This window comes from Symphodus melops, assembly GCF_947650265.1.
Source record: "Symphodus melops genome assembly, chromosome: 4".
NCBI classification, from domain to species: Eukaryota; Metazoa; Chordata; class Actinopteri; order Labriformes; family Labridae; genus Symphodus; species Symphodus melops.
Window position 1 is genome coordinate 8806709 of NC_136694.1, and position 72089 is coordinate 8878797.

The 72089-nt window shown below is 37.5% G+C and overlaps 1 protein-coding gene across 4 annotated transcripts; it reads left to right on the top strand.

Annotated features, from left to right (window-relative positions):
* Window positions 1-4431: 4431 nt before the first annotated feature.
* Window positions 4432-44188, top strand: foxp1b (forkhead box P1b). Of its 4 annotated transcripts, none has more exons than XM_079340490.1 (15): window positions 4432-4785; window positions 11547-11684; window positions 11900-11995; window positions 14635-14779; window positions 20334-20523; window positions 23787-23894; window positions 28962-29049; window positions 30361-30444; window positions 33863-34067; window positions 34221-34297; window positions 34978-35079; window positions 35899-36020; window positions 36846-36915; window positions 37087-37253; window positions 39770-44188. In XM_079340490.1, exons 2-15 carry the CDS (start codon window positions 11565-11567, stop codon window positions 39912-39914), a joined length of 1719 nt encoding a protein of 572 aa, XP_079196616.1. In that variant the 5' UTR covers window positions 4432-4785; window positions 11547-11564; the 3' UTR covers window positions 39915-44188. The 4 variants fall into 4 exon arrangements, with proteins under 4 accessions (XP_079196616.1, XP_079196615.1, XP_079196617.1 ...); XM_079340489.1 differs by lacking the exon at window positions 4432-4785 and adding an exon at window positions 4922-5006; XM_079340491.1 differs by lacking the exon at window positions 4432-4785 and adding an exon at window positions 4922-5006 and having other exon boundaries at window positions 11903-11995.
* The last annotated feature ends 27901 nt before the right edge of the window (window positions 44189-72089 follow it).

The window sequence follows — 72089 nt, forward strand, 5'->3', positions numbered from 1 at the left end:
TATCGACTGTTTGTTGACTTCCAGGATTAGAATACTGAGCTATCTATGACAGAAGTCAATGAGCAGATCTTTCGATTCAAAGTCAAAGTAGCATAATGTTACTTTGCACATTTGAATTTTGTATTGATTAACAAATGAGATAGTAGTAGTTATTTGGTGAGCTTTCAAGGAGATCGTAGTTGGATTGAGCAGGGCATAATTTTCCTGTAAATATTATAAACACAAAACAGAGCTAAAATTCTGGCTGCCTTAATGTTAATTCAAACATACAGAGTTATACATCTAATAGAAAATAATAATGAAGCAAAATTGGTAAACTCTTCTCAGAACAGCAGTGTTTTCCCCCTGATACTTTTGGTTGAAATGATTTGTTATTTTTCATTTGCTCTTTCTGATTCTTTACCTTTAGGATATGCTGTCACCATTAGTATATTAGGGGGAAAAGTACCCTTATCGGTCTGCAAAGTGTCTCCAACTGTTAAATCCCCCAATTCATCAGTTCCATTCGTGATCTTCAGAAGGAGTTTATCATTTTGTTGTTTATAAAAATTTTGAAGTTGATGTTTTAATGAAACCCGCACTTTGACAGAAGTTTGCCTTTGAGGTGATAAACTCTGTCAGGAATGATCAGCTCAACACCAATGTCTAGGTGCTAGCATTAAACCTCAGGATCAAGCTGTCTGTTTTGGTGCCTGTTTTTCTTGTCATTTTGTAAAAATGTATTATGTGTGGTGGATAGAAAGAAACAGGTTTGGGATAATGCTGTCAGAATGAAGTCATATGTCCCAATTCCATGCGGCTAAGTGAAGACCGGAGAACGGGGTACCTCAGCCAAGATGATGACTGTCAAATTGAGTCTAGTCACAGCACTAGGAGCTACCTACCATTTCCAGGACCCCTCTAGTATTTAAGTTCTGATCTTTCCCTTCAAGCTGTGAACCCTCACAATCCTCCACCCTACTTACTCATTCACCCAGATTCATACACATACACACAACACCCTAATATTTGATGCATCTTTGTGTCATCCTCTGGCACAACATCCTGATGTCAAAGTGTCTTTGTTTGAAGTGAATCATATGTCATTTGCAGAGGGAAGGAAGGAGTGATGGATATGGCACAGATAAGGCATTTATAAACACTAAAAGCGATGTGAAGTTCCGTCATATCAACCTCAGTGTTTAGTTTGCTGTTACCCTTCAATTTATCATTGTTGTTAAAATAGATTATTTTAATAAGTCTTAACTTGTTGTTGTTGTTGACTCCTGGCATACCATTAGGTATCAATATTCAAACAACACATTTTTAAAAAAAAATGTGTCCTTACATCGATGTTGCACAAACTAAGGACGAAAATTTGTTTTAAAAATACTGATAATAAAGTAAATAACCAAACCCATAAAAATTAGACTAGATTAACACAATGACTTGGACATGACTTACTCCACTCTGCTCCATACTCATATACTCTAGAAAGGACTTATTTCAGAGTGTTAGCCTGAAGATGTTAAAGGCTTATTTGCTTACTTTGTATAACTGTTTAAATACACATTTTCTTTATATTACTTAAATAGCAAATTGAACAGTATAAAGGCATTGGAATAGTTATAGTAACAAAAAAAGTATATACTGTTTATATATTTTTAATTAATGCAGGTACAGTAACAGCTGATTAAACAAAGGGAAGTGTGTGCTATTCCGGTATAATATGCAGTTAAAATGTGTTTGTATAAAAATTCAAGATCATTTTGTGTTTTGCTGTCCTTTACTTTCAAATGGAAATGAAAAGGGACAATTTCATCTTCCACAAAAGTTGCATGTAGTCTTGTTTTATTGCAGCAAAATCAAACAAAGAAACAAACAAAATACAGAGAGTTACCATTGCAATTGAGTGGGTCACCAAATTCAAATGTAGACTATGTCTGCAATCTCTTAAAGGCAATATATAATTCTGACACTTGGCACTTACAATTGGTTCAGTCCATTATCAAGATAATGGATAAAGCTGTCTCACTTCACATCCTCCTACAGAGGGAGGGATGCACATGCAGGTTACCATGATGCGGACAATGAAGCTTCAGCGTTTAACAAGCTATGTATCTGGAAAGCTGCCTTTCAACCTCTGTCCATCTTCAATACTTGTCCAAGTTCAACCACATTTTTGGTCGTGGAGCTTTTAAAGAAAATGCTATGGCTTTTTCGGTCAAGTATAACTAATTATCTGAATCAATTCACTTGCCCACTTCCATCACTGCAACACTGATTGGTTAGCTGTAATAGCTGGCCTCATATGTGTCTGGTAAACTAAAGAGTAATCTTAAAGCTGCGTACTTTCTTTGATTAAAAAAAAGACCATTCTGGACTGGAATTAAAACTTAAAAGGAGGATATTCTGGCTGCTGTATTGTTGTCAGAGAAGCCAGCTATTCAAAATTGCATGTATCCTTAATGTCTGGTGATATACTGTATGGTGATTCTATGATTTATTTTAATATATAGCTTACATATTGCTCTTTTAATGTAACTTTAAATGTAGATGTAATTTATTTATTTTAAGAAGTGCTTTGTGGCTATTTGTACTTGTATAGAGGTCAATGTTTAAAACATTGTAAAAAAAGAGCAGCTTCTCGCCTTACAGTTGTTAATCTTAAAGGCTCTCTTTCAGATTCATGTCAATGCTCCAGGTCGCCGTAAGAAAAACACATTTTTTATAATTTTCTCTACATACTTTTCCCCCTTTTTTCTCTGTTTGCATATCAGTAAGATATTGCATGGCATGTTGGGAGTGAAGTCATTATCTTCAGTCAGAGATGAGCAGAGCAAAGCCCAGGCCAGACCAGACATTAACTCATACTTTCACTTCTACTCAAGCAGGAAATTGGAGTATTTTATAATATCATCCACTCTGTCATGAACAAAACTGCTCGTTACACTCTGTAAACTATCACAAGGGACACTGGTTGAAGGCTCAAAGATATTGATGTTTCTTCGTGCATGTGGGGGGGATCTATATAGCGTTGTATCACATCTTCACATAAATGTAATTATTTTACCTTCCACAGGCACAGGCAATGGATTACAAAAACAGTGTGTGAAAGAAGAAGCTTGAACTGTGTGTCGGCTAAATTTATCATGAGGCCTTTGGGAACGTTGAAATGAGAACAGTGGCCTATTACTGCTAAGAATGTGTTTTATTGAGAATACGCAGACATACCACCCTAGGGAGGACGCTAAGGGAGAAGAGTGTGGCTACCTCCTAAACCACTTTGTGCATAGGTGTGTTTGTGTGTGTACTGAGTGCGTGCATGCAGCAATAAGTGCATGCTTGCATGTCAGTATCTTTTTGTGTGAGCTGTCTTGACGATGTCAGATAGAAAAAAAGTGTCCTTTTGTTCCTCTTAATTATTCACTATGATATTGGAATTGTCACTTTGACACTTGAGGTGTCCAAGTCAATAATTTATATAGGTCAGGCCAGCTTAGCAGAACTCATTGTTAGTAATTAGAGAGCAGTGGCTTGTTATGCAGACACTTTGTTTATTTTATCAGTGTGTTTGCGGACTGGAAAGTATCCTATGAACATTCCTTCATCCTTTGCCAAGGGTTTATAGCTGTTGATATGAGCGCTGTCTTAGAGCTCTGTTATTCAGCTCTGTGTTTATTGTTATGATAATTAACAAAGGGAGGTGGTAATCTGGCATTCATGCTTTACCTTTAGTTAAGTGAATTGCACAAGTTAGTGAGCCAGATTAAATTGCTTTAAATTGTTCGGATTAACAACTCATTCCATTTATGTGTTTTTATGTTTTTAAAAAAGACCCATATTTCTGTTTTTTTTTTTTGGATGAATAATAAAAACTTAATTTTGGTCAGTTACATGATCAGACCTAATTCTGCCTTTTCCCTTCCTGGATGAGTTCAGAAGAATCTCCAGTAGGTGGCAGAGTCCTGTTTTCAATTCGTTTCTTCTAAGTGCATATGGATGATAAAGACTGAGATGATATTATGACAGCTAATTGCTCTCATTGGGATGGAGTTTGATGGGTGGCCTGAAAGCTTGTGTAATGTTTCCTATTAATGAGAGTGGTCTTTGCAAGTCTCACTGGTAATAGAAGAATAACCTTTAAATAAATGTGCTTTTGTTAATATTTTGAACTAGTACACACAAACTTGTCTTAAACAATCATGTAAATAGTTGAAGATTTAATCCAAAAAATTTACCTGGAGATAAACAGATTTAGCCAAACTTTTCCCCAAAAAATTTCAACTCTAAAATATAGACCTGTGTAAATGTCTCAATTTTGGAATTCTACAGAAAGGAAGAGTCTAATTGTTAATGTGCATTTCCATGTGCATTTTTTATTTTCAGATTGGGAAATGACTTGTCTTTTTTCCTGCACATTCCAGCAAGCATAACAATAACGGAGCTGATAGATGGGCCAGTTTTTCTTTCTGTCTACTAGCTTTGTTTACTTATCTGTTTTTTAATTAAAGGGCCTCTTTTCTTTCATCTCCCATTGTTTCAATACCATGGCCGGAGTCCCAGAAGGGGTCAAAGGGTTAACAGCCGTCAACTGTGTCCTTTTTTTAAAAGGGGCCCACTAACAAAGGCACGGGTTCACCTGCAGCACAGCCGCTACTCCCTATTGTGTGGCCCCATTTGAATTGATTATGTTTAGAGAGCTGGTTGTGATTGGTGGAGAAGGGCGTGGTTGATTGGATAGTTTTGTATCTTGTCAGCCAGGGAGCAACCATCCGCGTGCAAACTGTCTGTATCCTGAGGAAGGTTGGAGACTTCACAACACAACAGCACTAGTTCTCAGCCTCCCTGCCTGTGTGCCTCTATCTCTCCCGACCTCTCACTCACTTACTCACAGACTGTCTCTCTCTCTTTCTCTCGCTCTGTCTCTCTCTCTTCCCCTCTCCGCTCAGCTCTTCGCTCTGCTTCACTCCACACCGCGTGGCCCAGCACTCTGTTTACCCTGCCAGCTAAATGGAGTTTGTCAGGTTTGTCAATATGATTGATTTCTGTGATTTTGCCAGCTTTCTTGTTTCAAAAAAACTTGACAATTTAATTTGACATGGGTAAAAAGACTAAAGAAAGCTTGTCTGTTTTTCGGTCATGTACTTTAGATTTGTATATGAATGTGCATAATGAAATAGGACTGTTTGCCTCGTTTTTGTTTTAGTGCTGTTATTGGTTTTGAGCACTTTAACACTTGTGTTCAAGGATATTCCTTTTTGCCAGCTTGTTTGTCAGTTACAGTGTTCTATACCTAACAATTTAAAATAATTCTCGACTGTCATTTTCAACTGTTTGTTTAGTTTTGTTTACTTTTGTGTCAGTGAGCTAACCAGTCAAGCAGGATCTGAACTGTAGTGTGTAGTTTGGATTAATGAAAGTTGCAGGAAAAACATGTCATGTTTGTCTTACAGAGTTATTTCTCAGAATATTTTTTTTATTATTGTTTAAAAAAACAAAAACAAACAATACTTACAGGGTGAGGCATTTCGATGTTACACTTTTTCTATATTACACATTGTTGTTTTTTTGTAATGATTTATTTTGTTAATTGTTAGTGGGGTTTTTTTTATCTCGTGGAAATAAATGCTGGTCAGACTTTTCCTGCTCCTTAGGCTGTGGGCTGGTCTTATCCTTACTCACCTCATGGTGTGTCAGTAAATTAAGACAGGCTGGCACAGCTCTATACTTTTAGCCATAACCTTACAATCATGTTAGAGATTGACAAACAAATATCATCACACATCTGCCTGAAAATTTAGTGAGCATTTTCTGTGCACTTGTTTATTTTTTCTAGTTGACACAAAGAGTTTTTATTTAGAACTTGGTTACTTTTACTTTTTCTTCTGCAGTAGACTGATGTATTGAATTATTTTTTTCAAAAATGTTTTCCAGTTAAGCAATGCGACCTTAAAAATACTTACATGGTCACTCTGTTAAAGTTTTTCTGTAGCTTCTGGATTTCCCATTTTTCTGAAGTATTTTTTTGGGACATGTTTTAAGAACTTGCATTAGAGCTTAGAAAGTGAGTTCCTGAAAAATAAATAGAGATGTGGGAAGTAGTGTGGAGAAAATTAGACTGTTGAGGAGGAGAAAGAGGAAGCCTGAACAGGGCGGTGTGCACAGTAATGCTGTGCAGCTGTGCCGAGATTCACAGTTTGGGATAGCTGGAGTGCGAGCTGATTGGGTTGACAGTTTATAATCAAAGTTGATTTATTGTTCATTAGTAGTGCATTAGCCCTTTCAGGCAGGAATATTATTTGTGCAGTGGCCTGTCAAGGCAAAGGGCTGACAGCACCCGTCATTTCTAAACCATGACATAGGCAACCAAATATTAGCTGTGTACCGAGAGAGGGGGAAACAAGGGGTGCAGCTCAAGCTTCACCCTCGGTGGGATATCCTTTACAGGGAAAGTCTTTACTTACTGAAGTAGGCAGGAAAACAGAGAGAGAAAACCTTTGTTGTTATTCCATGGCTTTACAGACTGATATGTTTTTTCTTTAAAAACGCTTTCTTTCTTTTTTAAAGGGGTATTACAATGTTGCATTAGTGTGTCTCAGTTTCAGATAGGGATATTAACTCTAAACTTGACATGTGTTTCCAAGGCTTTGGATGGTTGCATAATGATGAGATTACACGGTGTGGTGTTTTATGGCAGTAGGTCTTTTTCATCACTCATTTTCCCCCCCCTGACTTAAATGTCTGTAGGACAAGATGACATTGATATTTTACTCATTGGGAATATTGTTGGATCGTTTGTATTTTGTGTGGACAAATACAATTTTATTATTTTTTTGTTTATGCTTTAGACATACTGAAGAGATTAATTTTTTCTTAATGATTTTTATAATAACCTTTTTACTTTATGGAATGCACATTACTTGGCAACTTTAAAATTGTCTAGGATATAATTTAAAGCCCCCTCATCTGCGGTAATGGAACAAGGATTAGCTTTGCGTTGCTGGTGTGCAGAAAATAGGAACAATCTGCATGACGATTTGTCAGCCATTGTCTTTTGACTTTAGTTTTATTTAAAGGGGTTTTAGTGGCTGTGATCTAAATTAAATCTTATATGATTAAAATAATTGATCTGGATAACATGCTTTGTAGTTTACAACATAGTTCACAGATATGCAGTTCTCTGAACAATGAACCTAAGGTATAAGGAATCTTAAAAGATGTTACTGTGGTATGGGGGATAGTGGTTGTCACTTTGATTTTAGTAAGGTAAGGTTTCCAAATATGAAACCCTTAATGATGTCACATAGAAAAATCCAACTGTGTCTTTAAACGTAAAAAAGAGGGGCAGGACATTGAATTTACCATCATAATGTTCTAATTAACTTCCAAAATATTCTGACAAGGAAATGTTATTTATAAAAGTTTTATTCTTTCTATTCCATAATATACTAATGTCATCATACAATAGAGAGACAATAGTTGGTCCGTGTGATTTTAGCTGAATTTTTTGTTACACAATAAACTCACAATTATATAGCTGAAATACAAATAGTACATTAGAATTGCCAGACAAAACTTGGGGGTGACACAAGGGATGGTGTGTGTGTTTGATTGCTGAAGGGGAGGGGGGTCAGCAGTGGTTGCCCGGAGTGGTGGATGCCTCCAGTGTGGGAATCAGCGTTTAACTTGCAGCTCAGCTGTTATTGTTGGGGTGAGAGCTCACTCGCTTCAGCGTGCAGTTTGTTTGCTTAAACTAGACTCTAGGAAAGCTCTGGCAAATCTTGTTTGCAGTTGAAAAGTTAATTAAAATACAATCTTGACTTTTGTTTTTGCACATGTTGCAAATAAGCCCTACCAATCACCCCATAATCAACTTAGAATATACTGTATGTGTACAGTAAATGGTGGTATAACATGGCTGTGGCAGTCTGTTCATCTGTTAATATTTTTATATCTTTGTTTTTAAACTTAATTGTGGATGTTAAGAAGTGAATTATAGAGGCCATAAGAAAGGGCTCTCAGTCATGAAATTTTGTCTAGTTTTAGGTTACAGAAGAACATTTATTTTGTAAACAAAATAAATCTTTTCATTTTGGATTAAGCATTATAATAGTAATAATAATTAATATTATTATTTTATTATAGAGAATAATTAGTCAGTTTAATTTTGATAGGTTTAATACTGTAGAATTCTCCTAGAAAGAGATAATAGTCAGAATAGGAAGTCATTTTCTTACACAACTTCAGTCCAAGGTAAAACAACAACTTCAAACAGACTACAGTCTGTAATTTCTTGAGGGCTTGTTATGTCTTCCTCACTTTTCCCTTCCATTTGATGCCCATACAACACAGGATATCCACTGGAACTTATTTTCTTTTTCTGTCCTTTTTCTTTCAGTGAAGCTTCACCTATACAGCCAATAAAACGTTTCATCTCGTCCAAGTAATATTCACCTCCAAGTCCCTCATTCTACCTTCCTTATCAACTGAGGGTACATTGCAGATTTCCTCATCCCTACTCTTTTTCGACAGGCTTTGACCTCTGACTTCTGGTAGAAGGAGGTGTTTAGGTAGAATCTTCTTTCACTCATAATCAGTGACTACATGTTGCTTGAGGACATATGGATTAGTCTTATTACCTCCTGAGGATAGTGTATCATTAAAGGTATCACAGAAGAATGCTTTCTGTTGGGGTCTTTTTTGTTTGTTTGTTTGTTTGATGTAATACATAGAGGCAGTACAGACATGTTTTATTTCTAGGAAATATTTTTGTTTTTGAATAAATGAATTTTGCGAACGGTTTTAAAATGGACACTTCCTAAAAGTAAGAGTGTATATACATTATATTTAAATATTCAATAGATTTACTCCATGTTTTTTTTAACTTGCATAAAGGTATTTTCCCACTTTCAACAAAGATATGGTTAGCTCTCAAATGCAGTTAATTATTTACTCAACATGTTCACGTATGTGTGTGTGTGTGTGTGTGTGTGTGTATGGCCAGCAGGCCTATGCTGGTATTGCCTCTAGATGCTGTAGCTGTGTGAGAATGTTCAAGGTTAGAATGCTCATGTATACAGGAGGCACCTAGAGAACACCACACTTTTGTGAAATTCATAAACGTGAACTATTTTTGGCATCCTCAAACTTTCACCTTTTATACCCTCATCATGTATAGAAGATTACAGCTGGGTCAGCGAATGTTTATTAGCTCAGTTCATGTCTTTCTTTAGACTCTCTTTGGATGGTGATACATTTTTGTGGATCGTGATAAGGGACTGCACCATATGGGAGCACTTTAAATGGTGACAGGTGGCCTGTATATGCTGTAAATGGGGCATGATCTAGCAGCCAGGTTAATATTTTTCAGTAAAAGTGCTACCCCAGGCTTTCCCCTCAATAGGAACCAGTCTGAGGTAGATATTCCCTCCTTCAAGACAGGATTAAATGGCATTAGTTGCATTGATCAATAGGTTAAGAGGCAAACAATTCCTCTTGCTGCTAATGACCTCAGTAGTAATGGAGTATGGGGTAATAAAATGGAGGTCTGTAATAGCGTCTTGCTAGGGCTCTGTACAGAGGAAGCTGTTCTAGCAGTAGTGACTGTGAGTCAGACATTCCTGGCAAGAAGAATTGTTATCCTGATGAGCAGGAGAAAGGATTAAAGGCGGTTGCATTGATGGAAATCTGTGTAATTTGTGTGATGGAATTGACAGCTTTCGAGAGCTTTATAAGTGTGTAAAATCTGTTTACTTGTTGTTGACTCTCCTTGTTTTCCACATCAAACTGTGTATGATCTGGCAAAAACATCTATAAAATAAAAAAAGACCACATTTTGAATTTGAAAACAGTTGCAAGATATGGCAGAAAGCATTGAAAAAAGGGGCCCTATTTCTAACCCAGTGATCAAGGGGATACATTTTATGTTTGGAGAGGAAATATATGACACACAGCATTTGCATGTCATGCAGGAAATGGCTGCATAGTTGACCTTCAAATATGTTATAAAAATGTGCATTGCCCAGAAATAAAGGAGTTCTGTGTGACTGTAAAATCTGAACATGAAAGGCTATGCAAATGAGATGACAAGTGGTGCAAAATCAAAATGTTCTTAGTGTTGTAACCTAATTCTATTTACCTAACATATATATTATAAATAGTATATGTATGTAGAATGATATTGCAGTTTTCTCCATACACTACGATACTAATGTTGGAAATAAGAAATGCCTTGTGTGTGTTAGTTCTGGGTGGAGCTGAACCTTTGTCATTCTCTCAGTGGTTGATATACATTGTTGTACAGCAGCTCAGTAAATTACCCTGAGAGCATCAAAGCTGTTCTTTCTTGACATCACTGCCCTTTCCTCTGTATTTGCAGTACAGGCTGTTCATTATGGCTGCACTTTGTTTTCGTTTTATGCTACATTAAGGAGAATAACTAAGGTGATGCGCATATGGGGTGTGTGACATGAAGCCCCTTTTACTAACAGAGGAGATTTAAAAAAAGAAAATTAGATTCAGAAAAGCATGAAAAATTCAAAGGGTTGTCATTAGATATACGGCGGCCACACAATTTGGGTAACCTTGGTGATGACGGACTGTCACCAGTTATGCATGTTCTTGTAGCTGCTGATTGGCTCTTGAGAGAGAGTTACAAAAATGTGTCACACCTTAATTCACAAGTTCTTGTGTAAAGGTGCATACCCGAAAGAATCGGCAGACAGGTTAACTACAAAAAAAATGAAGACACACTCAGTCTTCTTTGCAGCCAGAGAAATCAAGGCACCCTGGCTGTTGTGGGTGCTATTCGGTGTCATATCAAATCACTTGATTTGAGTCAAGCACTCACACTTTCTATTTGGAGAAAGATTTTGAGGCCTGACTGTTATACACTGTAGCTCCTCCCCCAGGCATGAAAGCAGATCACATTTGATCTTGCCTCGAAAAAAATAATCTCATGACATAGTGTGCGAATAGCGTTAACACATCGTTTTTTAAGGAAATCTTTCATGTCCGCACTTTATAAAGAAACCTCCGCCATTGTGTGAATGCGTTTAAATTGGTAGGTGTGACCTGCGGTGTGTAATAGTGCTTTGAGTAATTAGAGGACCAATAAAGCGTTAAACAAGCTATTTATTTTTTTACCGTTTGTCTTAACAGTGAGGAGTTGAAATGTTATCTGTCTCTCTCTATCTATGTCAGTCTGTGTCAACTGTACATATCTAAATATAGATACGTAAATATATATATATATCGAGAGATATAAATAACGTGTTTGTAAGTGATTTAGATGATATGATTAAAGTCAGAAATTAATGCATGTGTTATTATTGCACTCGTCGCATGGTATTTTGTCTCTTTAGATGCCTTTTACTTCAAAGATGTCAGTTTTTTCTTTTACCTTTAGCTAATTTAATGTACTTTGTGATCTATAACAAGTCATTTTTTTCCAAGTAACCTTCATGCTCCTATTTTTTAAATAAATGGATATAGATGATGGCTTACATTTTCATACGTGCACTTCTTCAGTTGACTTTTATCTGCTTCTTTGTCTGTCTTTGCAGATTCCAGTGTCAGTGGCTATGATGACACCTCAAGTTATAACTCCACAACAGATGCAGCAGATACTTCAGCAGCAAGTCCTGAGCCCTCAGCAGCTCCAGGTTCTTCTCCAGCAGCAACAAGCCCTCATGTTACAGCAGGTAATGTAAAAGGAAATCATTTTATCAGACAAGCCATCACATGATTGAAATTAAAATGGGGAATGTTTCCGGTTGATTAAATTAAAGTGCTTAAAAGAGAAATAATATTTTAGCGGCTCTCTTTTCTTACCCTCAAGTCTGAAAGACAACATTCTTTACCACTGCTTGGTAATATGACTGATACACTTACACTTGCCTTCCTATCTCTCCTGCAGCAGCAACTCCAAGAGTTCTACAAGAAGCAGCAAGAACAGCTCCACCTCCAGCTTCTACAACAACAGCAGCATGCAGGCAGCAAGCCTAGTAAAGAGGTAAGATGACATCACCTCCACTGCTTACCATTAGCAAACCCATTGGCCAGACAGAGTATGGAGGTCATATGGTACCATCTCTTCACCTCAACTGCTTCCGGACTTTGATTAAAATAGAGGGAGAGGGGGAGAATCATGTGCACTAATGTCAGATAAATGGTAATAATTGAATGCTGCTTAGCTAAGATAACAGTGTCTGTTATTCTCTAATCATCCCCTTTAAAGCAGCATTTTTTTAAGGCCATCTCCTTAATTTTTTTATGTTACGTTTGTTTTTTTAGAATAATAATACAAGTTTAAAAATTTATTATTTAACAAAGCGATGCCTATTTATGTTAGATTTGTTTTGGACATAAAGGAGAAAAAGCATGAACACAAAACATAAATCTTACAGGCTTTACTCAACGTGGAAATGGCAGGTGAAGAAAAGCCATGTAATCGTAACATGAATGCAGAAGTAAATCCTTTATTTTCTGTGTTATTATTTTGATTTTCTTCTTCTCCATCTTTCTTAATGTCTCTCTGTAACTCCTTCTATTCACTTGGAGCACTCATAATGGGTGTGAATGATTGGAGGATACAGGGATCACTGTGGACAAAGCAAACTATTATTGTACGGTCAGAAGAAGTTCAAAGAATATCTGGGAATTTCTACTCTTGTCCCTATTGACTTCCCTGTTTGATGATATAAGGAAGCTTAGAACATTAAGACTAGTTTTAAATGCTGACACGCACACAAACTTCAAAGTCGTTGCTCCCTAATTAATGAACTGCGGGCTTCAGTTTGGACAAGTTGTAGCCTGATTCTCCCATAAATCAACATGACAGCTGAGCTTGTCGGCTTCAGATAGAGCCTGTCACAGAGTCGTATCTGATGTAAACACTAGATGAGCAAAGAAGAAAAGAGGGGGGAGGTGATGGGGCGCAACAAGGAGTTGCAATTGATCAATTGAATTAGGCATGAGAAAAAAAAAATTGAAGCATATTATGTATGATCACAGGAATGCAACCTCGAGAGGCTCTACCCCTTTGCCGATGTTTTCTTTCTCTCTGCATTGCTCCCTCTTTATTCAGTCACATTTCTAGCAGTCATCAAAAGACAGAACACGAATTATGCGGTGACTCCCCTGTGGCTGCCAGACAATAACCCCCTGTTGTTGCTTTGTGCCTCTTTTATTGTAAAGGCATCAAAATTTAGTTTCTCAAAGATCTTTAACTTTATATTTGAACCTTGACAATAAAGGCCTGCCAGTGCCGCTCTTTATCATTTGTCTGCAACTGTGTTTTTCACTCCCTCATGCCACTTGAAGTTAACCTCTTATTTGGACTATTGGTATGAAGGTTTTTAATCAGTCTTCATGCTGGGAGCATAACAGCTGTCATCTGCTGGAGCGAGAAAAAAAAAACAGGAAAAAGCCAGAAAGGGAAATTTATGAGTAATGCTTATTTCACTATTTATTTAGCATATCTGATTGAAGACATTGGTCCTTGTGATTGTTTTGCATTCAACTGTTGTGAAACCACACCCAGTTGCACAATTATCTTTGGGCTTGTGGTGGAAAGCAAAACAGAAAACCAGTTTCAACCTTTTTAACGCTGATAACAGGGTTAAAAAAAACAACTTATTTATATACACAAGGACATCACAGGCCACCTGCATCTCAAACTTTACTAAAATATGTGAAGGAATTTGGTTACTCAAAAGTTTACCTGAGTCAACAGGCTGGCTATGTTTAATGTAATGTTATAGACCACTGTGTCCCACAAATTCTTTTTCTGATCTGGTGGCTGAGGTGAATGTCATTATGAAAAAAGTGTTTCCCTCATTTGGAATTTAGGATAATTTAATTCTGTCTTATTCTGGTCGTAACGGTTTTCTTCTTTCAACTGTCTTTTCTACACTCGTATCACTTTTTGTGTCCGAGCAATGTTACCACATTTCAACAACCCAATATTCACCTAAACTAGATCTGTTAAGAGACTCTAACGTTTTATCAATTATGTCTTGATGAAATAGCCTGAGGTTAAATAAACAGCCATCTCTTAGTCAATCAGCAGCATGCTGTTGAACAAAGCTTGCTGCACAACTTAGGTAAGGGTATATCCTTAAGCTCTGCACTGTGCATGGGAAAGTTGTTACGTTTACAGGGGTGGTAATAAAACACTTTGATTTTGTCACACGTTGTTTGCTTAATTATGAATGGCTGTAATTAAATTTGTGTGCTTCTTATTGTGAATGATTTACTATGTTGTTTCTTTGTCATTTGTCTCTCGACTCATTAGTTAAGAGATTGAGAGATTTACTGTGTACTCAACCTCTCCTCAGTGGGCCGAGACTTATCCACGATACTGTAGGAGCAACATTTCAAGATTTTTTTTGTTTACTCTCAAAAAGATCAAGTACCTTTTTCAACCAACAAAATTGTTCTTTAGTCCTAATTTTACAACATTAACACCGTTAAGACAAAATCATTAACCATTTTTTTTCTTTAGAAGCATACATTAACAGAATGATGTACAAACCAGAAACTTAGGTTTGCATATTTGCATTGACTCTTATTCCTATACATAAAGTTTTTTGATAGTGTGCCTCTCTATCTTGATTGTGTATATTCATGTGTGTGTGCCATCATCGGCAGGTGTCAGCACAGCAGTTGGCCTTCCAGCAGCAACTCCTGCAGGTCCAGCAGGTTCAACAGCAGCATCTGCTTAACCTTCAGAGGCAAGGGCTGCTTACAATCCAACCTGGACAGACTGGCCTACCAGTGCACTCGCTCACTCAGGGTCAGTACCTTACATTACTGCACTTTACTGAAATAACAGCCGACAACATGTGTCACATCTGTCCATCAGCCGACAACTTAACCCGATGCAATTTGACAAGAATGTCTGGGGTTAATGCATCAACTCTTTTCCTTCTAATCTACTCATACTAGTCATTGGATTTGTTTAATTTGGTGATGTAAGATTTCTTCGCGAAACATTGCGTAGAAGGAAAGTTTGCCATTAATATCTACATTTAGAAAATTAAGTTTTCATGTTTGATCATTTTAATCAACTCACAGGCTACCTTTAAGATGCTTTGCTCTTTCAATATCTTATAGTTTTGGGAGAAATATCACACAAATTTTTTTTCTTGTTTAGTTATTTTCTAGCTACAACTTTCTTTTTTCGTTTTATTTGTATTCATCTGAACATTTTGACATCCAGTTTATGCATTTCTATATTCAGAGAGATTTGATCTGCTACTGCTCTGCAACAATACCTGTGGAAATTGTCCTGGTGAAAGTGAATAATTCTCTTCTTAAATAACCACATACTGTAATCCTACTGTGAATCCCAACTCAACCTTGCTCAGTGTAATAGTGTATTGCATTTAGTGTGGCTTTTCATGTTGTCTATCACTGTCTTAGACTTTGGGAGTCGAATATTGCTGTTAAAAAATAGTGATACAGATTGTTATCCATGCTTTGTTCTTGAACTTTTTATCCAGCGGCTGTGAATGACCCCTTGATTGCAATCTCCTTGATCTTGGGGAAAGACAGACTCTATTGTCTAAACTATCAGTAAAGGTAGTTATTGATTTCGAAGTGTCTAAAACTTGGAAGAGTCAATGCCCCTTTTTAGGGCCGGGAAGTTAAATTTTTTTGTTTTTATTTCTTAATGACCTTTAAAGAAGTGGCAGCATTGTAGCAACGGCATCATCAAAGTGGTTATGGAATATGACATTTACTATTCATCCACAGCTAAGACAAACAGCTCTGTAATAACAAGATAAGGGCAATAAAAATGAGAGAGCTAGGGGGAGAACTGCTTGTAGACAAACACAGTCTGTACAGTGGTATTATTGTTTGGACTGGGTATGGAATCACTCGTCTACTTGCATGAGCTCAGGCGTGGACCATTGCTGTGTTGTGAGTGTGCTTGAGTTGCTCTATGTCAGATGTCTGGCAAACATACACACGCCCTTTGAGTAAAGCATTTTAAGTTGGTATTACTAGGAACTGTAGTCATGATGGATTTAACAACAGCCTCAGAACATCCTGTTTCCACCTGTGTCCTGTGTCATCTTCCTGTAAGGCGTCTCGCCTGATCAATAAAAGGCATTCTGTTTTCAATATTTAAATTTTTTTTACTGCAAATGTTAATCTATTCAACTGTGGTTTAAATGATGAAATGGATTCACACAGAACAGGATCAGAGTCCATGCATTATGCCGCATGTGTATTGTTAGGCAATGTTTATTCAACAATTAAGTGAACAAAACAATAAAAGCCTCATACAAGTCATCACAATTTCAAATGTTATCCCAGACACAATGAATGGAAACTTCAAATAGAAAGTATTTTAGTTTATTTTATTTTTTTTCTGATTGAGTTTTGCAAATAGATTCTCTTTACAGCAATGAACTGAAATGAGTTGTGCTTAAATCTATACTTTTTTTGTCAGTATTAACATCAGAATAAGCAACCGCATTTTCCCATGTGTTATGAGCAAGTTCGTTATAACTAGTTGGACTCTGTTAGCGTGTCTTTGGAACACATGGAATGCCAGCCCTGACAGCTTATACAACACTTAGGTTAGTGCTCGAGGCCCCCAGTTTTTCTTCCTTTTTCTAAACATTTTTCAGCTTGACTGTTTGAAGCTATTGATGACCTTTCTTTTTTCCACATCGTTAAACTCTTTCATGCATCAGCAGGCCAGGCCTAAGGTGCTTAGATCTTATCTGCAATATTCAGCTTGCAGTTAGAACTGCATTGTTGTTGATTGGTTGATGCCCTATTTGCTTCAAGTGCTTAACGATTAAACTTGAGAAGGGTAAATTGGCATGATGATTTTTTTTCATTTTTATTTCAAAATGTAGATTTTATTTTAAAGACTCCTAAGGCCAAACAAACAGTTTTTGTTCACTTATCAGTCAGTTAAGATGTGCAACCTGTTATGTTTGTAGTCCTCATTATGTAGTTTGTACCTTCATTTTGCATCATTGCTTTGCTTTGTTACAAAACTGGCTCAGACAGATTTTCTGTAATTTTTACTGGGGAAAAAAAGAACGGACTGGTGGATTACATTTGAATTAGTATCAAACATTTTAATATATCTGATTTAGTATACTCTTGTAGATTGCAGTTTAAGTTTTTCCCCCATACCCCAATAAGCCTTTTCTCGTTAAACTTGTGTGCGTGTGTAAATGTATCTTGCTGCCAAATATATGCACCTGTGAGCATGTGCTCTGTCTTGTTTCCCCATTGTTTAGAAATTGCTTTAAGTCCTGTCCAGAATGAGCACTCATCCTCTAAAGTTTGTCTGAAAGAAGGGAGTTTTTGTGGCTGAACAACAACATTTAAGCTGCAAGGAGGAACTACAGTAGGGCGACAGTAACAAGAAACATTTGGTAGTGTTATGAAAGCAAAGAATGTTGTAAACCATGACTTGCTCACAGAAAAGCAGAACATTAGAGATAGGGGTGGGTAATGTGGAACCTGTCAGTGATTGACAAAACAAGCAATTAGTTACTGGAAATAGTTCATTCAGCATTGGGAGAGGACATATTCTAGGCCTAAGGGGTGCATATCAGAAGGACAGTGGTCACAGCAACATAAACAGGGGTGCAGTAAAAGTCCCAGTGTGACAGAACAATAAACTAATAGCCATGTCACTTTCCTCCCCATGGCACCAACTGTGTGTGAGAAGTAACAGCTCAGTTTAAAGAGCCTGGAGCACTGGGGGCCATTTTTTATTTGGAGGATGATGGCCTGCAACTGATGTCATTATAAACCCTAAATCAACTTTCTGCTTGCTTGAACATGGTCACCTGGGTACAGAGGGACAAGGACATGAAAAGGTTGAAGAGCTCGGCCTGTCTTGGTGCCAAAGCTACCTGCAGAGGTAAAATTAAGTTGGGAGGCTGGTGATCAATCAAGTGTCCCAACAACATACATTTTTTAGAGTGCTTGTCCATATGTCCCGTTCTTAATGAGTGGAAAAGTTGTGTTGAAAAATGGAAAGACAAAAGATAAACCAATCCAGCATTTAAGGGATGGACAAACTGGGGACCTTGGAAAGAGGATTCTCAGATATGTCATTGTATGTCCTACAGTATAAAGTGGCGAGTAAGTCAATGCATTGTGTCCAAACACAAAAACAATACCCCCTGAGACATTTCTGTAATGATATTTATTTTTCATTTACTCTACTGGAAATGTTGTGCCATTTCTATTGTTGAGTTTGAAGAGGTTGGCTAAAATAGAAGAAGTAGGAAAAGGAAAAGAACAGAGAGCAATAAAACTAAGGACTTCTGAAAGAAAGAAACAGTCTTGTCCCACTCCGTTACCTCTCTCATCAGACCGATCTTTCCTCTGCAGCTATATCAGAGTAAACAGTGGTGTTGGGGTCACCAGGACTGCTGGGTAATTGAGCCAGAGTGGGCTGCCCTGTCAAGCCCATCGGCTAAAAATACATCGCCCACTGTCACCGTGCACCAAGTGGGGGAAAATGATTGTTCCCGCTGTCGGAGCACAGGACACTCGAATCACCAGTGACCTTCTGATTCTAAACTACAAAGCTATCACAGAAAAGAAAACAAAAAAACACTTGTTCATAAACTATCAAAACAACAATATATACTTTGATAAGACAACTGGAAATCAGCAAGCAGTGGATCTTAGCATAGTGGAATATACAGTATATTAGGAATATTCAGACTTACATGGATGTTCTCTTTAATTGGGGCACATCAAGGCAGAACACAGGCAAAAAGAATAGAGCAATGCTGTTGAAATATTCTAATGAGGAAAAGACACTCCTTGGAACGTGCAAAGGTTATTGATTTGTCCTGCAATCATTTCCTGCTCTTTGATATGCAAACTATCTGGTGTGAATTTACAGCAATCCTATCAGACTCATTTCACAGTTCTTAGCCCCTGCGACTCTCTGGAGTCCTCTGCCTCATTAGGCCAATGTCCTCCATTACCAGCATAATTAAAATCTTTAGTAGCTTATCAAATTAAAAATATTTTTGCTGATCGTCTTGAGATCTTCACCTCATAGTTATTTTCCCCAACAGGAGTAAATGAAGACTAAGCATTTTATACACAATGTATTACAATTTGGTGCTTGAAAGGAGCACTTCTGATATCTATTAAGCTTGCAATGAGAAAAAGGAAGGGGGCAGCCGGAGAGTAAAACCTCAAGAAGATAAGCATGTGATCGTCATTTAATTTGCCAGTCCCATGTTTGATAGTGGATTCATTTATTTGTAATGTAAAATTAGAGGTCTTCACAACATATCAACAGGATTTGTATTGCCACATACACAATGCTTTAAATAAGTGGATTATTTCAGCACATATTTGAAGACCCATTAAAATAAAAAAATAAATACAAGCTATTACATATGTATGCCATTAAAATCATGGCAACCAGATGCAATACTTTTTCTTTTACTAAAAATATAGGAGGTGAAATTTTGTACCCATAAGGTTTTATCTTATTTAACATAACCATTATCCTAATATATGTGTCAAATGACAGCAGCTTTTACGGCACAGTAACAAAAACACTGGAGGTTCGACGCAAATATGTTTTGTTCCATCAAAGGCTCTCTTCTTTCAGACATATAGTGGGATCTACAAACAGATTCTGACCCTGGTTGTCATGAATGCCGTCAGTCATAGGCAGTAAATAAATACTATGCTTTCTAGCACACAGACATGTCTTCTGTCTTGAAGGGATTCTTTTTGAAAGGATTGTGTGATCCGTAGTGTACTTGACTTGTTAATGAGGTTTAATTCGTTTGTGTCAAATTGAGGTGTTGCAGAGCTTTAAGTATGTTGCACATTAATGTGCTTTTGGGAATATAACCCCAGGGTTCTGTTCCTCAAGGAGGCAGGGTTTGGATGTTTTCTTGTGCTGCTATTGAATTTTTTTTTTTGTTGTGGTGTATGTTCTGCACATCTCTGTTGTTTAAGGAAAATGTTAGGGATTATTTGGATTTCATGCCTTGTCTGGATGTTAATTATATACCTTTTAGCATGAAATTTGTGTGAATGCCAGGGATTTATTCACACACACACACACACACACACACACACACACACACACACACACACACACACACACACACACACACTTAAGATCACAGAATAGAAATGGGTGGGAGAGTGTAAGGTGGAAGGAGGGGGGAGCTGGGCAGGAGCTTTCTGCACAATACCCTGTAGTGGAATGTTTTCTAATTAATACTTGGCTTTGTTTACAGATGCTTTGATTTAATTAAGTGTTGAAGAAGAGACTTTGATTAGCTGCTAATTGATTTAATTATCCAATTTGTTTGTCACAGGCATGATTCCAGCAGAGCTGCAGCAACTGTGGAAGGAGGTGACAAATGCTTATGTGAAGGAGGAGCACAACAACAGCAGCAACAATGGCCACCGGGGCCTTGACCTGTCATCCCCGGTCCCGCCAAAGAACACACAACTCAACCAGCATGTCTCCACAAATGGGCAGTACATGAGTCACAAAAGAGAAGGGTGAGTTTTTCCCTCTGTAGGGACCTATTTTTTTTGCTCCTATAATTTGCATTTGTCTGCATCTTTTGAATGCCCTTATTATGAGAATATAGGTCAGCAAGGACACCTGCTTAGGAAAGCACTGTTTCTGTGTAATTTGCAGTCTACAACTATTAAAAAAATTAGAAAACCAGTCTTAAAACTGACAAACGCAAACAACACAATTTTTTGCTCAGATTTTACCCGGAAATTCTCTTGCAAGACCCCTAGTATTATTTTCGCAGCAAGTCCAATGGGCTGATGTGAGAAAGCCGCAGGATATTCTTCAGATAATTCACCTTGAGCCAATAGGAGGGGTGACATTTCTATACTATGACACAACTACTACTATCTCACTAATTAAACTGCTGCAAGATGTTTTCTGTTAGTCAGTATGTTGTTGTCCTCTCTTTTGTTGATGTTTACATTGTGTTGGACAACACATAACATTGATATAAATGCAAATATTGTTATTAAAGGTCGGTGTGTAGCAGACTCTGTTGCGTCCGTTTCTACCACATTGGTTTTTTAAGTCACATCTTATCTCAGGAGTAATTCGGAACTGAAGAACTCTTACTTATATATTGGGATCTTTTGGCATGCAGTATCTACAAAAACAAACTAAACAAAAAAAAAAAAAAAAAAAAGTAAAACAGCATTCTCACACATGGCTTGTTTACTTACACAGGAGTCTAATCTTTGAACTGAGAAGCCTCCAGGCATCATTGGCTCACAGCCTAACATCTGCATTGTGTGTTCCAGACAACCTTTAATTGTCATTATAAAAGCAAAGCAGAATATATTTTTTTGATAAAAATATTTATCACAGTAAACCAACAGACCCTTTGAGGTTAGGGTTGTTGAGAGGCTTTAAGTAACTTTAAATCCTCCGTTATATCAAAGAAGCAAACAAGGTGTGTATTGATGGCAGGAATGGTAAAATCCCTTGTCTCCTGAGGGCACCATGAAACATTGGAGAAGACATAATGCAAGAGGTGGCCTTTCCTTTGCCTCGTGCTGGCTGACAGAGATTAAAAAAATATGTCAACAGCACTTTAGCACAAGCTTATGTGAAGAAGGCAGTCTAGCTTTAAATGTTCTTACAGTATCACAAATCTGTCACAAAATCAAGCAGTTTCTTGTCATCCAGCCCTACTGCTCCTTGAAATTGAGGATTACCTTCTCCCAGATTTCACTGTGTAATAACTAAGACAAGATAAATTATGTAAAGTGTACACAAACGTTTCTTTTTATGTACTTATATATATTCATACAACCAATTATCTTTATGTTACATTCCAGAACATTAAATCCTGAAACCATCAAGAGCATCATTCCTCTTTTTGATGATGCTGACTCAATTCCAATCAGACTATGGGAGAAAAAATAAATATCCTTCAGTAAAATTATTCCAAGCAAGGCTCTGAAAAAAGACGGTTATAATCCAGGGATTTGAATAATCAGGTTGAAGATAATGGATTGGGCCAGTCGTGTTGTTAATAGAGAGCATCCACTCACCCTCCTGGTGCTGAACTTAATGAACTTTTAATTGATGCTGTTTTGCAAGTCCTTTTGTCATGAACCAGAAACAAGCCTCTGTGCTGATGGGCCTGTTTTCCCGACTGGCTTCAGATTGGTTTACAGAAGACCCTAAGTACCATGTAGTTAGTTTCATGTGTCATATAAAATCTACCCAGTCACAACGACGCCTGCAACTAAAACCTTAAGTGCATCCACAGGAATCACTCACCGGCTTTGCACTTCCGTCTTAAGGAAGGAGGAGAAATTCAATCACTGCTGGCTTGACACAAGAAGACAAGGCATGTAGTTCTGATTTAACTTGTCTCAAAGAACACTCTGGCAAGTAGGCTGAATAATCTGTTTGAGCAACATCCCTGATGTGACCAGAGCCTGAGTGCCTCACATTGTTTACCCATGTTGTTTTACAGCACAAGATCTGCATAGAAAGATGTACACCCCTGTAAAGGAGGTCATCTTTATTAAATGGTAGCTTAATTGAATGAAATGTGTCTGATCTGTGTCTGACACAATTCCCAATAAAGCTCTGCATCAGTGCTGTAAAGGGAAGCATCCTCAAAAAGTGGCCCACTTAGCCTCCCAACAATAGTCAGTAACCACAGCTCTGAGACTGCTATACAGCGATTGTTTAAGAAGACGAATAATGTGAATGAAGGGGAGAGTATGGATGGAGGATTTCTTTTAAAGGTATATTAACTCCTACAGGGAGGGACATGGATGTGACTGGATTCTCTCTGCTCACACACACTGCAAGAGCTCTTTGATCAGACTTTTTTTTCCAAGACAACAACAATATTGCATATCTGTTATAAAGCTTTTTAACTTGAAAACCAGGGTTGTCTGCTACTGTCCACACATTGTTGTTAAAAATGATTATTCTGTAATTCCACAATTTATTACTTTTATCAAAAAAGATGATCTTGATTGAAAATAAATAAGTAAACTCCCAACCACATTCAGTCCACATGACACAACTAGAGTTTAGCTGCAATAGATGTCCCTATCCCTCTCAGTGTCTGAGATAGTTGGGCTCAATCTGTATCAATGTTGTGCTCGCAAACAACCACAAGCACAGGTGGTAGCAATATAGGCCAGTCCCCTAGGCTCTTGTTGCTGCAAGTCGTGTGCCTTGTTTTGTGCGTGTGTCCATATGGCTGCCTGTCTTACTGTCTTTGCAGACACCGTCTTGCACTGGCCTCCTTCCCCTGTCACTGATTGTGGTACCACACCTTACCATATGGAAAATGTTGTCTTCTGTATTTTGAGGGATGTTGCGGCTTTTGAGACTGATGCTGTTTTCAAGCTGTTTTCTGCCAATTGATGTGTGCTTGTCCGCCTCTGGTGACATGGGATTGGCCAGTATAGATATTTTTTACCAGATTGGGATGTTTACAGTTTTTGCATATTGGGGAAAGTCCCTGATACTCCTGGGGGTTCCAGGTTGCTGTAAACCCTCCGCCAGGTGGACTCTGAGACATAATGAATCAGTCAGCACAAAAAGGCCTACAGATTTAGATTAAATCAATGTTTTCATGTGGAAACATCATACAGTAACAACAGGAAAGCCCGAATTATACATCAACATTTCTGTCTTCTTTGATATCTTTTTATATTTGTTTGACAAGGAAATGAGGTGGAGTTAGTGTTCTGAAAAAACTCTTCAATATGCTGAATAATCCTTATCCTTCTGTGAATTTCCCTTTTAGATCCACTCTAGAAGAGCTGTCCCCCCACTGTCACCCTCTCTATGGTCATGGTGTTTGCAAGTGGCCTGGATGTGAGGCTGTGTTTGACGATTTCCACTCATTTCTCAAGTAAGTATGAGTTATAGTCAAAGGTGTCTTTCTATCATAGTTTGCTTGTTCTCTTGTTGGGTCAATTACACATTTTGTAACTCCCTTTGACTCGGGCACTACAGGTGCAGTTGTTATTTCTGAGAGTGGATGCCTGGGTTGGCCCTTCCTTGACATGGGTACTGTGGAGGGGTCTCCTTCTGAGAACGGCATGGACCTCTAATTCCTGTGATAAGTGCAGTTCCTATAGTGACAGGGGCTATTTTTCCCAAACAAACAATGCTAGGATGTTTATCTGCTACAGCCTGTGCTTAGGGTGCTCTGCATGTTTGCCCTTGTCAGTAGGAAGGGGGATTGTTGTGTGTATCTGACTTTTTCTCAGCGTTTTATTTGCCTTTCTCCGTTGGTTCTTTTTACCATGTAACTGTACTGTTAGAGCCAACATTGCATCAAACTTCCCCCTCTTTGACCATGTGCCTCTTTCTGACACAGACTGCTGGTTTAGACTGTGAATGCCTTTAGCAATCTAGGTAATCCAGCACATAACAGTGCCATAGTTACAGGGAGGATAAAAGCATTTCCAAATGTGTGGCAGCTAATCAGTGACTCACTGTAACCTGGGATTAGTTATACTTCAAACCAGATATGACATAATTCTATTTTACTAAAACAAGCAGAAGATAATGTTTCATCTCATATGACTAAGAGAAAGTTGCTTCTTACCAACACCTCAGATGCAGCTGACATTTTTTTTTTCCTGTCTTGTCAAGATTTGTATTTTCCTAATGGTTTACTGAAACAACTTTGGCCTCACTTAAATAACAGTTACTCTGGATTTCATGCTTGTAAAGATGAGATTTTTGTAGGTATCACAAAAGGTAATTACCGTAAATTCCGGACTATAAGCCGCTACTTTTTTCTCACACTTCGAGCACTGCGGCTTCTACTCCGGTGCGGCCAATGCATGGATTTTTCTTGGGGGACAATGAGCTTCTGCCGCAAAAACATTTGACTTCGTCACGTCGGATCTTAATATCAGTCATTTTGCGCTTCATGCACGCACCCTCATGATGGAAAACACACGGAGAAATACATATGATGCAGCTTTCAAGTTAAAGGCGATCGACCTGGCTGCCAAAGAAGCTAACAGAGCTGCTGCACGTTAAGATGACACTGACAGCGACAACAGAGACTGAGGAAGTGAGTAATGAAGTCATTCTGAGGCAGTGAATGGATGGACTTTTTCTTGTGAAATATATTACGGTCATCTTTTTCATCAGCCGTGTTACAGACACCGTCGGCTAGGCTTCGTATTGTAACAGTTCATGTTGTAAAGTCAGTAGTTGATAATGTGTTCATAATTCCGATTATGTGGAGAGTCAGTGAATGCACCAGCGAGAACGTGTTGAGTGGCTGTATGAGAGAACGCTGGGGGAGAGAGTTGGATTGTTACGGCAAGTTATGTGTTGCTCTCCGCTGTAAACGGCGTGGTCACGGCCGACAGTGATCGGGTTATTAAAAGTTATTATTTGAACGCTCTCGTCGTCCTTTAACGTCCGTACGGACGCTACAGTATTTGCGGATGTTACCGGTAGCCTACGTCTGTGTAAATAGCTCTTGTTATAGCGTGGACACCTGCGGCTTATAATCAAGTGCGGCTTATATATGTACAAATACATTTATTTACTTATTTTTAGCCGGTGCGGCTTATATCCAGGTGCGCTCAATAGTCCGGAATTTACGGTATGTATTTTTTGTATTTAACAAAAATCCATTTTCATTAAATACTCGCACCAAATTACACAAACAAACCCTTAGACACAAAGACACATATTACAACTTTAGTGTACACTTTGCTAACTTGTACTGTATGTCTGTCTGTCTCATTCCAACATTTGCCTCACCCCTTGCTTATAGAAAAGAAGAGAAGAAATTCTGAGCCCAGTTTAGTGCTCCCTCCAAAAGACTCCTAAGTGCACTGTGCTATGTTTTTACCAGTGTTTTATCATGGCAACATCTTGTTTACTTAGTTGTCTGCTCAAACTGCTTGGAGCATGTTAAAAAAAACATCAGGGGATAGTCTGCACAAAGCTGCCATTGTTTAACAGCAGGCGAGAGTGCATGCAGCTCAACAAGGTGTTAACTATCAAACCCTTCAGCACTTCAACGTGAAACTAAGCAACTGATCCTTTAGGCCTCCCAAAAAAGCCAAAGATAAAACAAAGACTATTCTAGGCATTATATATCAGTTACCAAAGTTGACATTTTGTAAGAAGTAATGAACTCTAAGGTTAAGAAGTATGTTTGTGTTTCTGTGGGCGTAAGTGCATGCTTTTGTGCTTGTTCGTATGAAGTCAGCAAAACTCAATGTGTTATGTACTAGAGGAAAGAGAAGTGAGGACAACCAGATTTCAGCTATTTATCTTTTAAAGAAAACATTCCATTCCATAATGCACTATCAAATGCCTGTTCTTGTTTTTGGGTTCAGCATACATAAGTGCTGCGCTGGGTGTACACTGGAGCATGAAGTTTGTTTAATAGGGTTAAGACTATCCTCTTAATGTCCAGTCAGAGGTCAGAGCCTGTTAACAATACAGCAACTTCTCATGCAGCACTTTGTCTGTCATGTGCAAAACAAAGAAGAGGACCAAAGTGAAGATAACAAAACTAAAGACAGCATTGAATGAAAAGATTAAAGGATAAAGAAAAAAAAAGTTCAAACTCAAAGTCCATCCAAGTCCAAAAAGATATCCAACAAGAGAAAAACAGAGCCACGGGAAAAATGGACACAGGGAAACTCAAGAGACTAATTAAACACAGGTGTGACAGACAGGTGAAACTAATTTAAAAAAAGAAAAGAGAGAAAACATTGAAGACTAAACCTGGAAATAATACAATAAAAATACACAACGGGGAAACAAGCAACACCAAGGCAAAAATGATGCAAAAAAACAAACAAACAAAAAAAACTATAAAGGAATCTAAGCACTGAAATGATAAAAACTTAACATGAACAAATCATGACAGTGTCTGCCTCGACCATTTTTATGTATCTCTCATGCCTGATTGTTGATTCTTTAGCATTGTTTTGTGTATTATTCAGAGTTGGACTACTGCACATTACACAGCTGTCGGGAAAAAAAAATATGGCACCATATAATGATGGAAACTTTTTTTAAATTACTAAATTGTTTATTTTATTTTCTGCATACTTTATAGTTAAACACATGCATCTGTTTCCTTTATTAAATAAAAACTGAAAGGATTTCTTAATTTGAACTGCCAACAAGCAGTATGGATAATAAACCTTTTTATAGACAGACTTCTTCTGGCTTTAGTCTGTATAACTGGAATTTGTAGGAGAAAAAAATAGTCAGAAAATGTAAGTAAGGTGTTAAAAAGCCGACTGTTGCAAGAATGTCTGTTTAACTTGTTTTATTGTGGCAATTTACATCAGGGACTGTCATCCTGCCAGAGAGCTTTTAGAAGTGGCTTCATTTGAAGTCCAGAAAGTGACACATGCCAACGTTCATAGTCTCACTCGATGTCAATTCCCTGTATCCCCTGCTCCTGTGTCCAGACACTCCTCTCAAGGCTGCATTAGGGCCATTTGAATATTTCATTTCCTATTAATTATGCACAGTGACTCTCCATGTCATTAAAAAAAATAAAGTGGAATGTAACAAAGGATGAAAGAGGCAAGGCACACGTCTCCTATGAACATAGAAATTCCAAAGCTGCTCACGTAGGCCACCCTTCATTGAAAATTCTGTCTTTGTCAGTTAAATTAAAGTTGAAATGTCTTTACCTATTATTTTCACCATTGAAATTAAATAAGATGTCCTGAAATGTTTACCTGTTTCATTTTCTAACCTACTTAATTAAATTGGCATTTATTAAGCTCAAACAAATGGGAAGCCCAGAGAACTTTAATTCAATTTCAGCTATTGTGGTTATTGCTTACACTTTCCTAAACTACACCTTTTGATTTATTTTAAGCTTCAATAAATAACTTTAAGTTATGCCACTTTCATTCAAAGAAAAGAAACTATAATCCAAACACAGTGGGTAGACATTTAGGGGCAGATTGAAACTGGTCAGCTCAATGTTGAAAATAAAGAATAGCTTAACAGCAACGCTGACATTAGTAGCAGTTTCCTTCCCTACTCATGTGTCTGCTTTCTGAGAGTATGGTGTTGAATACTCTAAGGTGTTATGTGTACATAAAGAAATGGCATCAAATGTAATGGGCTATCTCGGTAGCAATGCCACGACTGCCGGTTGACTTTGGTCGTTTTTGTAATTTGCTCTAAATGACAAGAAGTGCATTTGAAAAGGCATGCATCTCTCTCCCGTCTCACTACGTGCACACAGACATGCCTTGCTACAGTGACCTACATGGTCACCGAAGATGTGATATAATTTATGATATATATAATATATTGGATCCATTAGCGAGCATAATGAAGTAGTGAAATGAAAGGGTATTTGTGAAATCAGTTCAAACATCCTGCTTGGATTATGATTAAATGATTAATGAAATGCCCCTGCATAAGCATTTTCAAACAGTAATTCATGTGGCTGCTGATAAAATTCCTCCAATCACATTTCCTTCACTGGTGAACCTTATCTCCACCATTTTTTATAAATCACAGAAAAAAGGCTGTCTGCAACAAAGTGAGCTACTTATTTAGATTAGTTATAAACGTACAGAAAAAGAGACCATCTTCCCTATATAAAATAATCAGGAATAATTATAGTCATAATTCAAGTTGGTGACAGATCTCATCTCTTTGTCCTCAGAGTACGCTCAGGCAAAAAAAAAATCAATTCTTTTAATTTTAATGGCAAAATTATCAGACAAACAAAACATATTGCATATCCAACAGAGCAATAAGAAGCTGGAATAAGTAGGAGCAACATTAAAGATTTGAAACTAAATATTTTCATCTCTCTACTTATCTGTAAGCTATAGTTTAATCAGAGCTGACTGTCATAAATCTTCAGGTTTCATTCTTCATTCAATGTTACCTTATGTTCTACGTGTATTGTATTTCACACATGATCTTTTATCTGCTTGTTTTCCAGGCATCTTAACAATGAGCATGCCCTGGATGACAGGAGCACGGCCCAGTGTCGGGTGCAAATGCAGGTTGTACAACAGCTGGAGTTGCAGGTATTGTTTCTGAGTTTGTTTTGGCAAAATATTTATGTCTGCTGAACCTCTCCCTGTCAGTATATTATCAGCCATGGGGTCACTCATCAAGAGGGAGTGATTTTACAATTGCAACATTTGAAAATAATTTGTCACTAGAAATGTGTGATGTATGGTAGTTCGGTAGAGACGTTTTTTATTATTATTATTATTTAATCTAACTTGGTTTCAACCTTTTAAGATATTTGATCATTTTGGACCAATAATGATACTCTGTAAAAATTATTACATAAGTGGATAAGTCCACTGTTAAGACTGAAACAGCAGGCTCAATTTTGGTATTCAGTATTTAATTATGTTTCCTTAACATTTTTGAGACAAATACAAATCTGCGTGTGAATATTTAAACAACACTCACAGTACTTCTGCTTCAAAGAGTGCATTGTCATGGCTGTCTGTCATTTGGTAAGCCATGCCTAAAGTTGAACTTATTTATCATTATAAAACAAACTATGTCATTCATAAGTTTTTTTTTAATAAACTGCATTTACAGTTACAATCTAAATACAAGGATGATGCGTAATTATTTTGTAATTTATTTCTTTTTATGCCTTATTCTCATGAATGATTCATATTGAGGAAATGGTTTAGCGCAGTCTACCAACCAAGTTAAACCAGGAGCCCCGTGTACAGACACAAAGCCTCCAAGCAGGTTTAACTCTTAACCCGTCATCTGGTGCATGTCAACCCCCACTGTGTTTTTACACATTACCTCTTCTCTATAACTTTTTCATCAAATAAAGCCAAAGAGGCACAAGAATAATTATAATATACATTATGATAAAAACAATTCATATGTAGACAGATTAAAAAAACAACTGATAGTGAGTGTAAGAAATAGGGTTTACAAAACTTCTAATTTATACAGTGTGTCTTCAGTTGCTTAAAAAAAACTTTCTGACACCCTGTTATTTCTGCTCCGGTTATGCATTTATTCGAAATGATGAAGCAAGGGTTTATCAGACTGACTTTCCCTTCATACAGCCTATCACTGTGTTTAAAGCTAACAGCTAAGACCAAGCTGAGTGTTTGACTGAATGGGTCTGGGCTTTTTATCAGCAATGAGACAGTAACTTTCAACCTGAGTATTTAAGACTGTAGTTTTAAAGTGCAGAGTGCCTGAAATACAAAAACAATTTTCAAAACATAAAACTACAATAGGCAAAAATATTTACATTTACTACATAGAGATAAAATTAATTAAGGCAGAGAAATGGATAATTCTTGCCTTTGGTAATTAAAGACATGGAATGTTGTCTGTCCTTATTACAGCTGGCAAAAGACAAAGAGCGTCTGCAAGCTATGATGACGCACCTCCATGTGAAGTCCACGGAACCCAAAGCAACCCCACAGCCCGTGAGTATTATTCTTTCATACATTTCCTCGCTTGCCCTCCTCCGTCCTTTTGTTTGTCTTAATTGGCACACGTTAATCCATTCCATTAAGTATCCATTAATCCTCTCCTCCATATTCTTAATTATCTGCTAAACAATCATTTATACCTGTTTATGAACAGGATTCAAAAGCAATAAAAGAAATATTTGTAATGACACTACATATATATATATATATATATATATATATATATATATATATATATATATATATATATATATGAAAAAAATGCATTGAATAATCGATATAATGCAACATATCCACTTAGGTTGTCAAAATTACAAGTAGTTGCTGATGACATGAAAATAAACAAATTATTATATTAATGAATTACTGGCAATGGGGATGATGACTTTCATTTTAATATTCATTTTTGAAGTATAAAATGCTTCCAATTTATCCTCATTTATGGGTCAACATTTGTCAAGAGCTCCTCACAGCTATCTTTTAAGGCTTAAGATATTATACATTTTAGTCAAACATTCATATAAAATAATATAGTTTAATAATAATATTTTGTCACATATTCACATGTCAGAAGAGACCTCTCTTTTTTATCTTCTTAGCGGTTTGTTCAGACAGCTCAACGTGGACGGATCATTTGACTTTAGGGCATGAATCTGAGATCACACACTACATACTGTATGCAGAGTAAACATGAAGCAGTCAAGTCTTTCAGCATTCTTCGATTATTTATCATTTATACCCGGATCATTAGATGATTTATTTATACTCGCAGAGGTGGCCATGGACAGGCAGAATCTGCATGTTCGCCATTCCACCAAGTTCAACTGCTAGAAGGACAATAGGCTGTGTTAAAGCAGTGCGTGTGCCACACACACTGATTGTGTAGATTTGAGCGCAAAACAAAGGCTATGTCCCAGGGACATTTGTATATGAAAAGTGGTAGATACGGCAGATAGCATCTTGAGTTCACTTCCTTTCCTCTTTCCCCGGGGTTTGAGAATGGCTGTGTCAGACCTTAGCATTAACACTGTCAAAGGGGCATTGTTATTCAAATAAATTCCATCCCTACTTCACTGCTGCTTTGCCTGCTGTGTGCCACTATGAAATGCTGTGATGAATATGTCTGGCTTCAACTTTGTAAATGGTGAACTTGCACAGGTCCAAGGCCCAACTTAAGCTTGGTTCAATTGAATCCTGAAAAATCTTCTGAAAAGATGAAGAATGAAATTATTTTCACTGAGTTGAAAGCAGATAAAGTACATCATCTAAAGAAATAGTTATGTTTCAAAATTGCTAGATTTGTTTGCCTATAATAAAGACATGTATAAGAAACTGTTGTTGTTCAACAAAGCAGCTCAGATGAATTTGCTGGCTTACATTTAGTTATAATTAAAGACAGACAAACTGATATAAACATTCAAAAAAGAAAGTGGATTTGTTTTATTCAACTGAGATGGGGGTATTTCACAACAAATGTAGCACATTTGAAATTTGTGTTTTGTGTGTATGCCTGTTTCTGTGTGTTTGTATTTGCCTCTGAGTGTGTGGGTGGGTGTCTGCACTCAGTGTCACTAAGCATTCTTGTCAGAAATCTGACCTTTTACGCCATACATAATTAAGGAGGGACTTTTTGTTTATTTTCTTTAGCAGCTTGCCGAGTCAAAGCCAGTATAATTAGATCACCAATTACCATTTAATTAATTTCAGTCTGAAGTCTCATTTTGTCTAGGCACTGGAGTGAGCCAAAATGGTAAGGCAAACAAAGGCAAGGCTATTACCAGCCTGTCTGGCCTATTGTTGAAGCCTCTCTGTGTTTATTGCTACGGAATATGGATGAAACATGAAACAAAGCTTGCTAATCCACAGGAAAAGAAGTCAACACTGCAGCACGTTCTATTGATAGCATTGTGTAAGAAACATGCAGCCCCAAGTGTGATTTATTTTGCTCATGATTTGAAGTAAAAGGTCCTCTGTTTATGTGGGTAACCCTGTTGTCTTCATTTTTACATCACAGTATTAATGTAAATTATCAGAGCAGATCCAGTTTGCCCTTTAAAACAAAAATACATTTTTCAAGACTCAAAATTTGTGTGGTAGCCATTTCCAACTTTATCATTAAATTCAACAGTTAATTTTACTTATTAAAAAGGAAAATAATTGAACAATAGATCTTTTTTTTTAAACCATCCATTACCTCTGACTAATATCAGCAGAAATCAAATATTTGACTCTAAATCATCAACAAATTATGTCAAAGAGGAAGTGTCCCACTAACATTGTTGCCCATCTTAAGCTCTACATTTGTCTTAAAAAAATTTTTTTCTTTATCTCATAGTCATGTTTAATTCTGAAACTTGCCTTCAGCAAATTAGCAATTACAACAATTTTGTTGGAATATGTATCTGTGTCAGTAGTTGTCCTGCCAGTTATAGCTCTAGCAAGGGGGGCAGGCTAAAATTTTCAGCTTGACTGATTCCCCAACATGGAAGCTTGGCACTTAGCTTGAAACTACCACTTTGTTCTGAGTCATTAATGGCTAAATGTTTCTTTTGCAATGCTTTTGCTTAGCCTTTCCAAACTTAGATGCAGGCCTCAAAACTTTCTCTTCAAACTTTTCCATAAAAGTTCTATGAGACAATCTTTACCACAGCCATCAAAGCCAAGACGATGGGTCAGTCAGGGAGAGTAGTTGATCATCAGGTCACCTCAACAAGCAGCTCACAAAGCCTGTCAATACATTTTATAAAACATACATAAACAAATTATGTTTAAGAGGTATTGTCCCATATTCTTAGCCTTTTCAGCTCACATTTCTGTCTTTGAATTGCTGTGGCTGAGTTGGTATAGTCAGTCATGTCCTAATCAGAAGGTCGGGGGTTCGATCTCCAATTCCTGATGTGTTCTTAGGCAAGAGGCTCCCCCTGCTTTATCAGTGGCGCATTAATGTGTATGAATTTGGACAAGTTACTTTTGATGGTCACTTTACATAGCTGCCTTTGCCATCTGTGTGTGAATGGGTATTTGTGAACTGTGGAGTACTTAACTCTAAATAGTTCCCATGCAACAGACCCGCAGTGGGTGATTGTGATGGGGGTGTGTTGTCCAAACAGGACAAGAGGAACAAAAGATTTAACAAAGGCAGAGAAAAAAGAAAGGCGGGTTGTGGCCTGATGTGCCAACAAGAGAGAGGAAGGGGGAGCAATAGAGTGAAGAATAAAAGAGGTGGAGAAGCAACACTCCAGGGTCGCTTTCCAAACATTCGAAGAAGTTCATGGATCACTCAGTGGCCACCTTTAATTAGAGAGGAGACGTGCATAATCAATAAGGTGTCTCAGACACAGGGGTAATTAGTTGACTAATCTTTCTTCTGTTTTTTTTTCTCTGTATGTGTCTTTGGCCTTCTCCGCTTCAGCTCAACCTTGTCTCCAACGTCAAATTGTCCAAATCAGCCCCTGAGGCCTCTCCCCCTTTGAGCTTGCCCCATACCCCCACCACACCCACAGAGCCCCTAACACCCCTGTCTCAGACCCATTCTGTCATCACAGCTAACAGCATCCACAGCGTAGGTTCCATGAGACGGCGCTACTCAGAAAAATACAATATGCCCATCTCTCCAGGTACGTCAGTGAGAATGAAATGTACAAATACATTATAATAATAAATACATTTATAATTCTATAAATTGCCTTATTAGTTCCTGATAGGGCATTACAGTTGGGACCTGATCATTTATTTCATTCTGACACAGTTTGTTAATTTTCTGTTTTCAGATCTAAATCAGAACAAAGAGTTTTACATGAATGCAGATGTTAGACCACCATTTACATATGCCTCACTAATAAGACAGGTAAGGAATTTTCCTGTGCTTCTCATGCATTTTATTCTTGTGAAATATCAACCTGTCTTGTCATAACAAGAAATACAGCATATATACACAGAGATAGGTCAAAAACTACCAATTGGGGAAAAAAAGTATTTCTCTGTCTTCTCTATCAAATCTTCTCTGTTTCTTTGTTGTAAAATTCAAAATACAAATTTGACAGAGACAACAATTGTTATTTATAAATGAGTGAAGCAGTACATGATCCAATAATAACAGAAAAATATGACAATTGCATTTGATTAAGGTTTTTGTGGTTATTGCTAAATTCATTTCACACAACAGTAGGGATGAACCTGTTTTAAGATGACCAGTCAATTACAGGCCGGCCACAGTAATCTGGGATCTTAGGAATTAATCTGAGTTGGCCATGTAATCTGCCTGAGAAATGCTTTTGCTTGCCTTTAATTTTTACTTAACAAAAGAAAATTTATTCAAATCTACACTGTTAAATGAAAAGAGCAGAGGGCTTCTATAAACAGAGTCGGGAGGAGCATACTTCACATAGACAGTTGCTTTGCTGTTGTGTGTGTGTTTTTTCTCTCAAGAGAACACACACTAACACACATCCCACTTGTGAATTATTGATCACTTTTTGATGGAGGCAAGATTGTTAATGTTTTTTTCTGTCACTATTCCCTATCCAGGCAATCCTTGAATCTCCAGAAAAGCAGCTAACACTAAATGAAATCTACAACTGGTTCACACGAATGTTTGCATATTTTAGAAGGAATGCAGCAACGTGGAAGGTAATTTGTTGCTCTTCACGACATCTTTATCCCAGAAGGAGACATTGTGTAAATGTTAGGGAGAATTATATTTAAAGAGAATTGAATGATGTCCAGGCATAATAATTCTATAAATGAACTTCTGTTTAAGTACAGAATCATGAAACACGGGACATGATAATAAAATGCATTGTGCCAATAGGTGGTATACAAAAATAGTCAACTAAAAATTATATAAATAGTCAACTAAACTGTCCAAATGAACTGCTCTTTAACAACGAACAGATTAATTAAATGAAGAAGGAGAGGAATTTGTGCATTCTTCTAAATGGGGAAAAAAGAAGAGAAAAAAACATCACTCTGATATGTCTCTATTCTAGGTGGCAACGTTTGACAAAGCAGTTATTTGCCAACTACCTCCAACTGTGCCACTAGACTAACTTTGGCATGGACCTGTCTGAATTTAACCAGGCTTCACATAAACACTTCTGCCCTTCCTTAGAGGCACAGTGGTGCCATAATAATAGATGCTTATCAAACTACCAATAACACACTGAACTGAGTTATATGTATGCACTCAGACTAGCTTGTAGAGAAGCAAAGAGACGATGCAAGCACAGTTTCAAGTCTAAAAAATGCTTTGAAAAAATTGTAATCAGAAGTGGCAGTTATTAAAAAAGGAAACGGTATGTATTTTTTTTTTTCTTTGGAAAACAAAAAATAAATAGTAGGTGTCTCCCCAGTAACAAATATTTTTTGGATTTTTTTTTTTTTTATCACATATGTTCAAGAAACTGATAGAAATGTTCTTTTCTCTCTTTGTGTTTGCATGAACCGCAGAATGCCGTCCGGCATAATCTTAGTCTTCACAAGTGTTTTGTGCGAGTAGAAAACGTTAAAGGGGCTGTGTGGACAGTCGATGAAATTGAATTCCAAAAGAGAAGGCCTCAAAAGATCAGTGGGTAGGTTCAGCCCTTAAAACCTCAACTATAGCGTCGGTCTCACTGTTCACATACAGAAAGAGACTGCTGCTACACATTCTCATTGTCTCTGTGCCATAAGTCCCTGCTTGCTTTGGCTGGACCCCCCCCCCCCCCCCCCTCATGATTTCATGAGCCCTGTGGTGATTTCTCATAAACCCCAATGGCTTTTTTATTTTGATCCTCACCATTTTCCCTACTTCACGTGTCTGTCTATCTTCATCCTGTGACTGTGCTGTTGATCACTGCATATACGTCTGGCTGCCCCTCCCCCCTGATTTTGTTTCCCAGAGTGCCATTTGCACCAACCTTTCCCTGTATAAGGGCTTTGTGAGAGTAGCGGATGAGTTTGGGTCCTTTTGGACTGTGGATGATGAGGAACTTTGGCGTGCCCCCCCATACAGTGAGGTCTCCCTCGGAAAAACAATCTTGATGAGAACTCAGTCAAGCTGATTGTACAGTAAGCACTTCTGCCTGCTCTCCGTCCACTGGCAAAGCCCACCCTTCCCCACTCCCCCTTTGTCATCATGTCTGCAAGCTTGCCATCCTTCATGCTTTCTTGAAATCAGCTTTCATTCTTTTCTGACTTCTCATAAAATGCAACGTGTTTAAGATAGCTGTTGGATAGTGTCAAGTGATTCATCATTTTGGGACTAAGCCTTAATATCCACTACACCGGTAAATGTATTTACTTGTTATACAAAGTGCATTGATTTCCTTTTTGAAATATGATACTGTAGCAGAGAAATGCATGTTATGTGAGCCATGTGTTTGCGGTTGTAATTTGATTTTTTGTTTTGTTTGTAGAAGTCCAGTCTTAGTGAAGAACATTCAGACTGGTATGGGCTATGGTCCAACCCTTTCTGCTGCCTTCCAGGTAAAAATAAAAACTTACTTCATATAAAGCGGAACTCCAAAAGACAATACAAAAAAAATCTCTCCATCCCTTTGCCTGTCACAGACTCTTTCTTTTGAAAGATTCCAAACGGAGAAAGTGCTGACAACTCCCTTCAGTTTCACATTTAATGCTACGGGCTTTGCTTTTCAGGCTTCAATGGCAGAAAACAACATACCTCTATACACTACTGCTTCCATTGGAAGTCCTACCCTTAACTCCCTTGCCAACGCCATCCGTGTGGAGATGAATGGAGCAATGGACCATGGAAACAGCAACAGCAGTGACAGTAGCCCAGGACGCTCTCCCTTGCCAGCTATGTGAGTGGCATCCACACTTTCTATACCCACCAAAGTCAGTGTTACAAATCAGACGAGTAGAAAAGAGTTCCAGCTGATACTCCACTGTGACAGCAAAACACTTAATATATTTAGAAATAATTGTATTTTCTGACCAAAAAGGGACGTATACTATCAAAGGCACGGCTTTAGATGAAACAGAAACAATGCTGACAGAACAATAAATCATGTAGAGAGGAAATAGAGAGGTGTGTGTGGGGTCATGGCCAAAGCTGTGGCTGGCCCTCTGTGCAGAAAAGGAAACTCCACCTTTTTGACTGAAGAAAAGGCCAGAGTCACTCTATTATTCTCATAGCAAGTTTATGAACTTGTGTCCTGCTGTCTCTCCGAGTCCTTCATAATCAGCAGTCCAATTTCTTAAAATATTTTCCTATTGCCAGATCAAAGTGTCAGACCTTTTGGCACTGGAACTGTAAAACATGAACAGCAACACCTTTAGAATTGCTTCAAACTCTTAAACACCCATCCCCTCACTAAAACCACAATTGGACAAAAATTGAATGTGAAGTCATTATTTGGGAACATTGCAGTCAGCCTGGAAAACCACAGCTCCCCATTCGCTTAGTGTACAGTAGTGTCTGCTAAGCTGTTTGAAACCAAGCATAATATAGCACACTGCATCATTTCCAGATGTGGGGGCAGACCATCAATGTACATGTTATGTAGACTCAGGGATGGCCTCCTGAAATGTCTGAGCTAGGAGGAAATTCAGCCTGAATACAAAAAGTGTGCTGTAATGAGCTCCTGGCCAAATAAAGGAAAGTGCCATCTCTAATCACTGTGAACATAGCTCTGAGCATGGCTGTGGAACAGGAAAGGCAGAGACAGGATGGGTGTGTTGGCCTAAGGCTGCCTGCTTCTCCCTCTACCCCTCTGCTATCTTTAGGCTGATAGAGCTGATAGTCTCTTTATCTGTAATTATGTGTATATGTTTTATTCGATTACAAAGTTGCCAAACTAAGTAGTTACCTTCACCCTTTTTTGAAGAAAACACACTATCGTTTTTATGACAATATACAGCAGCAAAATCCCTTTAATCCTTTTTCATAGAATTAGCAGTTAACTGACGTGTAAAAATATACATTTTTTACTTAGGTGCTTGAGCCCACTGTTAACTATGTAAAAACATGCGTTTTCCATTATGTTATGAAGTGTGCTGTAGTTTGACAGCAGGAAGCTGTTCAACACTGTAGAGAAATTAGGGCACTTCTCTTTAACAGCAACACAGAAACGTGTTTCCAGAAATGGCTAATTATAAGTAAAGTGTAAAATCAGCATGCAGTTCAATAGAATAATAATAACAATTTCATGTCTGCCCTGCAGCCACAGAGTCAGACCTGAGGCAATGGCACTTGTGGAGTTACTTTGATGTGAAAATGATACAAAAGCTGACTTTACTTTTTCCTTTTTTATAATTTACACAGAAATATGTCAGCTCATTTGCATACAAGTGTCTCCATCACAATAGTTGCAAATCACACGCATCCTGCCGTGAATAAATCAAATGCAGTCTTTGGTGATGAAGGATCTGCCAGTTGTTCCTTGTTCTTGTAGTAAATGAGCCCAGTGTCTTATCCTGACACTGTTTTACCTTTACCTCAGCATCCTGGCACCACAGGTTAGAGCGGCAGGTCCCCTGCAGCTGCTTATAATGTTTTTTTTTTTCCCTCCCTCTGCCACAACCAGGCCTCCGCTCCCTCTGTGCTTTATTCCTGCTCTGTTTCTGTAATGAGAAATTTGGCAGATCTCATCTCTTTAGTGGCTCTTTTGCCCAGGCTGTGAGCTGGGGGGCTCATGTTTTTTGCCTTGTTTACAAATGACAGTGTTATTATTCTCTTAAGGGCTCTGTTTCTTATCACAGTGTTGTGCCGAGTGCGCCGCTGCTGCTCTCCTTGTGCGCCTTTTCTGCCAGAGCTTTTCTTCCCTTATTGACACTTGGTTGAAAATATGCATTAATTCTGGAGTTTAAAGCATGTACAGCAGCGTCTGGTCGCTATGTTTGCTTGAAGTTGATTAATGATAGGAGCCGGCTCAGGGTCGTCCTCTGGAGACCCGCTTTGCAGGTTGTGCATGTTAACGAGCAGGAAGGGGAACACACAGCGCGCCGCTGATCATTCGCCACCAGGAGGCTGACAACAGCAGTCCACTCACTCCCGACAGTCCATTCTCTTCTCTTCTCGTCTCACATTGTTAATCTTCCTCATTTATCAGTTCTAAGTGAATACCCTGTTGTCGGTTGCCATGAAATAAAAAGCCTGCAGCTTCGCCGGGATTGAAAAACCTCAAAAGAAAGCTTTAATGATCATCAGCGCCAGTGAGGCCCAACATTTGTTTTTGTTCCCCTGTTTCTTTCTTTATAAACAGAATCAGTACAGACATATAGTCTATATATTTTATACCTGAGTCTGTAAATGGTTAGAAACAGGAAGCAAGTCAAAACAACTGAGCTATATTTTTAGTTTTTTCTTCTTCCCCAGGCATCACATTAGCGTAAAGGAGGAACCTCTGGACCCCGAAGACCATGAAGGACCCCTCTCCCTGGTAACAACTGCCAATCAAAGTCCAGATTTTGATCACCACCAAGATTTTGATGATGACCAGGGCCGAGATGACATGCTGTAACACTCATGCTAGCCCATCCCCTGCTTTAGAGGAAGAGGCAGTCTGGGTCTTCTTGGGAACAGAAATCCTCTGCAGATAACAAACACTGACTTGCAGTCTCAGCCACTGTTGACAGCTCTAAAATGTCTCCAAGATAACTTTTTAGTGCCATTGCAATACAAGATAAAACTTACTCAAAAACACTGAATTTTTGCGGTTAACTTTTTACTTTTATTTAAAAGTTATGCTCAGAAACTGAAAAGCTCTATTTCTTATCTTGTGTTTGTTACACTTGTATGGTACAGGAGTGACATGATTCATTGTCAGAAAGGCCAGAGAAGACTGTACTTGGCGGACTGTGAGAGCGATATTGTCTCTACCCACTTCACTTTCTCTCCCTCCATCTCTCAACCTAACGCACCTGACCACAAACTGAAAAGAGAGAGAGAAAATGACTGACATTTAATTTACACCCCCAGCAGATTATGTTTGTGTGTGTGAGGAAGAGTGTGGGTTTTGTTAATTGTCACTGCCTTCAACACTTTTCACTGTTTTAGTTCTATATACTTTGAGATGAATGTTGTTTTTATTTGGGTGATATTTACGTTGGTATTGAGAGTTTAGGAAAAAAAGACAATGGTTTTTTTTTTTACATTTAATGTTGTTAATTGTTGCTTTTTTTTCATTTGAACTCATCAGACCTCATGATAAACTGTGGAGATTCTATACAGTCAGCACTTGATTATGAATGTTTATAATTTAGTTTCATGCTATTCCTTTAACCCATGTATGAAGCGGAATGTCCGATACCAAGCAGCGGTTTTGTCATTTATTTCAGTCTTAAAAAAAATCAGCAGTCTGATGTGTGTAGCCCACCCCTCTACTACTATAACACACACGCACACACACATACTTTTCTTCTCCTTCCCCCCTGCTCATGAAGTCCATTGGCAATGCACTAATCATCATGAAGGCTTTCTTCACGCATCAATGAAGTTTAATTTAAGATGTGAATGAGTGACAGAAAAATCATGCAGGTTATGATTTATCCTTATGAAATTAAACTTCAGATCAGCCCCTCAAAGTGAAGCATGTTGAGCTGCAACACAATCACTTGCAAGCTTTTTTTCTTTAAAGGAAAATGAAAATCACAGGTGTGCAATGGTGAGATAATGTTTTAAAACAAATAATTGTGATATACAAAACTGCCATTATTAATTACACGTGTCTGCTCTCCTTCACTGTAATTCCATTCAGTGTTGCAAGATTAAGAGGCATTCCCTGTTTTTTTTCTTTTAAATTGTGGAAAATTCTCAAATGTAAAATTATAAGCCATTGTTAATAATAGAGCACTGGAAGAAATGCTTTTTATTGTTTACCGACACATTATTCATTCCAGTAGTTGACAGCCCAATACACACGGCATACGCAATTCACTGGTTGTGGATTTCTCAATATTCAATTTCATCTAAATGCTGGAAAAAGATGTCCAAAGCATTAAACTGAGAGGTATTCACAAAGATATGTCATGCTGCACCAAAACATTTTGGTAACTTTTGGTAGAGAGTTACATTTTGAAGAGACCATGAATTTCAAGACTGCCATTAACCACTTAATTGTTTTTATTTATTATTAGAATTTTTAGTCTCTATTTTCTTTGGCATTATTTTTGTTATTGATGTGTTGTAATATGTTGTTCTATGTTTACCAAAGATAAACTACAATGTCAATGTTGTGGGTTCCATGCAATAGCAGATGAGGCCAAATATCTTTCCTTCTTTCTCTCCGATCGCACAATCGCGTTATCTGGGTTTGAGCCGGTGACAGATTGAATAGGAAAAATACTACTCAAAAACCCTAGTGTTTTCATCAATATTAAAACCAAAGGGGGTGTCTTGAACAGGGCAGCTGCAGCAATGTTTGCAGTGTCCAATACTGAATGGGAGGCAGAGAGTCTGACACCATGATGACCAAATTAGGGAAAATTTGGTCTTTTGGCCAGTGAGTTGAAAAGGGAGCTATTTGGTCTAAGGCACATTTGTGTGCTTACAAAAGGGTATGTAGATAAAGGACAAAATATATGAGTAGATGGTAAAAGCTTTTCAGACAATAATGTGAAATGGATTCTATACTTCAACTGGACCACACAATGATTCAATTTTACTCTTCTTTTATTATAAATTCATTTGTATCCTTTTACAAATTATTTTGTCCCGCTTTTTGGGGTTTGAGTACACAAGACTTTATGATTTTGTTTAGTTTTCTGTCATTTTATTACTTTTTATATTACAAAAAACACTCCTGTCAACTAAAGAGCTAGGTACTAGGTAATTTATGGCAGACATTGTTTTTATTATTGTTCTAATTTTTTAAGTTTACTGCGCCTTAACTAAAAATGAAAAGGTCAATCAGTGGTTTCCAGAAGATGTATTTCTTATTCAGGCAGCTGTAAGATGACTCAGATGATTTTGAGAACAAGGATAATGCTCATCTACAAACCTCCCTGTAGTCATGTTGATTTCTTTGATATTCAAAATGGAGGAAAAAGTGCTGGTGGGATTAGAACATTCTCAGCATGTGTAGCTTAAAATTACTTAAAATGACAGCATGAGAAAACCGTTTGTATGCATTACTCAGTTCAAACATTATAGAATGATTCAATTAAATGAGGAAAAAAAGTAAACACACCAGTTGCATTTTAGTTGTATGTCTTGCATGTGAATTCTGATACTTTAGAGAGACAAACATAAACTAGACAGTGAAATTAGAAATTGTTCATTTGCAACGCTTCATCTTTATTTGCCAACCTAATCGCCTGATGTTCATTATAATATTACCCAGCTATGAGTCACAATCCTGTTTAAGTCTGTTTTCTGATGTAATGATGGGTATTTGTAAGGATGTTTTAAAAGGTGTACATACATGTCAGCTTAGCCCATGTCTTTCTCTCTCTCTCTCTCTCTCTCTCTCTCTCACTCTCTCTCTCTCTCTCTCTCTCTCTCTCTCTCTCTCTCTCTCTCTCTCTCTCTCTTCTCTCTCTCTCTCTCTCTCTCTCTCTCTCTCTCTCTCTCTCTCTCTCTCTCCTCTCTCTCTCTCTCTCTCTCTCTCTCTCTCTCTCTCTCTCTCTCTCTCTCTCTCTCTCTCTCTCTCTCTCTCTCTCTCTCTCTTATATGATCTCTTTATCCTTTACTCCTTATCTCCACCTATTTTGGGATGAAAAAAATAATCTGTGGTCTGGTGTTTTGCTTTATCCCACTTGCTCTGTATTGACTGTTCAGTTGAAAAAATTAAGATAACTCCCCTATATGTACAGCAAACTGTGCTGCAAAGGAATTTTACTTATTAATCCTTGCTTTAAAATCAGAGAAAAAAAAAATACAACACAAGTTTCTGGTTGAGCTGGACGGGAAGGCTGGGCGAGGGGGATTAACCCTGATTTGGGATTTTAACTGTAATATAGAAAACAGACTTTTCTCTGTTACCATGACAGAAGCATTTTGTACAGATTTTTCCCACATTGTGTTAAGCTGTTTTTTGATACTTATTTTCATGGTCCAACCACTGCCTTCTGTGGCTGTATATTAATAAAAGGGCACACATTTATATTTCCTCAACAAGACTGAGATATCTTGCATGGCTTATCCCAGGGTCAAAGAGATATTGAGGGATATCGGTGGTGGGGGGTGTTAACTGGTCAGTCAAAAAGAAAGGGTTTATCGATCTGATATTTTATATGAAACTCATAGGAAATTTAAAAAGTGCCAAGGTGTAAAGAAAATTGCTGTTTTTTTATTGTTTGTTTGAAAGTCTTTTTTCCATGCATCAAAGATGTGTGCTTATCATCCATTTAATGTAGACTGATTCTGTTTGACATTAATAAATACTGTTTTTTTAGTGTCATTGTAAATGACGTAAACTAGGAACTCAAGCAGGTAAAAAGTAAGATGCTGCTGAAGACTTGCGTCCTTCAAATTGCAAATTAGAGGCATTTGATCTCTCAAAATCAGTGCTGGCACCTGAGCTAAGGCATCTTTGTTTTATGCATTGCCATCCATCGGGGGAGGCAAGCAGGAGCTGTCAGGGTTCGGTCATCCTGCTAGAGCTTTCTAGTCTTTTTTTTTTTTTTTTTTTTTTTCATATTTTTGCGAGCGAAGTATGATTGCCTATCAATTCCATCAGTCTGTAACCCTCTCATCATTCCATTTGTCTGATGCAGACCACTCTGTTGTAGTCAGTGGCGCTGACTGAAGTGAGCATTCTAAACATGCAATAAAATGCTCATTGTTCAGATTTTCTCCCAAGTCTCTCATTGTATATTTGGTTCAGTATGCAACACAAAGCTGCTTATTTTATTTAATCACAGTCAAATAAACCTAGTAATGTAAGCTTTAGGACATTCTTACTATTTAAGAATGAAGGCAACTTAGCCATAACATATTTTGACTTGCACATATAAGTCACACATTTGCCACAATTACATCCTTTCCTAATATTTAAGTCATTTCATTGCGAGTCACTCAATAAGGTAAATTTGTACTGCCATACAAATTAATCTAAGTGGACGTATTAACAAGTGAACAGTAACAGTAGTGTCCTCCCTGTGTTGTTTCTCGTTATTTATGTTGGCGGGCGAGTTCTTATACAGACGTTTCTGTCATCTCTTGCAGAACTCTCAGCTCAACCTGAACATTAAATTATATCGTAATTAAAAGGGGACAGTAAAAATGTCTTTTTCCTCACAGCAATTTAGGTAACTGCATTTGATAAGCTATAAATTTGAACAACATTAAAATTCCAGAAATAATAGTGATATGGACCTGACAACGAGAGCTAACACTGACGATTTTTATGACAGTGTTGCAGGTCATGATAGCCACTAAACAGGAGGCAGAGTTCAAGACTAAGCACTTTTAATCTTGTGAAACAAGCAATTACAAATACTTGCATTGATTTGTTAAAAAGCTTTAGAGGGCATAAATCCTTTCTTTCTGAGCTTATTGCTGGAAAACATAAATGTCAAGTATATTATTAATTAAGGCCTTTGAAAGACAAGATTTAATGGAAACGATATAAAATCACAAGCAATCTTCGGGTAAGCAGTATTTCACTAAATGGTCAGGATAATATGTGTGGTGTTTTTATGACACTGATCACAAACCTGTTTGGAACACACAAAGTTAAAGGTAAAAAAAAAAAGGAATGCTAAGTGTTTTCATGTGCAAGGTGTAGAAGCTTTCACCCAAATACATCTTTGCATTAACCTCCAAAATGATCACGTTATTATAGTTCATGAAGGATGAGACATTTTCAGAAAAGTAGATTATTTAGCATAATGATTTATAAATGTGTCAGTGTTTAGTATTTGTATTGGTGAACAAATCCAAGATGGCAGTGACCCTATGATATTGCACAACCTGTAAGTATTTAGAATGTAGAGGTGCCACTTTGGATTTACAAATCAAGAATATCTGCAAGGAAGAAAGTGGAAGTAGAGATTGTCGCCACATTTTAAAATTTACTCATATACTGAATTTTCGCTGTGAAAAAAACTGTGGCGATAATATAGATCTGTGTGCTGCTGATCTGTGTGAAAACATGTTAATTTATATTTTTAAAAAAAAGCAATGCCTACTGTCATGAATACATTAATATTTTTTTCTCTCTCAATGAAATCACTCAACTTAATTCTTAAGTACTTTTTTCTATTGTATTGCTTGCATAAATGGGATTAACCTGTTATGTGTTGCAACGCCAGATCAATTAATAATAACAGGACCACAAACCAACCTAATTAATCCCAATTCTCAATATCAAAACAAAATCTATCTATTACATTCAATAGCAATTGAGTTTAAGTTTGATGGTGAACATCGCATATCACACCAAACCATTCACACCCATTCACACACTAACAGGCAGTAGTTGCTATGTTGTGAGACCATCAGAAGTAACTAATTCCATTCATAAGCATTCATACTCCACCGATGAAGCAGTGGGAGCAATTGGGTTAAGTGTTTTGACCAAGGACACACAGGACATGTTGCTGTATAGGAGCTGGAGATGGAACCCTCAATCTTCCAGTTGATAGACCACGACCCTACCAACAGAGCCACAGCTGCCCAAGTAAGGCACTATCACAGTCCACTGTGCAAGTTGTGTTTAAAATGGAATGGTAAATTGGATTTGAGCTTATATAGTGCTTTTCTGTTTGAGTAGTCAGAAGACTACTCAAACCACTTTTACACTGCATTTCACACCTACAGATTACCTGTCACATACTGATGACAGTGGTTGCTATGTTGTATCATCCACCACCATCAAAATAGAGAGAGCAATGCAGTGTTAAGTTTCTTGCCCGAGGACACATCGGAAATGTTGTCAGCTCAGCTGTTGAACCCTTGACCTTCCGGTTAAGAGATGATAACTCTACCAACTGAGCCACCACAGCCGCCCTGTTTAAATTCACTTAGATAGTAAAAACAAATGTAGACATATGCTGTTCACTTTTTTCTAATTAAAGCATGGCATGGCCTCATCCATTCACAAAAGAGCTTCCGTCAGAGCTGGCAAACTCCCAACATTGCAGTGAGGCAATTAGCAGTCCTGTAGTGTTTGTTATTCATGATTTGATGTTAAAAATGGTTTATTAAGATGCGCTTCGGGCTCTGGTGTGCAACAGACCTGCTTGTAATTAGATTACAATTATTTGTCTGTTTCTGATATTGTAAACTGGCACTTACTACATCAGATAAATTGACACACTGCACTGCTTGGTTTACCCAGTAATTAAAACGTGTTCTGTTAATTAGATGATGACCACTTTATTCCAGGGCTCTTCTGTTTGGGACTCCTCGACGGCTCGCTGTTTGGATCATGAGTTGCCAGACGCTTCCCTAATCAGCTCTTGTTTTGTTTCAATTACCACCTGCTGTTCAAAAGGCATGCCTCGCTGCCCCCCACCCCTACACACACAGACACAGTAACACCCACTCAGACACAAACACACACACACACACACACACACACACACACACACACACACACAAACACACCTACACACACACACACACACAAAACAATATCTCAAGGCTTGCTTCACTACCAGCACAGCTCCAACACAACAATCAGTTTCAGCACTTGCAGATGGGCCTACTTTCTTCTTTGTTAATAAGCACAGATGGATCAGAAAGAGAGTTCAAGCTATTAAAGAAGAAACCATAGAAAGTACAAAGGTACTCATCACATCAGTTACCAAGCCTCTTGTGAGAAGCCAATGTTAATTATGCTTAACAAGTAAAAAAAACTGAGACGCTCAGATGACCCTCTCTTCTGATAAAGGTTTAACTTGGGGGAGCTGTTTGATCCACTCACAGGTTGAGACAACTAGCAATACACTTAAGTTGCTAAGATGTGAATTTACTGTTGGCACTTATTGATGTTATTATAGTAACACAAATCCTCCACATTTATACCATTCTCAGTTTTATTTTATAACCTGGTGTGTTGCTTTCTATTCTATATAGGGGCCATTATAAGATTTAGCATTTCATAAGATTTGATATCAAGTTGTAAGTTTTTTGTTGAAATTCAAAATAATACTTGAAGAAATAGTGCAAAATGAATCTCCACAGGTCGTTTGTCATTACTTTAGCACCAATTGTGTCAGAATTTAAATTGTATTTTTATATACTGTAGATAGCTTTCACTACCAACTGTTCACATTTCTTTTCACTTGTTGGATGCTTTTATAACTACACGGTTTGTTTTGCTTCCCATGTAAATCTAAACCAGTTTCCTCCATTCTTTAAATCATTAAAACACGTTTACCTGCTGTGAACCTTGATTGAGAAAGAATGTGACTTTACTCTGATTCCTTTCTAATCTTTATGACTGGCATGTTCATTTTTCTGAAGCTGTCATTCAAAACACAAACATGAAATGTTGGTTTTAGAACGAGAGACCTGGCAGAGTGAATTTCAAGTACTTATTCAAATATTTCATTAAAATGTAAATTTTTCAGAACCCTGTACGTCTAGCTGTGCACAAGGCATGACTTAAGACATTATGAAGTTATAACAGCATTGCTCTCTGTGATGCCAATTAACTGGTGGGAGGACTTTAATGTCCTTACCTTGTTTTATCGCTGCATAATAGTGCGACAACAAATGCATTACATGCAACAAGAGTTTCAGGTATTGACATGTAAGATTGGGGCACTGGAGGAAAAAGAGAAAACATGAAGCTGTTTGGTGAGTGGTGGCTAATACATTCTGTTATCTTTATAGTGCAAGTGAAATGATTACAATTAGAGCGATTTAAAGAAACAACTTTAAAGTTGTGGGTTGCTGCTGCTTGTCAAACAGCTACATCGGAATATCGGAAGGATGAGAAAACAACTGCACTACTTGTACTTGGGCAGTGCATTCAAATATTATTACTTCAATTATAATTTTTGTTTTTTTCTATTTTATTATGTGAGGGATTTACACAAACTCCATCTAGAAAAAAATGTTTTTGAGTTCTTGTCAAGATCAACTTTCTCTAATGTTCAATGAACTACACTTAATATTCATAATCATATTTATCTATTATTTAAGCCTGAATGATCTTGTTGTCGCTCTGATTATTAAGAATTGTTCTCTCTTTGGTCAGTTTCATCATCGATAATGAATGACCCCTGCTCCTGCGATTGAACCAGGCCATACTTTGGTGAATATGTTGCATGGACTATGTTTATGTTTTACATTTTGTTTTCAACCAGCTTAAATAAAGATTAACACTGGATGCCCATTTTTAGAGTAACTTTACACTTTATAGTTGTTGTAAAGTGCGATGTTTAAAAAAAAAAATACACCAATAAATACATAAAGATATTGACCATTTGAATGGAAGTTTTCTTTAAGTTATAGCTGGTAAATTTTGAAAGTTTAACCAGATATTGCATATATCTATGAATTCTTGATCACATTTGCTGACTTTATGCTGACTTTCTTTTAAAGCTTGGGTAACAAACCAAGTTGCCTTTTTTGTGAGAATGGATTGGACATATAGTGGCTCCTATAACGCCTTTTTTAATCAAATGATACTATAAAACCAAAATTATCCTGCTGACACTAAATAAAGGGATGGTAAAATGATTAGACCGTGAAGCAAGTGGAACACTGGGTCATTATTTGTCTGTTGATCTTGATGTGAGGTATTTATTCCTTCATGTTTTTCCAGTGATATCTTTGAACATAAAGGAACAAATTGTAGTGTTCTCCTTAAAGATGCAGCTTCTCATGACCCATGTTAAACTCCCTGCAAAATGATCAGTGTGCAAATTAGATCTTAACGCCTTAAAGGATTTCTCTGAGGTGTTAAAAGTTTGTCCCAATCCAGAGGAAAAATACTAAACATGGAGGCCATTACTTGTGTAGCCTGTCTAGGCTTACAGTGATGGAAATGAGCAGCAGTTTAATTGGATGTCTTATTCAGTTAAACATGCAAATCCCAAGCTAGGCTTCCTCGTCAATCAGTTATTCCTTATGTTTGCTTGCTAGAAGATGTATCAATCAATAAACACTGGCATGTTGACCTTAAGGGTGCCTCTCTGGCTTGTATTTGTAGTTTCCTCGCCTTTATCAGACAGTGAAACTTCAAAGTTAAGAACCTGCGGGTGTGTATTGCTTGAGGTTCCTAACTCTTTTATTTCTTTATTTATTCTCTCATTTTTAACTTGCAGGGAGAAGAAGACAGAATGGTTGCAGGTGGTGATGAAAATAAGAGCCATCCATCATTATTTATTAGGCATGAAAAAGATACACAATAATGTAATTTAACCTCTCAGCAGACAATTATTTCCACATATTGATAACACAATGCGAAAAGTGCCATGAATCCTAATATGATGTTTGCTTTTATTGGTGTATGATACAACCATAACAAATAATGTAATTGTATCTGGGAGGAAATGTGATTATTTGCAAATGATAACATTATAATATCAATCTGCCGCAGACGATGGTATCATATTATTTTGCTGTGCTTAACTAGTTACAATTTGCATTAAGTTATTATGTCTGGGTGGCAATAAAGACAGCTCTCTCCCTCTGGTCTGTGCTTTTCTTAGTTTCTCATTACAGCTCTGTATTATTCGGAAGGCTGAGACAGTTGAACAGCTTGCATGATTCCTGAAGAAGGAAACTTTTCATGGAGTTTTTGTATTTTTTTCTCAGCAGATCTTTACACTTTTGTCTATTCAAATCAAATCAAATCAAATCAAACTTTATTTATAAAGCGCTTTTCATACTTTTAAAAGTAGCACAAAGTGCTTTACATGTTAACATCACATTAAAATCACATTAAAATCATTCCCACCCTCCCCCTATTCATTTGATCTTATTTAAACAAAGAAGATTGATTGATAACTAATATGCTATTTAGTGTTCATGCAGGGCAGTACAAGAGAGGCTCAAACTATGCAAATGATCATGACAGAAACATAGAATACCTTTTCCATTAAAAAGTAAAATGCTTTAAATATTTGCATATAGGTGCACTCATTTGGGTATTCAGAATTTCAAGATAATTAACATTAATGAAGAAGCTGCTTGATGCACTGGCTGTCAGGCTCCATCAGGCCAACTGTGTGACCTCTTCTGTGTTTTGCATTGTGAAGCATTTACGCTGTAGTGAACTAATGACCAAGTCCGCCTGTGTAAAATTAGACTGTGCATCTATACACTTGTCTTCCTGGCATTATGACAATGTTTTATTGATAGCTCATTATTAGCAGTCCAGCAGTGAGGTGAGTTTGATCCACCCAGAAGATGCAAAGTGTAATAATGCCTTCTTAATTATTAATATCCCAAACCTAATCCATCTCTGCAGAGAATATGTACATATTTTAGTGACTCATTTGAATTTTTGCAACAAGCACACCTTAAAACCATTAGATGTCCATGGTAATGACAGGTTCAAATGGGCTGATTTTTAAGAATTAATGTGTTATTGCCATTTTATGGTTGCTGCTAAAAGATAAAGGTTTTCCTGTACATTTTAGATTTAGAAGTCATGCAGTGCCCGTCTGTACCTTCCCGTAGAGAGGCAAGCAGAGCACACACTGTGAGAAGGCGTCATTCTGCACTGGAGGCTAGAAGAGTGTTTGCAAGTCATTAGTGGTTTGTAAATGATATTTGTTCCCATGTGACATATCATTTGAAATGGTTTATAATAATATTACCCACTGGTGATAAAATAAGAGAGTCCTCATGCTAATAAAATACTATTCATACATTTTGTTTTTGAGAGAAAAGGGGTAGACAGTTCAAAATGCATTAGTTGTCAATACGCTGATATGAAATCTACTCTCAGAGGAACGTTACTCCACATTTTATTTCTGCTTTCAATTCGGATATAGTTGGACCAGTCAGGGAGTGTTTTGTTGAGTTTTTTAGTAACTTCACTTGGCATTGTTATAAAGAAAACTCATTTTTTGTGTATGCGTTTTGCTCTGTATTCTATAAGCAAAAAGCTTGAACTGTCACCTACTTTCTTAATTACTGATGAAAAAAATCCTGTCTTCCTCCAGTGTGTTTCCTGCTCATCACGCTGTGAGTCTGGTGAATAGGGAGTCATACTGCTGCACTAACACCATTTGCCTTGTATTTTATGAAATGAACCAGCGGCTCTGAGATCAATAAGCCCCCACAGTGAATACAAACAACGCTACTGGGTGCTTATCAGAAGCCTGCTGCCAATCAGTGGCAAGTGAAGCCTGCACCTTCCCTGGATACATCATTGGTCTTTGAAATTAAAGTTGACGCCTGTAATCCAGGGAAATGGTCCCTCTACTCTCGCTTAACACCGGTTTAGTTTCACACCAGCTGATGATAAAGCATGACAGAAATACAGAGCACTATCTTCGTGTGGGGTTTGATAGGTTCTGCCAGCTTATCAGGAAACAGACAGCTAACCTTCTTGTGACTGGCCCGTGGACAAAATTGAGGAGTTAATTTACAACAGAAGCCTTGCTGGGTATGAAATAAATAAAACCATTTTCTCTCTACAGAAGACAAAAATAAAGAAAAATAAGCAATTTTTAAACCCACCCTAAAGTGAGTAAATGTATAACACAGGGGGTTAAGCGCAAGTGATAGAGTGTATTCATGTAAATCCTCCCGAGCACAGCTGCGGGAAATTGACAGGGATCTACTAGAGCGCATTGCCTGTAAAGGGTGGGATTTACATGCCTAACTAGGGCTTAACCACCCTCCCATGAGGTTACCTGTTACTCTCTGGCCTCTGAGCATGAGTCTGGATGGGCTAAGGTTGCACTGCTTATTCCTAATGCTTTATTCATCTCCTCTTTCCCCACCATATCTGTCAGACTCAGAATTCGACTCATAAACTTCACTTGGGACTCTCGGTAGAGCAAATTTGCCGTGATATAATGACATAAGGAGTTTTGTTTGTTCTCTGCTCCGAAGGCCTAAAAACTTTCCAAAGGAGCAATCAGATTAACTAAAGTAAAAAAAAAAAAGTATGTACTGCAGGATGTGCTGAATGAGGCTGTAAGGTGTGAGTGCTGCTGCAGGACTTCTTTATGGGTAACTGATATCACATTAATGCATGTGTTTCTCCTTAGGAGAAAGTGCAAGTCTTTTCCTTTTGGACAGGATGTGGCTTAAGGCATGGTGGGCTTTGCTCCTGGCTCCACAGCTCTCAGATGAATCTTAGGCCCTGCAGGCAGATTCTGTAGACAGCTTATGGCAGTATGGTAGACTAAGCTTAAAAACTATTTGACCTTGTTTTTTCACAATACTCACATTTTTAGTGAGTGCATAGAGCAACAAACTTATGCCAAAGCAGACTCAACAAAAACATTGAAGTGTTTTCCTGTGAACCTACTGTTAGATTTTTACAAATGATTAAAAAACACAAAAAGTTACCACCAATTCTATTATTGCTGTCATCCTATCAAACAGGAAACTACCACTGATGCAAAGTGTTCCTTTTTGCCTCGCATGTTTTGTTTTTTAAACCCTCTAAACAATGATTCTCAGAACTGGAGCCACTGCAAATATAATTAATGGGAGACTTGCTGAGTCCATACAGGAAGTGGGCTTTTCAAATAAACACATTGTTTCCAAACTAATACACACCCATGTTGTTTACAGAGGGAAAACTGGGATGGGTGCAGACAGGGCCAGTCCACCCTGATTAATTCCCCTTTAACTCCCTCCTGTCAAAACTACTCCATAAATTAAAAAAAGAGAAAACCAAAAATCCAGAAAAGAAATCTGCTTTGTAGTGAAAAAACAACACAAAAGGTTACAAAAATACAGAGGAAACCCATTAATATAAGTTCTGCTTTTGAATGATCAGAAAACTTCCCATAATCATAACAGATTATCATGTTTTATATCAACTACGGTCAATATTGGCTTGATGGAAGACAGTCGAATATCATCATGCAGGGGCCCTTATGTAATGAATACGCTTTGCATGATCAAATTATCATCCCTGAATTTAAAATATCTCTGGATATCCAGAACCACTCTGTTAACCACTCTCACTTATCGCCTACTGCATCGATTTTTGTTTCAAATACTACTAGTCACTTATACCATCATTTACATAATGTCCGACAAGAAAAATATGTCGGACTGACTGTTATTCATATCTCCACTCTACATGCTTGCTGCCCCTTTTACTTCATTTAGCAGGCCTACATTTACATTTCAATCAGTGATTATAGCTCTCCTCTTCAAATCCTGTTGAAAGTAAATACAGGAATCTACTATCTTAGACTAAAATGCCTTTGGTGGGACCAGAGGGATAGGCATGAATATTCTGTGTGGTATAAATTTACCCTGTGCTGCTAAATGTCACATGGTTGAAGTGCATCCTCTAATAGCTTACTGTTTTGTATACACTCACAATGCCAAGAGCCAGACATGCATAAAATATCTCATTTTGGCTTATACAACAAAAGAATGACAAATTTTGAGGTGGCATTTTAATGTCTAGCACTTGTTGTTGTTACTTCCTACTTACTTGTTGTGACTTAATGTTTTATTGGTGTTTGTTCCTGGAATGTAGAGGGGATAATTATCTTCAACCTTACTATAAGCTATTTCTGAAACATCTGCTGACATAACAAATCATGGTTTAGGTGAAGCAAGTGGAACATTGTGTCATTATTAGTCTGTTGATCTTGATGTGAGGTATTTATTCCTTCATGTTTTTCCAGTAATATCTTTGAGCATAATAAAGGGACAAATTGTAATGTTTTTCTTAAAGCTGACCTCCACACAAGCAGCTTCTAATGAGAAATGTTAAACTCCCTGCAATCCAAGTAAAAGCAATTTAAGATGGCCTGAGCTCTGAGGGGAAGATTCTCCCTGTTAGATGGTAGGGGGCGTGGGGGCGTCGCCATAGTATGCTAAATGAACCATAAGCTAGAAATATAAAATGGACAAAGGCTGAATGACATGACCCATCTTATACTAAACCGACTTTGGAAGCCCATTGAACTATCACTATATGCTGGAAACTCTGGGGGTGTGAACTCAACTAACAGATCTGAGAAAATGAGAACTGAGGGGATATTTAAAGCTTTTGACCAAACCAAAACCAACACAGAGGGCAGGACGACACAGGACATAACTAAAAATTAACCCCAAGGGACCCTGATCCCCCCTCCTGATATCTGAGCTCTTGGTACGGTCCTCCACCACAAAATCAAGCTCCACCCTCAGCCTCATCCTTTGTTCAACCAGGAAAGAGAGCACACCAGCCAGGTAACTCAAAAGGAAAAGAGAAATTAATATAATTTTACTTTATGAACAAACAATGACTAAATAAATTGAACATGTGTACTTAAATCAAAACTTTTAATAAACAGATGCTCAGCCAAACAAATAACCTGTGTCATTAATTGTAAATGTTTGCAAATAACATGTGAGTGTTAGTTGTGCGGCCTACAACCTTGTCAATCAATCATTCAATCTTTATTTGTATAGAGTCAATTCATAGTAGATGTTATCTCGAGACACAGTTAAAGGACCTTACTGTTAGTCTGTTAACATTAATGAAAGAGCAGGTAACAAGACCATGCTCATCGTTATGTTTACAAAAAGCAGGTAAAGGATCTTACTTATGGCTATATTACAAGAGCCCAGCTTAATCCGTCATAGCGTGGCAAGAAAAAACTTCCCTTTAACAGGCAGAAATCTTCAGCAGACCCGGGCTCATGACGGAACAGCCATCTGCTAAACTGTGCTGGGCTTGAAATGGGATGGGGGAGATGGGACAAAATGCAGAAAGAAGGGTAGGGTAGGATAGGATGTGTGTGGCTGTGTCCATCACAAGCAGTTTGTATTCGTTTGTGCTGGTGCTCAAGGACGATATCTACTGGACTTTAAGAGATGACTGACCCAGAGCCACAACTGGCAAGTTTATCCATATTAAAAATCCACAAAAATACTCAAATACTCCAGATTGCAGGACATACTGTGTAATAATGTTCTAACTGTGCATACTTCATGTTTTCAGTTCTTCATATTTTGTTGCAACCTAAGAAATCAGTTTACCACATGTAAATCTTTTTCTCGAATGAACCTTTAGTGCTAGAAAAAGAAGGAAAGCTGCAGTTTTGAACAATATTTCTCTGTGACACAAAACTCTTTCAGACGGTCACATTATTTCCACATTTAAAAAAATTGCCAACTTAATAGAACTGATTAAAGCTACTTCAATGTAAGTTCGTATAAAGGGAAATTACTACACACATCTTCATGATTCATGAAGATTATGTTGTTCATCCTACACTTCTTTTGCTCAGATTGACAATTGTTACAATTTTTACCTTTTTCCATTTTTCCTTGAAAGTACGAGTTTCAGTCAATAGTGTCTTTCCTATTGACTTAAATTAAGCATCATTTTAGCTAAGCAGACATAGTTGATCCTTATATAAACCCCTATTAAAGCAATCATCAGTTTATCAGATATTTTTTTCTTTGTGTTCAGCCACTCTAATAACTCGTATTGCAAATAGGAGTGACCTCCAAATAACTTCTTCATCAAGAAAGTACTAAGTACAGGAACCAGTACAAAATCATTTGTCTTTCTCAAATCTCAACAGCTGACAGCTTCTCAAATATAAATATGCATCATCATCACCTTTAAATAATTGAAGCTGTTTGCATTTCAAATAGAATAGTTATTATACAAAAACAGTCGTAATATTAGATGGACAGCTAACCATAACCCCCCTTAGATTAACTTTAAATGATTAAAAGGGTGAAAGGTTGACACTGGAAAAGAAAAGTCAAAATGAAGTTAATATTGACATTTTTACCACAGTGGATGTTGGTTGCAAACAACACATACAATTCTGTTATTGTTATAGTCTTGAGATCAAAGGGGGCTTTAATAAGGCCATTATAAATACATCTGAAAAATCACTCTGATATTCAGCAAACAAATCAATACAGGATGTGCAGCTTCATTGGTCTTTTATTACAGCACTGTAGGCCATCTCTGAGTTACCACAGCATAATGAACAAAAACCATGCAGGGCTTTGGCATCCCACTGTGTTCAAAGTAAGTCATATTGTTTGTACTTTATAATTGAAATAAAGGTAAGCCATATCCATATCTTTGACCTGAAGCTTACATTTTTCTGCTGTGTTGTGTTGTGTTGTGTACAATCAATCAATTACCAAAGGCTGGTAGGTTATTGTTTTGCGTTAAAACTAATCAGGATTGCACAAAACATTATAAAATGTATATATATCTCCTTTTCTTACCAATATATTTCTTAAGGTGTGCGATAAGTCTTATGTTCCCTCATTATTTATTAAAGAGTTTTGACAAAGTGTATCCCTAAATCTATATCCCTGTAACCCTTCTCTTATGGAGCACAGTGACGGTTGATTAAGCTTCAGTTCCCCTGTAATTCACCACTAGCCCATTTCATTCCGTTGCAATATTGATGGGCTCCAGTCCCCTCAGTATAAGAGCATAGCCTTAAACCCCCCTCTGGACCCTCGGCCTTCTGAATGGGAAAGGTGCCTCCAGTGGACCCAATGTGGGCTGCAGTAGAAAGCTGGAGCAGAGTTGAACAATGGTTATAGGAGAGGGAACATGAGAAATGCCTGTTTAAATCAAGGTGAAAAGTTAAAGCAATCATATTTATTTCATTCAATATTTGTCAGGCTTTAATTAACTTTATTCCCACTGAGTGTTCTCTTTGATTGGATAAGAGGCTTATAAATTGCTGTTCCAAAAATATACAATATTTACTTTTCAATTAATTTATAGCCATTTTTGAAAAATCCAAAGTCAATAACAACACACTTTCAATAAAATAATGTCAGAAAAGTGTTAATCATGTACATTTTTCATGATCTCTCATGAAGCTTTGATGGGTGTTTCAAGATAATGAGTTCATGTGAGTTCACATTTGAGTTCACATTTGTTGATCTTTCAAATACAGTCCACATATAAAATAATGCTAGAATGTTAGTTGGATAACTTCCCACAAATTATTTTCAAAGGTTTAGGAGAGTAGGAGTTGGTTTCTGAGACATGTTATGAGTGTTCAGACTTACATAAAACAGAAGACTGGAAGTGAATCTGGATCCAAATAAAGAGAACAAGAGGTCAAGGTAACCTTTTATTTGAGGCAGTGCAGAAGTAGTGTAAAGGGAAAAATGTAACGGTTTTGCCTTTTCTTTGTTCTTTAAATTACTAAAATATAAACGTACACTTACGGTATAGTACACCTAATTAAGATACTGAACTTTACTTGATGAGTTTAAACACATTTGACAAAGTTTTGGACAAAGCCATTTTTGTTTTGTTTTCTTTATTTTTTTACTTGATTGCAGCACGTCCAGGCAAGTCCAGTGATCCTGTGAAATATAAAGAACATTCACAGTTTGTCAGCTTTACCATCTTGTTGTTTCAGCAGCAATTCATCTTTAAGATCATGTACAGCAGGCCTATTCAACTGGCGGCCCAGTAATAGAACATCTATGGTCCCGTGCTAATCACAAGCTGTGTTGTATATGTACCTCTGTAGCGGGCTGGCTTGTCGGCCCGTAGGTCCTCAACTTTCTTAAAATGTGGCCCCCTTAAACAATATAGTTAAATAGACCTGATGCAGAATCTGATTGCACGGGGTAAATCGGTGCAAATAAGAAGACAACTTCTAAAAGCGATGTAACTAAGCTGCAGACAAAAGAGCATTTTTGTGTGAAAGATCTATGCATGTTTTGATTGTTTGTAAAAAAATAAATAAATAAAAAAAAAAGGTAAATTCAAACAACCTCATTGAGGGAAAAGTCTAATTCACTCAAGACTGCATTTACTGCTGTGCACAGTAAGAGTGAAGATGTTATAAATAAGCAAGGTGTTACATGTGCCACAGTATTGTTTGTAAACATCACTATAACATTATTTCTTTTTGATACAATGGGGGATAAAATCTGGGGGGGAAAAACAACTGGGGAAAGTGTCCCCTCGCCTCCTAGTCCTCGTCAAGGTAATGGAAAGTGCTTTTAAAACATGAGAGAACAGCTACCCTAAATGAAGTATACAATTAGCTTTTTTCCACAATCAGAACCACAATACGAGTGTATTTTTCCTTCAATATCATTTATGCTATCTATTTTTTTGAATAAGGACTCAGCTGAATCAGACAGCTGGAGAAAATGGTGGGCAAATGTTGGTGCTATAGCAACACAACTGATCTTAGTGCATTTCCTCCTCAGTGTTTCTCAGATTTAAGTTAGGGCAGATACCACACCATCTTAAAACCCAAAGAAAAGGTTTAGAGAAGTGCTTTGTTCTCAGCACATGACCACTACCCTATTCACTTTACTTGTACACCGCAGTACATAATAAACCTTGTTTGAAGTACATTAACCTGGCTCACAACAATAGTAATGTGAACCCTGAGGGGGCTGCTGGCATTATTGACTTCCTGTGCCTTGGATGTTTTCTCCAGACTATTACCTGCTATCGTTTTAGGTTTGCAGGCATGTATGGACAGAGAAATTGTGAAAAATTGAAGACAACTTACTCTTCTTGAATTGTTTTTAAAATGTAGATTATTGAAGCAACATTGGTTCATTGTCTTATGTTTGTATATACACATGTATACATACATACATACATACATGCATACATACATACATACATACATACAGATTATACAATATGATACGACACACAATTTTTCTTCTCCTTTGGAAAGATTTCTCTTGGACTCAAAGGGGTGCCAAACATTCAGCAACTTCTACTCTAATAATGTATTTTCCTATTCAATTTCATTACTTCATAAAACATTGTTATTAAATGTTTTATACTGTTTTATATTTAACTATACTTATACTTTATACTACAGCTTTGTTAAAGCTGAAAAGATTAATTGAAATTTCAGAGATAGAATAGTTTACCTCGTTTAGGTCTGATTAGCTAGGTTGTATTTTGTCATTTGTTCATTGTTCATAGCAATATTACAAATATTAAAGCACTATGCTTTTTTTGTCATGATTTTCTCTAACAACACCCCTTTTCCCTAGAAGTCCTGAACAAGCACCATTTGCGTCTGCTCTTACCATGTTAACAGAAAAACTCAAATGCCATGTATTGTTAAAAAATTTATTAATACCAATTTGTGTCACTCAGACAGCAGACTCCAAAGAAGGGAAACATTTGGGCCTTGTACAAATCTATCACTCAAGTTGTCAAAAAAATTTGTTCTCATGCAATATAAATTGGCTCTGAGTCTGTGAGTAGAGACATGGGATCTTTTTCTGTGAGGGTGACGAGCTGGCTGTTAAGAGACTCACAGCTAAACAGGTCATGCTGTTCACATCACAAAGCCTCAATCACAAACAAATGTTTTATTTAAAGAGCCAAACTGTTGTTTACTCCAGTCTGCTTATGCTCTTTTCCTTCTCTTCCTCTCTTGCCCTGGTGTGCTCTGTGTGTTCAGCACATTTGAATGCTTGAAGCATACTAAGAGGAAACAAAAATACTCCTGACAGGAAGCTCTACCCTGTCATGTAAATGAACAAATAGGTAGGCATGTTGTTAAGTGAACAAATTGTGCCAACACATTTAAATAAATGAAGCATTCAGGGAGTACAATGCCTTAACAGTTGCAGAACTCACAACTGCTGTCGTAAGTCTGTTTGCTGAGTGGTGGTGGAGGTTGTGGTGGTGGTGGAGGGTGTCTAAGTAAAGTAGACAAGAAGTGTCAGCCTCCACTGTATTTGTCAAAGACAAAATTAGAATGTAAATATGATATTACAGTCTACACTATTGCCAGAATCTGTTTGGCTATTATGAGTCTATTGAGGGTCTCTGCCAGTTCAAATTCATGTCTGTCATCTTATCGACTTGTTCTATTGACAAACCAGTACAGGAGGTGTCTTGTCAGCATTAATCTTTAGTGATGGTTACATAATTCATCAAGATTATGGGCTCCTGAAAGGATAATTATTTTAGTATAAGATTAAATTTTACAGTTCTTTTTTTGCAACAACAAATACTTTTTGCAAGAAGTGTTTGCTATCCTATTGCCTTTAAATATTTGGGCACCATATCAATGGGTTTGCTTGACTGGAGCTGCGGCATCATTATAATGCTCCAAAGCCAGAGGAGACTGAAGATTCTCCTGTAAAAATTGCACATCACATAACCAAACCTAAAATAAAACCTCACTATATGAAATCAGCTGCTCAAATAAGTACTGTGTTCATTTTTTTATTTGTTTGTAACGTGGGTTATTTTTGTGTGGAAAGCTTATATCTCTTGCTGTTTCTTCATTATTTTCCACTCATAAATGAGAGCTGTAAAAAGCTTAACCATCAGCAAATAAAGAAGATTGCAGCATTATCGATAATCTTGAAATATGAAACGTATACTATTAAGGTAACATTCTAGATGATTTATAGCATTGGCAGTGTTAACAAAATAAAGTATTTCATATTCCTTTTCAGAATTAAGACCTTGTCTGATACTTTAAAGAAAAGAATTACGCTAAAAACTATAATAAAATCATCACCAATCATTCATTTACAATCGAGCACAAAACATTTTGCAGTCTGTGAGTGTGTTTTTATGTTCAATAAGCCCTCGTCTATAGTCTTTTAAAAATGCATCTCTCCATCATCATCCAGCTACCCTGAAGCACATGTAAAGTAAGTGTTTCATTACTGCAGCTGTTGTTGTTTTTTAAACTGAAAGGCTGCTGTTTTGCATTTGATGAGATGATTGTACATGTGAGCAGGGGGAAATGAGTGGTGCTAATGTGCTGGACAATGATCAGCAGCGCAAACCCCTCCAAAGGACTTCAGGCCATCTCATTTACATCCCCCCCATCTGTGGACAGAGCACTACAAGTCTACCAAGGCTCCCGCCTCCAGCACCCTCCCGATATGTGCAAGCGTGCGTGTGCCACTGCCAAGTCATCCAAGTAGAATTTTTCAGAGGTTAAAGCCTTTAAATGGAAGCCGTTATTCTCATGACTAATTCATGAGATGCTGAATTACAGCAGACAAACAAGAGAATAGCAAGTATGACAAGAAACATGAGACTTCAAAAGCTTATGTTCTGATAGATTCAAAATGAGATTGAGTGAATTCAGGAAAACCCTGTGTAATATCTGACAAGACCCACTGACCTGGTCAAATGCAACTACAAACTCTAGCCATAGGCTTTTGCTGTCTTTAGTTCCCCTATGTGTAAACACTAACAGAGAAAATGTGTGTTTTTCGCTGCAGGCCAGGAAGACTGGAAAGTGTGTGTGTGTGTGTGTGTGTGTGTGGGGGGGGGGGCAGGCAGGGGTGCTATTCTGCTGGCAAGGGTCCGGCTCTTCACACGTCCTCCTCCAGCACTCACCATAGTCTCACGCAATGAGACAAAAGGTGAAGGTTAGACACACACACTCACACACACACACACACACACACACACACACACACACACACACACACACACACACACATTTATCCACATTTTTCCCCGTCTCCCTCTTTATCTGCCACTCTCGTCACTTCAACCTCCTGCATCCTCCCCTCCACCACCACCAGCGAACCAGCCTGCATTCATCTCAAGCAAGAGATGTGAAGGTTATCCTGTTTAAAACAACAACAAAAGAAACACAGAGTGATGTTGGGGCTTTTGAATAGTTCAAAAGATGTCGATGCACATAAACGCAGCGTCTATCTTGATAACGGATGAGGGCAACATGGGGGAAAATAGCACTTTAAATGATGCAACAAGACAGTGGCAACAATTAGCAGTGCGTTTCTGCAAACTGTGATCACGTGTGAAAGAAAGACCCCTTGACATATGAAATGGGTGAAATGGATGGTTTGTTTGAGCTTACATCAATGCTGCTGCCAAAGAGGGAAAAAAGCATACAACACACTGAAGACACACTGCATGTAAAAAAATACCACTAAGCAAACATGTCATACCATAGGATCATGCTTCTTATTCTTTTGGTGATTGCTCTAGAGGCTGGGAGGAGATCTTTCCTCAGGGCAAGAAACATCATTAACATTATTATTGTGTGAGTTCTTTCTCCCCCTTTTTTCTGTTAATTCAAAGGAGTTTTATTTACATGATGGATCTACAGTATTGACCGAATAATTTCTATAGAGCGCAAATATGCAAATAGCTGATGAAACGTTAGAGAATACATGCAATTATGTAAATTGTCTTTGGTTATTCATTCAGTTATTCACCCCTGTACTCGCTCATGCATTCATTTGCCATATTAGGAGCTGGCAGTGATGCCCTGAAAACGGCAGGCACTCTCTGCCGGCGATGTGGTCAGACAATGGGAAAGGGAGAAAATTCTCCTCTCTAGAGCTGCTCTGCAAGTTGACCTGCGCACTGCACACCACACCATATGGAGAGAGATTGCTTTGAAGAGCCTGCACAGCTCTGCACATCAGTGCATATGAAATAAGGATCAAGATCTAATTTAATGACATATACCTAGGTGAACACTCTCACACAACTGACCTCATATAACTTGTACATAAACCATTTCTTATTCCCTGCTCAAATTACAAACACAGTGCTGTTGCTCTTTCTGACAAGTACCGTTTGGGTTTTATGTTTCGAAATTTCAAATAATTGTGAATGAAATGACACACTTAAAAATAACTGTCATCAAGCCCCTGCTGCTTAATGTGATGAAAAAATAGGTTTGGCAAGCAATATAATACAATAAAGACTACACTGATCATGAGAAAAAGTGATGTGGTAATTGAGAGAGGAAGGAGATGAAACTTCTTTAAATGAGATTTGAAAAAGTTTTGAGCACCCTCAGGCGTGTTTTCTCAGAAATTCAGCCTACATCTTAGTGCACAATATATTCCGTGAGAAAAGGTTGCGATAAATGTTTTCATGCAGGCAGGTGCACAGCAGGCTCATAACAATGCTCTACAATTTTTGAGAGCATAATAGTGATTTGATGCAGAAGATTGATCTTCATATGAACTGACTTTCAAAAATGTCCACATTAGATTTAGAACACGTGGCTCGGATCAGAAGTTTGAACCCAACGTAACCCGGAATCACAGTTTTTGTGCTTCCTTTCATATGGAGATGGACCGATGATAAAAGAAGACGTGCCAAAGACAAAGGAAGTAAGAAACCCAAGAAAATAAAAAAATAAAATCAAAAACTGAACGGTACTGTGTTTCGCCTATATCCTTAATACTTAAACTCTATATATGCGTACAGACACTGACATTGCAACCATGTAGGTGGTTGTATGAGCTCATGTCTGGGCGCAGGTGGGTGTTATCTTATTTCTTGTACTTATCCCATTCCCATGCCAGTATATAGCCTCATTAATTAAGATGAAGTTGGTGTTGTTTTGTGAAAAGTAGCAAAATATACTATTTACTTGATACTTACTATCAAAGATTACTTATTGATGCCAGTAAACATGTCTTCTAATATATTTGAGACGAAAACATTGCAGTGTTGCTGTTTGTAAATGTATTTGCATTTCTACAAAGCAACAAATTCATGATATATTTTGAAAAAGCTGCACTAGTAAAATGTAACAAACACAACAATGTTTAATAAAAACCTGAAGTAAAACATGTAATTATTTCCACCTTTAAATGCTTTCAGAAATCAAGTTGACTATCAACTAAACTGGATTTGTCTCCTCTTCGGCAGTCCTGTAAGTGTCAATTAAAATGGCATAAAACAGTGTGAGATCAGTCCAATGTGGCCAATGGGCATCAGCCTGAATGATGGTATTATCATTATTTCTTATCATATCTATTAGAACTGTTTTCACTGTTCAGGGGTCCTGAATTTGGGGAGAAAAAAAAAACTCAAAAGAAACAAAAAAAGTTTTTTATTACATGGCCAGTTAAGGTGCAGACTGTTCATGTGCGTACACCACATGCACAGCCAGAGACCCCCCATGCTCCATGTTTGGGTAAACTCCGTAACAAATTGGAGAAAAAAGGCTGGGACCAGAGACACAGAGTAAACTCCCTCCTGGACAATACCTTGCTGTATTATTAAAACAACAGCATAAGTCCTGCTAAGATGGGGGAACATGCTCATCGATGATATCAAGGTGACTGAACACACACACAGCAGTGAGCAAGCTGCTGCACAGGCTGCGTGGTGGGGCTCACACTGAGGACTAGGTGCCTGGCTGCATAATTGGGAATTATTAAACATGGCTCTCACAGCGACGTGATCATGAAATTGTATTTTCAGTCTTGAGGGATGAAAGAAAGAATTAAAATGTTACCGTTTATAAGGAAGCAAGGGAAAAAAATTGAAGAGTCTTGTCCTAAACCTCCTTGGATTCAGTGTCTTTGAAGAGACAATGAAAATGCATTTGGACATGCAGGAAGATGGATGATACAGACTGCTGTCCTAAATTGTAAATTGTTGTAAATTGCAATGTGAATGAATATTTTAGCAACGACTGGACCAACATGATGAAAAGCAAGCTGACCATGTCTCCAAATGTGAAGCAAGCAAACGAAGGTGTGTCGAGTAAGGCAATGACATAAAATGATGTTAGTTAATATTTTTCAGTACATTTATGGAAAATGATTCTGCTGTTCTTATTTACAAGTTAGTGGATAATGCTCACATCTTTTTCTACAGCAAATCGGTTTCAGGTATTAAAAGGTCAGAACGTAATTATCATTGATTTATTTTATGATTCAAAATTACATATGTTCTTAAATAAATAAAAAAATACAACTTACAAAACACACGTGACAAATATGAATATAAAAGAGTCCACCTTGAGATCTCAGCAAGATTGTATTGTCAGTAAAAATGTAGAAAGCATTGAGAGTGAATTATGCTATTGAACTATTAGTGAAAAGTAAGGATTCATTACTGTTGGAAACTTAAGGTAGATGATTTCTATCTTGTTTTGATAGGTAAATCAGCTTACCTCAAATAACTTTTAGAGGATTATAAAAGACAGTTTCTGATGTGTATTTTTGTCTTGATGGTTTTACATTTTTCACAATTGGCAATATTTTTAAGGTTTCTATGTGAACATAATTATTAATATTATTATTTTTAAAATAGTTATTTACTATCAAAGTCAAACATTTTCACCAGTTGCAATGTTTGATCAAAACAAAAATGTTATGAAATAAACATGCTTGAAACATGCTATACATGTAGCGATCCTAAAATGTGTGTTTCCAATTTTCGAATGCTGATTTCCTCAAAATACTTGAATAAAACATTATATCATTTGGTTAATGATTAGGAATTGTTTCCAAAACTTAATGTCAACAAATGTACATTTATTTATAGAAAGGGGAAGATTTTACAGTTTCAATTATACATCAGACCAAACATGTGTTTCATTTTTTAGACCACAAATAACAGCTTTTATCAGCTAAAACTAAAAGTTTGGAAAGAAAGCAAATCTCTGTGACAGGCGACTCGCGTCTTTGTAATGAGTTCATCTCACTGGAATCATTCGTTTGGAGCTGTGAGCAGAACATTTCCCTTTAAACCAGCAGTTTCAAATCACAATGCAATAACATTTCCCAGCATAATCTGAAGCAATGTTGGAGAAAAAAAACACTGAGTGGCTTGACGTAGCAAAAGAGCAGAGGATGTTGGTGATTGTCCTATATTGCTCATGCTCTCGTGGATTACTTAATTATCAGGCCCTGTCGATGTTCTGCTCTGTTAATGGTAGGCAATATGGCCTTTATCTCACTTAAAGAATAAATTGTATTGCTCTATCTCTCTCCATCTTGTTAAGATCACATCCTCCCACACACATATAAACAGTCCTTCCCCTCTCTCTTCACTGCTCATGTATATCATTTAAGCTAGAATGGAATAACTAAAAATCCTGATAAAATCCTATGCAAATATTTCTTTGATTCAGCATCTCTGCCAACATGTTTTATTCACCTTTGCAAAATTAGGGCATGACATGTTGGCCTCATGATTTTAAAGCCTACACCACCAGTTTCTTAAAAAATTATGTTGCCCTTTATGTGCAGAAGTTTAGAAGACAAGTGAATTAATAAAAAAGATAATTAAGTCAGAGAGTGCTGAGCTCTGTAGGCATCATAGAGAGAGAGAGAGAGAGAGAGAGAGAGAGAGAAACATATTGAGTGAAGGGTTGCATTGCGGAGGATCCAGTCAGGATTTGTATTTATCAGTAAGTCCGTTTCAATAGTGACAACAGGAACACAGTGCTGAAAAGCAACAGAGGACACAAGGCAAAAGAAAGAAAGAATCAGAGTGCAGCCTAGTGACCATTTTAGTTTTAGGCTGTCTTTGGTAAGCAAAAACACATTGATCAATGTTTTTTCATTGATTTTCAAAACGTTTCCATTTTTTTCCATTTTCCCCTGATATGTTTCACTCTAAGTTTAGGGGGTACTGTGTGTCTGACAACATTTTAAATGAGTAACTCAATAAAGCAATTTTTATGAAGTCTAGCATGCAGATATGAAAACTAATACTATTACTTTGACTAACGTGTACCATTGATAAGAAACCCACACCAAGCAGCTGGTTAGCTATTCAAAAAAAAATTGAACACAAATTATTTCACTTGATATGAACACTATTTATATACTTGCTCATTTAAAATATGACTGGTCAGATCTAATCTGTCAAAAACAACACAGACTATTCTTAATTTACATTATTATTTGGAAAAAAATGTAAAGTCATAAATATATTGTATAAGATGTTAGGTGTATGTTAAACCTTTTAATTACAAGGAATAAAAATCCCTTTTTATAAATCAGCAAAAAAATTATAAAATTGTGTTTTACGTCAGTATTGTGTTCATGAAATACTCACAATATACATTATTATTACATACTACTGAGGATAGGATCAAGCGCACACAGAATATCCTGCATGATTTAAAATAGGTAATTAAAGAGAAAGTGTGCTGTAAACATAAATTATAAAACCATGAAGTAACATTGAGTTAGGTGAAATGCCTGCATTGGGTATCAACATTATCTGACCACACATGTGCACAGTGAGGGCACTGATGGAGTCACTACACTAAAGACTTCCATTTATCTCATCACTAGTTATACTCTAAACAGGGAGTACTTTGCTCCTTGATTTCAGTGTCTTTGTCTTTCAATGGCCTCTTTGGAGTGAATATCTATCATTAATATCCACACAACAGATCCTTTTTTTCCCACCAAATTATTGAACATTATTTGCATTAGCATTTTCTTTCTGTCAAACGTTGCCTAGTATCTGAGATCTTCAAACTACGCTGAGAAGTATCGATCCAGGCCATGTTATCATTCAGATGATAATTAGGAGCAGGTGAAAGGTCAGCCTCCAATCAGTTTGAACATCTGGAAGAGAGTTCCTCAAGGACAATGAGAGCAGCTGGATGCCGCCACTTGGTTGGGCCCTCGATGGCTATATGAGCCTTCGTCCATTATACAGATTGTATAATTAATTCCAACATTCCATCAGAGTGGCCCAAACGTCAATAGACAGAAAACAGTGTGACATGAGCCTTCTGTCAGCAACTACGTAACTACGGATATCTGAGGGTGATAATGCTTTAAAGGTTTAACTTCAAACTTATTCAGCAAAAATGAAAAAAGATCTAGTTTCCAGAATTTCCAAAGCAAAAGAGAATATTAAAAATGCGGGCTTTCTGGGAACCCCCCCCCCCCCAAAAACAAAACACATTAACATGGTTGTATAAAAACTCTACATTAATAATATTCTGAGTGAGCTTTGTGGGTTGTGCTATCACAGGCATTCCTTATCTATAATTAAAACTTCATTTAAGAACATGCAAATGGAGATATTAGCAGACCTAACATATATCCTTCTCAGTGGGGTGGGGACAGAGTTCTAAAGAATCATTTTACGGTGATCACATTTTGCAAAAGTAGCTCAAGGTATTCTTATTCATGGGTAAATAAATGTTATCTCCATGGGTGCATTAATTTCTGTCACCGTTGCATTTATGTGTTATCTTTAATGGGATGAATAATTCCGTTTTGCACACTGTTAAATTGCTAACAGCAGAACTTTGGAGGAATCGACAGAACAAAGTGTAAAAGATGTTCCTAAGTGGTCTTGTACCGAGTGTTAATGAGGGAAAGGCTCTCCTTCCTTACAGCCTTAAGAACCAAACTGTACAACAGCAACCTTGACAACCAAAACAGTTGCTTTGTAATCCAGGGCTTCAATGAAACTAGGCAGGACAACAGATGTTTCCAAATTAACAGATAAGCACTGGATCAATCAATCTTTAAAAGAGAAGCTGCTGTTTAGTTCTCATATTATATAGCATGTAAATTGTAATATAAAGAGCCTGTAGTCCTGTTATCCATTGTGTGAGCTGCTGTGGCTAAAGGAAACAGCTTATTACTGTTGCTGCTGACATGTTACAATGTAAATGAACTAAACTGTACTTGATCCAAATGTGCAAATGCAAAACATAAATGTTAATCAAGTGGATGTGCCTGGGGAGGATGCAGACAAACAATGCAACTATTGCCCCCTTGTGGTTTATGTGCACTCATTGATGTGAGGAAAGCTTGCAGACATCTGGGAAAGCAGAGACATGGTGCCAGTTACAGCCTAATCAGGAGGCATAACATAAAGCTGTGAGGACATGCATTTGTGTCAGATATAATGTTGGAATCATAATTGACTGGATCAGGGGAATTAGATGTCGTGCTTTGTGGATAATGTTTATGTAATAAATTATTTCCTACCCAACTTTAAGATTACCTACATTCAGTTCTCATACCCACAGCTCTGTCTCTATGTCCATTGCTGCTGTCTCTCTCTCTCATTAGTGCAGAGTCAATTCCAATGTCACTTAAAGTCACAGCTATAATTTATTGGCTTCTTAATACTGATGGACAAAGGTCATGAGCAGTGCTGTGAGGCGTTCTATCAGGTTTATCTGTGCGGGTCATTAACCTTGACCTGGTGTAAATGCACTTCAGTCCAGGAAGCTCCCCCTTCCTGCATGCACACGTTTCCATGCCCCCAAGAAGTTCCTCACTGCAACAGCCACTCACTCTGTTAGCTCAGGAGCTTTAAACTTGCCTTAATTGTCATATGGCAGCCAACACAGCTCTCTTAATTGATCTGACCTTTCACAGTGCTTTCTTATTTCCAATCCCGCTTTCATTGTTCCATCTGGCACTTTTACAACGACATCTGGTTGACTGTACTTTAGGCGGTGATCTCTGTACAGTTATTTTTAAACATAATGTATGCTTCGACAGATGTTAGTTTTTATAGGTGAGTAAGGAGCTTAAATGTACCCTCTACACCAGCTAGTGTCCAAAATACTGCTCCAAAACAATTCAAATTTTGACAAAAAATGTAAGCCTAACTCTATGTCCAATTATATTTGGTTTCTTGTTTATACCATGTAAGCTAAACTATCTTTGACAAAGCCTTCCCTGATAATTACAGCACAACTAACAGAGAGAGCAACACACTTGCACTTAAACGTTGTTAAAAGATCCCTTATTATTGAGTTCTTATCATAAATGTTTAAATATTCTCTTCATTTTCAATTCCAAAGCTTCTTCACTTAAATCGGGTCAAAAGTGTTCTCTTTAAAACTGTCAACTGCAGCTCTTTGGTTTGTCCTTTCTATCCCCTGTACATGTGGAATCTTTCCTCTGAAAACGTAATTTCCTGCTCTGACATTTTCCAGAAGATAAATTCCCTATAGCCCATGTTTTCATGGGAAAGTGCTCTGAGAGGCCCTACTAGCAGGTTGTTAAATGAGTGCCATATAATTGACTGATTAAACGCTTATTGATCGCTGGGATCCAGATGATAGAGACAGAGGATAGAGATCCTCTTGCCCTTGCATTGTACATTGTCCTCTGTTATTAATACAGACTAAGAAAAGCAGAAACTGATCACTGACTGGTGTAATATTTTGAGAGTGAGTGTGGAACTTTTATCAAGATTGCAGAAATGTTATCAGTATTGTAACTTATTTTTGGGTGACACTTTAATAAATTCATATACAAATTAAATGGGGCCATGTTTTGTTGTCTCACGGGGCTTTAAGAGACAGGGATTGACAAGCAGCAGCCTCAAGGTCAGAATCTACTGCTCCCCTTAAAGCCTCTAGTCACTGATAGACACGTCTTCCCTCCTGAGCCATGCTGGTACAAACACACCACAGAACATCTGTTCACAAACAGCCCTAATGGAGCTTTACTGACACCAAACGTGCAGCCACTACCTGCACCTCAACACCCAATTCCCTGGCCTGGGCCAGATGGCGGCCCACGCTGGCACTCCCTCTTCTCTTGGTCCAGGACAAATCATGAGGAAGAATTGCCTGAAGGTACTGCCTTAGGCACGCCTGTGCCACTCACCACTGACCACCCTCTGGTGGCTTCCAATGTTCCCTCCTGTCAAAAGACAAATTGTTCAACAGACTGCTCTTTTATGAATTCACCCTGCGGTCCATTTCTCAAAAGAGGTTAAGGAAAATCCTTGGCCTGAGCAACTCAACTTTGAGACAGAACTCTGTTCTTTGTAAAGTTAAGAGGACAAAGCATGTGAACTTGGAATGATGGGGCTACTCCCAGTTCCTCCGCAACAACTGTTTGTCAATTGAATTCCTCCTAGCACTGATAAATATCTTGCTTCCTCCGGTTTGACCTCTGAACTATGTGCTCTGCTGCAGACATCTTAAACAAGAAGAAAAGAGATCCTAAGAAAACATATTCTAGACATTTTAAAATAACCAGGGGAAAACATTAACCATCATTCTCAGTTTCAAGCTTTTAGATTGAAAAGTTGAACCCTGCATTTGAAACGAATAAACACATCCAACTATGGTGCCCACCGACAAACAAACACATGCACACACACAGCTGCACCTGCAGATTTGCTTTACTCATTTAACACGTGGCGATATCACTGTGACAGACTCTAAGAGATCATAGTCAGACTATTTCAAATCTGAACTAATCTTTTTACAAGTGACCCAGTTATAAATGCCACAACAGATCAGGGATAAGTGTGGTTAATAATCACTGACAATCTAACGGCACCTTTTACACAGCTCTTAATCTTGAAGCTGCACAAGAGGGAAAAATATGTCTCTGTCTGTGAGCTTGTAAAAGTTTACCTTTAATATTTAGGGGTGCAACAATTTTTGACAATATAATACCAATCATTTTCTTCTTATCTTCTTCTGGTCAAAAGAAAAGCTTAAAACCTAATGAACTTTTATCATAATGAAGCAATGCCAACAGTGAAACTTTGCTGATAAATATTGTTCTGTTTCAAGGGTTCATTGTAGAAGAACATTTAGATATACAAGTTTTGGACTTTTACTAGACAGAAATAGGCTTGACCCATTGTCCATCTATTTCTTTTCATTTTTTAACCTTAAATCTGTATCAATTAACTTATAGGTTTCCAATATTTCACTGAACATTTCTTTTCTTATCCATTGTGTAGCTCCAAAGCACAGCCACTTGTCCTATGCATGCTGCATTTAAACAATTAAACAAATATTGACAACACTAAAGTAGTTCCATCAACACAAGACGTTAGGTTTACATTGTCAAAAGACTTAATACTGGCTCTTCATGTGAGATGTGACGAAAGACAGTGTAAGGTGTTGCATCACTGACAGGATTTTGGACAGCT

Coding starts and splice junctions, on each gene's coding strand:
- foxp1b (XM_079340490.1), top strand. CDS start 11,565: ATGATGACACCTCAAGTTATAACTCCACAACAGATGCAGCAGATACTT. Junction 34,298..34,977: donor ATGCCTCACTAATAAGACAG/GTAAGGAATTTT, acceptor TTCCCTATCCAG/GCAATCCTTGAATCTCCAGA. Junction 37,254..39,769: donor CGCTCTCCCTTGCCAGCTAT/GTGAGTGGCATC, acceptor CTTCTTCCCCAG/GCATCACATTAGCGTAAAGG.